This window comes from Dipteris shenzhenensis, chromosome 23, assembly GCF_047967505.1.
Source record: "Dipteris shenzhenensis isolate YYH24624 ecotype China chromosome 23, Dip_SZ_1.0, whole genome shotgun sequence".
Classification (NCBI taxonomy): domain Eukaryota; kingdom Viridiplantae; phylum Streptophyta; class Polypodiopsida; order Gleicheniales; family Dipteridaceae; genus Dipteris; species Dipteris shenzhenensis.
Genome location: NC_141618.1, coordinates 33,622,862 through 33,694,950, shown reverse-complemented (window position 1 = coordinate 33,694,950; position 72,089 = coordinate 33,622,862). Strand labels below are relative to the sequence as shown.

Below are 72,089 nucleotides of genomic sequence, written 5' to 3'. Positions count from 1 at the left end.
GTTCCAAGGATCATACACAGTGGTTCCTTTAACACCATGAAATATTTCTTCAATATGGATATATTGCCCAATAAATTCATCTATATTTTCATTCAAATGACCTCTTATCCTCCACGTTGCTGGATTTGGCAGTAAAACTCATTTAATCCTTTGATCTTTCAAAGTTGATGATATCGCATGGAAAATCGAACTATATCCCTTCCTGCTAACTCCACTAACATCAAGAGCCTCTTGGATTATAGTGCCATCAACTTGATTATTGGATACAAAGTCCTCTACAACATTGCGTTTGATTGTTTTGTATTTTTTTTCCTCAATCAAACCTTTTGCTACACCGCAAGAAAGCAATCCTTTCATTTGTTTAACAGGAAGAAGGTTCGGGTCCATCTTTTCTTTTGCAGGCTCCAATAATTTCCTGTAGTAACAACACAATATGACTATATTATTCAGCACCTCCATTCTTATTTTGCGACAATCAACGAAATAGATATAGTCTGGAAGAGAGCCTTTTTGAGTATACAAAATGATAAATTTAAATCTAACCTTGCTTCCTGAATTCGTCGCTTGCATCCACCAGTCCCAGCCTTCAAATTTGCAATGTTTTTAATCTTCCTGCTACGTTGTCTGTCTCCAAGCACGGTTCTCTTCTTTCTTGCTCTTGTCAACTCTTTTTTACTCTTTGAATGCTCCTCAATTTCATTCTGCAACTGCTGCTCCAATTTTGCACGAATGGCTATCTCCTCCATCTTGGCCCCCTTTTCTTGTAGGTACATCATTTTATACGTTTCCGCAAATGCAGACTGCGCTGAAATATAACCAAGAAGTCCATTTTGTCCATCGCCGGCAAACCTCAGTAATGTGGTGGGATTGACAAATGGAGGTGTAGAGTTTTTTACTTGACATTTTGGATATATGCTTCCATCGCACCATAAGTCAATATGTTGAAGCCCTTCTCTTCTCATATTTTCCCACTGTTGAGCATTCAGCACCGTATCCTTTCGTCTTTTTTGTGCTGGAGCATATTGTTCTTCTAAGTCGATGTGAAGATGGTGTAATCGCTTCTTCTCAGATAGTGACTCACTAGTATCGGCCATTTTTTGTGCTTCTCAGGTTGCGAAGTTTGTTTTTCAATCTCATAGTCGTTTTGTAACATGAATCGTGGAAGTGTGGCGGTATCCATGTGAATATTTTGAAAACTTGCAATCACTAAGTTCAGTGATGGACTCTTTATGAAAGACCTGCACACGTCGGCCAAAGAGATGCGGAATCTTTGGTAAACAAAAAAAAATCTAAGAGGATATTTAATACAAAATCATGTTAGTCAGACAAAAGATTATCTTATTCCTTTTTGAATTGACAGTTCTGTAGTCCTTACTGACAAATCTGAGCCACGTTTCCGTATTTTACTATTTTTGAGGTCTTTTAGGAGAGAAATAAATCAAAAAATAGTGAATTTCTTACAGGGCCCCAAAATGAGTTCCCTTTTTCCCTAATGCAGCACAACTTGAGAAAAGTCTCAAGGAAGGTGCAAAAGCCAAGGTAGAGGAGGCACAAGAGCAAGCTGAGGCCACTACAAAAATGGTCAACATGGAAAGGCATAGAAGAGAAGAAGCAGAGAAGCACATAAAGGAGCTCCGAGATAGTTAGGCTCGAAGAAGTGAGAAATGATGGGGACATCATGGACAAGGAGCTAGAAAAGATGCGAAAGGATCTTGAAGATCAGAGAGCTAAAAAGGAGGGTCTTTACAAACGGCTCTGCAACATGCAGAATGCATTGAACATTGAAAAAGACCAGATGATGGAGGAGATGAAAAGGGAGAATGCAGAAACCAGAAAGGTGATGCACGAACTGCGAGAGAGCTTCAAGGCCAGGAAGGATGGGGTAGAGAGAGTAGCGGGGGTGGAAAAGACAACGAGGCAGCTCTCCAGGCCAGGAAGGATGCAGAGAGCAGCCACGGTGGAGCAAGTTGCAGCAGCAATGGTCGAGCAATTTGCAGCAGCCATGGTGAGGGTTGTTTTTTTGAAACACTGTTGGAAGTCCAAACAATAAGATACAAGACCCTGCAAGAAGATTACGATAGGGTTGTGCACGAGCTTTCCGTGGCTTTCGACAGTTATGAAAAGCAGTCCGTCATCCTGAGAGATTTCCAAACTAGAGTGGAAATCTTGGAAATGATCCATGAATAAGTTTTTGAGCAATTTAAGCAGCTTCAATAGATGTTGAGGGATTCAAATGAAGCTATTGCACAGAGTGAGAAAAAAGTGGAGGAGATGAAGGAGAACATCCGTAGCCTTAGGATGAGGGAGGAAGGAATCAAGAAGCAACTTCGTCATGTACAGAGCACGATTGTGGTATTGACGGCTGCAATACTTAAATCAGATGCTTATCTTGCTATGCAGCAATGTCCGAAACGCATGGTCTGCCATAGCCCCATCATAGATGATTGCTGTATCCGATGGCCTGCGTGCTACCACCCTGTGCACGTTTTTTGCTTTGGGGTTTTTGTGCATACAAAATCTAGCTGTAGAGAATGCGATTTGCCATTGCCCAAGTCATAGAAAAATCATATGTGCCTACCTGCTATAGCTATCTATGATGAGAAAGTAGATGCTGCAATTAATTTGCCATTTGGGCAAAAGATACAAAAGACAAGGAGCTCAAATTGAAGAAGGCCAAGACCAAGCCTGACCGCGAGAAAAAGGAGCCTGAAGGGAGGAACCAAACCCCTTCAAGAAAGGAGCGACCAGGGCCGAGCCTGCAACCAGGAAGCTCAAATCAAGGAAAGTGGAAGCGGCATGAAGGGAGAAGCCGGGTGCCTACAGGAAGGAACTAGCACCATTCTGGAAAGGAGCAAGGAGGGTCGAGCATGCAATCAGGGAGCTCAACAAGCAGTCCTTGAGATGTAATCTAAAGTAGTCTTTGAGATGTAATGTATGTAATCTATGTGTAACCTATTGAATTGTTAATCTTCTCTAGAGTTTACTTAGGTAATGTTTTCTTAGCTATGTGACCAGATAGTGTCCTTTGATCAATGCCAGTGCAGTGATAATAATGAGACGAAAGATTTTGATTTGACAAGTAACATGAGACGAAAGATTTCGATTAGATTACTAATGTGAGACTAAAAGATTTCAATTAATCAACTAATGTGAGATGAAATATTTTGATTAGACAACTAATGTGAGATGAAAGATTTTGATTAGACAACTAACATGAGACTAAAGAATGAGAAGGTCCCGGGCTCAATGAACTCAAAGATTTCGATTACCAAACTAACATGAGACTGAAGATTGAGAAGGTTGGGCTCAATGAACTCTCTCCCTTTTAAGTGCAGTGCAGACACAACTAAGAGCCCATTATGAAATCTAGCCCCAAAACTCTGTACACTAATCCACCTACAACGAATATATGGCATACCCAAATAACTTTGGAATGCTTTTGTTCCATCTAAAAACGATGTTGGATGGCATCCTCGCAGAAACAGACCTGGAGAAGGAGAAAAATAGCTGCAAGATGGACATGCTTCGGTGGTGGGTGTATTACTTGGAGTCGGCAGAGACCGTGAATAATAATTTCCCTGGCTATTGTTTTTCTTGCTCCTTTAAGGTACTTGTCAAGCTCATGATGTAGGTTTCTTTTGGCAGGACATAATAGAGGCATGAAGATGTATAGAGCGCAAAGACTAGGATGAAGAGGACTCCCAGCGAAAGGAGGAGTTACCATGGGCAGATAAGTCGGCAGAGTCAAGCAAGTAGTGTGTAATCCGAGTGTGTGAAGAGGTTTGCCATTGTGCGTCAGACTGGCTTAAAGAGCTAGGAGATGCTTGCTATAGAGAGGCTGATAAGATAGTTGGGAGTCTAGAATTTCCTTGAGCCGCAAAATGTCGTCGTATTTTTAAAAAATAAAAATCTTGCAAACATTTATTGGACTTGTGGCCTTTCTCATGGTGCTCGAAATACTTGATTTTGTATCAACCTACTTCCATGTTAATACTTAAATGTTTTAAGTAGTCTGGTGGTTGAAATCTGACGGTTAACGATAACCAATCTAAAGGGCACTGTTTTAGTATAGCACTGTGCAACAAATTTTAGGATAGCATGGCAGTAGTGTAGGGATAGCACGGTAGTAATGCAAGATAAGTTATAGCCAGTGCGGTGTTGGTTGCACTAGGATATTAACAGCCACCAACGCGGTGGTTTGCTTCTATTATTACAAGATGAATGGATTTGTGGGATGTGTGGATTTGTTATGGGAAACCAACACGGTGGTTATTGGAATATACTAAAAACAAGCATGGGATGAAATCTGATGGTTAACAAAACGATAAACAGTCTAAAGGGCACTGTTTTAGTATAGCATTGTGCAAGAAATTTTAGGATAGCACGGCAGTAGTGTAGGGATAGCACAGTAGTAGTGCAGGATAAGCTATTGCCAGCGCGGTGATTGGTTGCACTAGGATATTAACAACCACCAGCGCGGTGGTTTTCTTCTATTATTACAATATGAATGGATTTGTAGGATGTGTGGATTCGTTATGGAAAACTAGCGCCGTGGTTGTTGGGATATACTAAAAACAAGCATGGGATGAAATCTGACGGGGTTAACAAAATGATAAACAATCTAAAGGGCATTGTTTTAGTATAGCACTGTGCAACAAATTTTACGATAGCACAATAGTAGTGCAAGATAAGTTATCGCCAGTGCGGTGGTTGGTTGCACTAGGATATTAACAGCCACCAGTGCGATAATTGGTTGCACTAGGATATTAACAGCCATCAGCTACTATTATTATTACAAGATGAATGGATTTGTAGGATGCGTGGATTCGTAATGGGAAACCAGCACGGTGGTTGTTGGGATATACTAAAAACAAGCATGGGATTTACCGTTTGGGATTTACAAAAATAATTTATTAAAACCAGCACGATGGTTGTTTGGAATATACTAAAAAGAAGCATAGTCTCAAATACAAATTCCATTTCTTAGGACAAGTGGACATATTGTTTCCTTGTAATGAGACTACATACATTTTCTTAGTACTATCTCAATCGTCCTCGTCCACTGCTCCAAGACACCCCAAGATGTGCTCATGTGTGTCTAAATCCAATTTGAAGACACTCTTGTCCTTCTTTCATTGTGGCACAAGTTGCATCTAGAACTTAATAGCTCTTACTAGATGGGAGTACATACATGTTTGTGGACTCTTATGTAGCAGATTGTAATTGTGGCCTCTCTTGGATGTTTTTTTGTACCAAAAAGCTCCGACTACTACATCCCACTTCTCATAGGTTGTTTCCCAATTATCCTTAGATGCTGCGACAACTGCAAAGTTATCCCCCTCTTCCAGACAGTCAATGAGTTCATCAAAACTCTCCCCAAACTGTGACGAGTCGTTTGTCTCTCCATTGTTTGTCACTCCATCTGAACGTAGAGGGAAAACTTGAACTCGTTCCCATGTCTTCACAGTTGCAATGTTCTCACAATCGTCATGATCCCCTATGATGCACGCACTTCAGAAACAAGAAAGTTTTCTTATTTTAATCAGTTGGTTGTTTGAAAAGCCCTATATGCTGCGTAGACCACAAATTCCTTTAATTTTCTCACAATCGTGCCGCATTCTCCTTCGCACTTTATCCACTTTCACTTCATGGAACACTCTGCGTACTATAGTATTCTTAAGTCTTTGTTCACTGTATGTTGAATGCGCGCCTGTGGAGAGGTTGGTTGTAAGCCATGTTACAGCATCATGGGCATCATTGAGTTTTTCTTGAGGTCATGCTAATTAGTGTTTAAACAGAGCTTGCTTAATAACAACACTGCATCCATCATGTTCACCCTTGCCATGGCTAGACCCAAAGAAATTCCACATCATGTCTAGACCGGTCAGGGATTTGAACCTTGAGACGAAGTAGAATCCACGGGCTGATTTAAATTGAGAGGCAGCACCATCTAACCACACACCTAATGTTGTTTTATATTTTCTACATGGGTATTTTTCTTTTTTAGCCATTCCCAATGCAGTAGAAAAGCATGTTGCACAAATAAGATGTCATGTTCCCTATCATATGAAATGTAGAAATGGTACGTGCGTTGCACTAAAAAGACTCCTGTGAGTCAGCAAGCAGATTGGCATCAGGCGTAGAAGAATCAAGCAAATGACTGTACATGATATGCATAAGAATTGTTATCTGCTTGTTGTACCAGTGAGCACTTTGTATCTCATCTTGTTCTTGAAATGAATAATTTTTTGCAAAATTTATGATAGATATAATATTGTCACGGGGAAAATTGGCAAGGCACATCCTGAACTGCTTATTCTGCCAGTAGCTAGCCGTGAAATTATGAAGCACATATTTTGGGATGGATTGAACCACGTGACCTAAAAGCTCCCTTGGCTGGGTGCTCTTATATGACAGTAGCCATCTCTTCTTATCGGATCCTTCAACATTGACATTTTCAAATCTTTTCCATTTTAGAGCAGCATAGTTGTCTTCCCTCATTTCATTTGGATAGACATTGGATGTCTTCTTCTTCAGCTTCAAATTGCAATGCTTGCATGTGCCGCAAATGCATTCAATCCTATGCCACTCACGGTCTCCCCTTGGACAAACCATTGGCTCCCACAGAGAACTTAGGCTACAAAACCTACCCTCCCTTGTAACACACAACGAGGATCCAGGTGGCCTACAGACTGCACATTCATCGGGGAGGCATAGGCATCGATCCCCATGGAGTAATGCTCCAACATGACTAGATCTCAAGTTATTCATAGCTTATCAGGCTAGGTCAAAGTCTATGTGTGTTTTGCAACAACAAGCATTCATGTCTTTGAGTTTCCTGACATATCAGGGCTTACAATGCTCAAAGCTCCTCTGCCCAATTGAAATGTCTGGATTTTGAACCATAAACTTGAGATACAACTCCGTCTACTGACCCAACATGCGGGGACAACAGAACAATGCCCCCTTTTTGCTACTATTAAAAGAAGACAAAACACAGTCTAATTAAAGTATATAACACAGTCTACTACTAAAAGAAGACAAAACACAATCCAATTAAAGTATATAATGAAGCAAAATAAATTTCAACCACTGCGCTGGTTTAGGACAGTCACAATTTCAATCAGTGGGCTAGTTTAGGACATGTTTAGGATAGTCAACCACTGGGCTGGTTTAGAACACATTTAGGACAGTCACAAATTCAACCACTTGGATGGTTTATCCTGACGGTCTCAACTTCACATATTAGATAATAACAAGTATATTGGCGCTAGTGGTAATCTCCCCTTATAATGGGGAGAATAGCACTAGTGCCATTATGCAGAACCTCTTAGGAGGTTGTGGAGAATGGAAACCTTAGAGGAGGTTCTTAGGAATGGTACTAGTGCCATTCTCTACTTGTAATGGGGAGAATGGCACTAGTCTACAAATCCATGATTTTGGTATTGCAAAAGAGCAACGCCACTAGTGCCATTCTCCCCTTACAAAGACAATATTTTGGTTTTGCAATAGGAGAATTGCACTAGTGCCATTCTCTTAATCGCATGAGGATGTGGAGAATGGCACTAGTGCCATTCTCCCCATTGCATAAGGTTGTGGAGAATGGAATTATTGCCATTCTCCCCTTTGCATGAGGTTTTTAATTTGAATTTCAAATGGCAAACTTGAAACTTGAACTTCAAATGTCAACTTTAAATTTTGAAACTTGAAATTTCAAAATTCAAATTGGAATTTAAAACTATTTCACAATTTGAAATTTAATATATACATTTGAATTTGAATTTCATTTTGTTATTGGAGAGAGAGAGAGAGAGAGAGAGAGAGCGAGTAAGAGAAATAGAGAGGAGACATACAGAGCATAGAGAGTAATAGAGAACGCGAGCATAGAAAGAAATAGAGAAATAGACTGAGAAAGAGAGTGTAGGAAGAAGAAACCTACCTTGAAGGGGAAGTCTTACTCTTGGATGACACACCTTCATGATTCTATGCACACTTCATGATTCATACCCATGCTTCACGAGTCAAACACATAGCTTCATGATTAGAGCACACACTTCCTCCACGGATCACCTATTAGAGATGGCTTCGCAAATTGTAGCTTATGATTTGCAAATGGGTGAATCAAAGATTATTTTGCATCTTTCATTGAATGATTTCTTTTTAATGCATTTTTTATGCCTTTTACTTCTTTTTAACATCGGTGATGCCTGCTCGTTGCTACATGCACACCTACCCCTATGTTGATAGCACCACCCACCACGCCCACCTACCCCCTAATATGCCCATCACGTTGATTGCCACACCAATTGCCTACTAGGGCACCGTGCCCACATACCCATGCATCGAGCAGCACGCATGCGCGCATCAAGCCATGTGCCCACATATCTGCGCCCGCCCCTCAAAATTCTATAATTGCACCTCGAGCAAAGTAGAGGCAACTATTGGGGCCCAAAATGATGGAAAAAGGATTTCAAAAGTTCTTTTAATGTAGATCTCTATGTGCTCAAATCTAGGTTCCATCGGGGTGCAATTCAGCCTCCAAATTACCAAGATATGGGCCCTCTAAGAAGGGGCCAAAATGGGCAATTTTTGACAATCTGAAAGGCCCTTCACTTCTTCTTTTTTTGGTTGGGGAGAAACTAACATAGCCTAATGTACCTAAGTGTAGCTAGTTTTGACCGAACTATGTGTTAGTTTCTACCATCACTCTCTCTCTCTCTCTCTCTCTCTCTCTCTCTCTCTCTCTCTCTCTCTCTCTCTCTCTCTCTCTCTCTATGTGTGTATGTGTGTGTGCATGCATGCGTGCATGTGTGTGTGTGTGTGCATGCATGCGTGCATGTGTGTGTGTGTGTGTGTGTGTGTGTGTGTGTGTGTGTGTGTGTGTGTGTTATTTAGTATTCAGTTGCATGTAGTTCATGCAAGGTAGAGGCAAGGGTGTGTCGGTGGTGCATGTAGTTCGTGCAAGGCAACAGCAGGGGTGTGTCGACAGTGCGACGGGATTCGTCGATGGGGGTAGGCACTAATTTTGACCCATTGATTGCATTTTTTTTGCCATTGTCGGGCTACAAAGTTTGAAATAAATTGTGGACTTTTCAGTCATATGCACCCACTTGAAAGCCACAATTAAGCATTGTGTATGCACCTGAGATCAAGAAGAAGGCTAGCACTTACCTACTTCCAAGACCTTTCTTCTATCCTTGGCGCTCTCTAAGAATTCGACCTCTCCCTCTCAACAACCAACATGGAGGAGCGAAGGCACGATGAAGAAGTACTAAATGATGATGCAAGGGGATCTTGTAAGATGTGTTCAACTCTTTAACATAGCAAGCTGTGCTAGCGGTGACTAATCCAATGAAACTAAAGCAGCCTGGTTTCCCATGGCCTTATCCAATGAGGCCTCTGAGTGGTATCTAGATCTTCTAGTAGAGAAAAGAGCCACATGGGCACTACTATCCAAACAATTTATCAGAAGGTTCCAAGCTCAGAGGCTACACCATGATCCCACCCTCCAACTAGTAAATATGGAATTGCACAAAAAAGAGAAAGGCAAAATGAAGGCAAAATGTACTTGGGAAGAATGGAGAGATTGATAGCCAAGTGTGTTACCCATCCTGACAACAAGTACTTAATTTTATGGTTCATTTCTAGATTGAAAAAAACAATTCACCAAAGAAAAAAGTCAGCAACAAGCAGCTATGCGCATTTCAGCATCGCTCATGAAGCTGCAATTAACATCAAGGATGGCATGACCGAATCTGACAGTGATTGTCATTGCGACAAGAGATCTTCCAATAAGGAGGAAATGATGCAAGCCATTGAGCAAAAGTTGCAAGTCTCTCGAGTCTCAGCCACCACAATACCCTAGAAGAGAGATGTATGGTTCCCACACTGTATGGCCAACCACACGGCCAATGAGTGCCCAATAAAATGTGTTCTATCTCTCAGTGCATGAAAACCTCATACAAATAAAACTTGATGCAATGCTTCTATATGAATGCTTGATGGAAATTCCTCTTGCCCCTACTATAGCAAGCACTATCAACTTCTCTGGGATATAAATCCAAGTCAAATCCAACTTTGAAGCTCACAATGCTTTCAAAAGTCGACAAAGATCTACCTGAAGAATATGTGGTCTACCTTCAATCTAATGTCCCCTTTCTCACCACTCTCTTTTCTTATCTTCTCACATTCCTCCCCTAAATCTAGTAGCATCCTCCGTACCTTCTTGAAAATCCATGCTAACCCATATTCCTTGCCATGCCTCTTTGCCCATGCCTCTCAACACTTACAAACCCAAGAGTCTAAATCCTACCATCCAGCAGCACCCAACTTTTTCCCACCACTTGAAAACTATTCCTCTAGGATTATCAAGTCACTAAATCCTTCCCCCTTCTCTAATTCACTCATTGCTTCCACCTCATGTTTGTCCCTTATAACCTCTTCCTCTCCCCCAAGACCGCATATTCCTCTATTTCCACTTGAATTTCCAATGGACGGTGCCATCAATGATTCAACAATGAGCTTCACAATTAGGATAATCCAAATCGAACACCCACGTGGGAGTTGAATAAGGATACAAACAAGATTCCAAGTCATGATAATCCCATAGGTGCATTTTGGAGGCAATACCCAAACATGTAGTCAAGAAGAGGATGGGCTCTCTCCGTTGGATTTGTGAACATCCACATGGAGTTGAATAAGGATATAGACAAGATTCCAATTCCTGATAATCCCTAGAGGAAATACCCAGACATGCAGTCAAGAGGAGGATGGGATCTCTCCAAGGTTTCCATGCACATTCGCCAAGTGCAAATCACTCTAGAGATAAGCAATAAATTGGAGCCACAACCTGCATGGCGTAGACCAAAGCTACTTAGAGAAAAGTATCTCCTTAAGTATTTACAAGATCCATCTTCCTTTTGAATGCATCCCATGTTTGATGTGGTACCCTGTCACTACAGATGGGATGCCAATCGACATGATCCAAACAAGGAAGATGCTCCTTGCAATTGGCCCCTAATAAATAAATCCTCCAAAGTCAAATGGACAATCCAAGAACACTTATCATATCCTTGGACAAACATACGTCACAAATGCAAAGAAGCTATGAAAAAACTCTAAAGGAAAGCGCCAAATACAATGCATCTCTAGCAGTAATCCGAGAGGTGTCCCTCACCAGTTCGTGGATTACAAGGAAAAGATCAACCATAACCCGAGGACGAGTAATCAAATTGGTCCAGGGTAGTTGCTAACCCTGTGGCAACAAGGGTCAGAAGCACCATCTAGAGCAACGAAGATGGCATCATTATGTGTGTATAGTAGCAACAAAGCTCCGCTTGTAATATCTTGAGCTTGAAAGATGGTATGACAAATCTTAAAGGATGAGAATAGCCAAAATCTCTCTACAAAAGATCCAATCATACTTGCAAGATCAGGATCTAGAAAGAGAAAGACTAAAACTAGAGAGAGAAAGACAAAGCCTTTACTTTTTGAGGTCCTCGCAAAAAGTGTAGAGACCCAATATGTATCCCCAAAAAGTGTATAGACCCAAGAGGTTCCCCCGAAAATGGTAGAGACTCTTACCTGATGTCTCCCATAGAAGAGGTCCCACCCTTGAGATTCCTACAAAAGGTCTCCTTGAGGTTCCTATGAATTGTGTAGAGACCAACATACATAAATCTCTCTCAACGTAATAAAGATCCCACTCTTTGGGGTTCAGTGTTCAAGTTCACTTATGTGTACATGTGATTGTGATCTCCATTACGTCCATGCTTTCATACACTATCATGTTCTAGCATGCCCTTACCATTGCTCTCCTTACCCTTGAACTCCCATCTCCTCCTCCTCCCCCCTCCTCCTCCTCCTCCTCCTCCTCCTCCCTTCACCTCCTCCTCCCCCCCCTCCTCCTCCTCCTCCTCCCTTCACCTCCTCCTCCCCCCCCTCCTCCTCCTCCTCCCTTCACCTCCTTCCTCCCTCTCCTTCTCCTTCCTCCCTTGAACATCCTCCTCAACCCTTTACCCCTTGAAGTCATAAAGAAGACTAGATCTCCACTCCTAAATCTTGAACTCCTCCTAAACCTTGCAACCCTTTTTAAACCCTGGAACTCCTAGTTATCCTTCTCAATCCTATCCCCCTTCTAAACCCTGCAACCTCCTTTAACCCCTTGAACTCCTATGAAGGTAAGAGCCTCCATCCATCATTGTGATCAAGCCTTCTTCCTCACCTAACCACGCACAAGAGCTACTTTCCATATGTCAGCCTACACCTCTCTCCAAAGTACGACCCAAGGACCTATTCTACACTTGTGATCACCTATGCTAAAATGAGCAATGGCATGACTGTAGGTGACTAACACCCTCAAAACTTGGACATGGAAGAGACATTGACAACAATGAATATGATTTATTGCATCTTTATAAAACATCATCTCCACATGATAGACACAACAACACATAATTCTATCTTTCAGTTTCTTGACAATGAATGCTTTCAAGTTTTTGAATTAAGGCTAGCCAATTTGTGCATCTAGAAACATTGAATTAAACCTTAAATATAGATCCACTTGAGCATTAAAATCCACAAGGTGAGCATTGTATCCCTTCAACATTGGCAAGCACTAACTTTAGTAATGTGTTAGTACAATAGATCAAATTGATAGATTGGAAATGTTATTTAAGGGCCACGCTAAGTGCTACCTATGTTAACTACTATATAGCCATCCTTGTGCTGGTTTCATAGCTCTATTTCATATATAGCATTACTGTAACTGCTATGTACTATATGGGAACAGCTATATGGTAGCATGATGGTTGAGAAACTCTTCAATCTTGTTCTGAGCTTCTGATAAGCTAAGTGCTAAGTGCTCTATGTTAGCAGCTAGCAATGTTAGCACGTAGCACGGCTAAGTGTTAGCATTGCTAAGTGCTAAGTGCTCAGTGCTAAGTACTAAGCACTACATTTCTAAGTGCTAAGCACTAGCATTGCTAAGTGCTAAGTGCTAGCGTTGTTAAGTGCTAAGTGCTACACGCTAAGTGCTAAGTTGCTAGTAGTGCTAAGTGCTAAGTTGCTAGGCTAAGTGCTAGGTTACTAAGTGCTAGCATTGCTAAGTGCTAAGTGCTAAGCACTAAGTTGCTAGTAGTGCGATAAGTGCTAGCATTGCTAAGTGCTATGTGCTGAGTGCTAATTGCTAAGCACTAGCATTGCCTAGTACTAAGTGCATGCATTGCTAAGTGCTAAGCTCTAGACTAAGTGCTAAGTTCTAAGTTCTAATTCTAAGCTCTAAGTGCTAAGTGCTAAGTGCTAGGATTTCCTAGTGCTAATTGCTAAGTGGTAGTATTGCTAAGTGCTAAGTGTTGAGTGGCTATCAACACCAATTGCTAAGTTCTAAGTTGATATAAGTGCTATGTGAAATGTATAGTAGTGCTAAGTGATAGTATAGCAATGCTATACTTAGTGCTACATGCTATCCATAACAATGATAAGTGATAGTGTAGCTCTTCTTGCAACTATGTGATCTACATAGTATTATCCAGTGATAGTATAGCACTGCTATGTGCTATACATAGTAGTGCTAATTCATAGTATAGCACTACTGTATGGTAATTTCTATGTGGTATATTTCCATTTCATGTTTGTTGGAACTAGATGGGAGGCAAGGTGGTTTACGCTAAGACATGAAAGACTAGACTAGATAGCAAACATTATGGAAATGGAAATGAAATGCTAGAAAGAAATGAACAACCAAATGAAAGAACTTACATAACCAAAAGAGGCTTGAGGCTTGATTGATTTGACAAGTGAAAGTGCAATGCCTTTATAGGATAGGCACACACACCTTAAGTACCAAATGTATATGGGATAACTCCCAATATGACACGTGGCACTCCTAGACACCTAGTACTATAAAACTCACACTAGGACTCACTAGAACAAACCAAAACTGACTCAACTTGAGTCCATTTCCTAACACCCCCCATGGTGGATAGGTGAGTGACTACTAGAATGGCACCAAGAACAGAACATGACAATGACGGTCATCGAATTGTGCAATGATAGTCTAGAACTAGACATGGCTCCCATGCTAACTCAGAGGCAAGTGAGCATGGCTCAGAGGCTAGTGAGCATGCTATAGACTCAAAGTCTCACCTAGCATGGCTCATAGGCTCATCATGCATGGATGCATGACCAAATCAGAGGTCTAGGAGACCAATGCACCAGCATCCGGGAACTCACATGCCATGCCTAATAAATAGACCTATCAAAGCCAATACATGGCTCCCATAGTACATCCCCCTCTTAGCTCTAGGAACTAATGAGAGACATAGAATCATACACCATAGAAAACCCATACATCATTTTAGGAGGACTATCCAAGGCAGAGAACCTTTATTGATTCAACACACGTGATTTATTGCATTCATTTTTTGGAAACACCCCTAGGGCAGAGTACCCAAATACAACATGCTTAGAAAACAAATGGATCTTCATCTCCATCATCCTCTTGAGGGAGAGAGAGATGTCGGATTTGAGCAATGAGAGCATGAACTTGTGTTAAAGGGTCATCATCTTCATCGTCACTAGTGGCAGCTGCAACCCAGCTGGCATGGTCCTTAGTTTGCTGTTTGGCAAGCTTCTGGTAGCATCTATCCTCCGTATGACCAAGCTTGTTACAAAAGGTGCACTTGAGAGACTTGAATGTCTGTCTTTCCATGTGTTGGTGGAGGCTTGGGTTTTCATTTGTTGAGGGAGGCAAGAGCCTCTGTACAATCTGATGAATAGATTGAGTTTCTTTATTCTTGCGATCTTTTTTAAGAAGAAGAGTCACCATATCATCAAAGGTAGTCGTGGCAAGCCTGAGTTGTGTTGCTTCCATATTGTTGTGGCATAGTCCTGATCATCTCAATGACATACCATACATTTTCTTTCATTAGCAGGAGCAGCTGCACCTCCGTTTGCCAAGTAGCAAATCCTTCCCACTTGAATTTCTCCACGAGCAATGAGGTTGAAGAGAGAGAACTCATTGTGTACCTCAGGAAACGGTGAGCTGAAAAAAATGGCAAAAAGTGGGTAGTTTGACACAGAAAGGTGGACAGATGTGAGTAGCTTGCTGTTGTAAATGGCGGGCAGGTGGAGCAAAAATGCCCGGTAGAAATGGCGCAAAAAATGGTGGGAAAAGATGGAGCAAAAATGGCGAGAAGATTGGAGCAAAAAAACGGGCAGAATGGTGAGGCACAGAATGGCAGGTAGAAAATGGTGGCAGTTGGAGTGGACAGAAAGTCAAGGCTGCAGCTGAAATCTTCAATGTTTGTTGAGGTCGACCTTGAAGAATCAATTGTTGGAGAAGCTGCAATGTCGTTGGAGAAGCTCATTGTTGGAGAAGCCAATTGTTGGGGAAGACGGGTTGAGGGGAAGGGAGCTCTATCTTGGAGGGGAGGATAGCTTCTGTTTGCAAGCCTCCCTCATCCTCTAGATTGAGCATGGAGAGTAGGGAAAGGGCTAAACACATGGCTCTAATACCACATGTTGGAACTAGATGGGAGGCAAGGTAGTCTAGACTAAAACATGAAAGACTAGATTATACAAACATAATGGAAATGGAAATGAAATGCTACAAAAAATGAACCACCCAAGGAAAGTACTTACAGATTCAAAAGAGACTTCAGGCTTGATTGATTTTACAAGTGAAAGTACAATGCCTTTTTAGGATAGGCACACACACACATAGAGTACCAAATGTCTAACTCCCAATATGACATGTGGCAGTCCTAGACACCTAGTACTATAAAACTCATACTAGGACTCACTAGAACAAACCAAAACTGACTCACCTTGCCTCCATTTCCTAAATGTTCCCTTGACATTATCCAATACTCTACTAGTCTATTTCCCTTGACATCATCCAATACTCTACCATTCTATTTCCATTTTAGCCAAATTATCTATCTCCTCATCTTCCTCTTGATGGGAATACTCACCTTGTTGAACATCATTCCTAATGAGAGTAAAGATGAGAGTCATCAAAAGCTTGAAATACAATAGTTGAAGCAAAATCTAACCATGTATTCCACACCCCAGACACCACATTCCTCATGTGAATAACACTTAAAGAAAACTCAAAAATTTCTCCATTTTCACAAAATTTTATCATCAAGCTTGTTTTATGTGTTACCATGTAGAAAAATTGGTCTAGAGGCTAATAATACATGTGACTCATCCAAAAGATGTATGGAATGTTTGATGCGTTGCTTCCTGCCAATTCAAAACCTACGTACATCCTTTTTGTTAGATGAAGCGATTGAGTTTGCTCAATTTAAAATGCAACAATCATATCTTGCAACTCCTTGCATCATTTCGTTTGCTGCCTTCTACATGACTATAAAGTTAATTTGTTTTCCTCCTCATTTTGCAAGCGATCTCTAGCCACATATAAATTTCTCTTATGGACATCTAGTAATATTGAAGGTGTAGGAACAGTATTGTCACATGTACTTCCTACATTCATCAATATCATTAGGCTACTTCTGTTTAGAAACAAGTGCTATGAAGATTTTGGAACCTCAACCACTTGCAATGAATTATGGAGAATAGAAATGAGTGCTGATTGGGTTTTAGTATCCTTCTTAGGATTGTTTTAAGGGTCCTTCACTTTAGAAGTAGTTGAAAAATGTCCCTTCTGGTAGTGTGATCCAAATCATAGCCAAGGTGTTGAAATATCGATGATATCATTTGCAATCTTTCTTTCTTCATGTCATTGGAACCAACACTATTAAGCTCCCTCTCCTTCTCCTTCCTACATTGCTCTTTCCTCCTAGAAGACTCGTAATGTCTTATGATGGATGTTGCATTGAGAGAACCTACTGCACATTCTATAGAGTTTGAGACATCCTGTACTGCATCATAGGGCTCTAGTGGACTATGATGGCACACACCTTCCATAGACATGCAACATTGCACGGATGCCTCTACCCTTTGAAACTCCTCAAAGCATGGCCCATTCATCTGCAAATATTTATATGTGTGTGCACCTTCAATGGAGCAACAACTGAGGGAAATACAATGAGGGAGATCATGGAAAAGGAGCTCTGAAAAGAGATAACACGATAGGAGAGCTTGAGAGAGAGAGCACAATAGGAGAGGAGAGAGAGAGAGAGAGAGAGAGAGAGAGAGAGAGAGAGAGAGAGAGAGAGAGAGAGAGAGAGAGAGAGAGAAGCTCAAGAGCTTGAGAGCATGACATGGACTTGGCAACAGAGACATTGCTATTTGGTCCATGTAACATTGCATCGACTTCTATATGATTTTCAAACTCTAGCAACCCTTCATGCACTTTGTCACTACTGTATGTTAGCTCCTAGAACTAATGGAATTTCTCACAATCAGCAAAGTTTTCCATAATCAATGAAATTTTCCATAATACCTTCATTCCCATAATTAATGGAATTTTGCACAATCAATGAAACTTCGCATATTTAACGAAATAAGCACAATTTCCAAAATCCCAATATGCAAGGTTTTTTCAACTTTATCTAATATGGTGTTTATATATCTTTGCATTTTTCTTATACACAGGGTTTATAATTTGTTGTTGCTCTTGAATATGATTATATTGGTCTAGGAAGGTCTAGATATAAAAGGTAGTCAATTGTTTACATTTGTTGCTCATTTGGTGTATTGAATTATGTATATAAAGTATATTATGTTGTGGTAAGACACAAGTTTTTATGGCATGAGAGTGCATTGTAAGAGTTTACCCTTGAGAATATGCACTTAGTCAAAAGGGTGTTTTGGTTGCAAATCCTCAAGTATTTTCTCAAAAACATATTTGCAAAAGGGATTCTTGATTGATTTTTTGAAAGAACCTCCAAGGTTGTGAAAGATTAGTGCAAGCACTATATGTAAGATAAGGGTATCCAATTTTGGCCTTTGAATGTATGTGCTGAGTGCTTTCACAAGGCTATATGGAAAAGGTAGAAGTTCTTTAGAGACTAAAAAGGAAAGATAGTTTACAAGAATCTATGTTGTCAGAAAGGAACATAAAATGGAGTAAACAACACTCAATGAAGTAAAATCGCTAGAGCTATGGAGAGAGCTTTTCCAAGGGTATATGAAAAAGGAAGAAGTTCTTTAGAGACTAAAAAGGAAAGATAGTTCTCACAAGAATCTATGATGTCAAAAAGGAACATAAAGTTGAGTAAAAAGCAATCAATGAAGCCACCAAGATACCAGAGAAAATCAAAATGGACTGGTGGATGCACATGCAAGAGCAATTTTTCTATGCACTTCCATCTTCCATTTTAGTAGACAGGGATGCATTTATTTAACATATGGAGTTTCTTGTTAATAATAATCTAAGATGCTCAAAATTCGTGTAATAACCTCCTTGGCATGCTTAAGAATCCCCCCCACTAATGTTTTCATGAACACTTACTCCTTCCCATTAGTCTTGTAGTCATGACCTTGACGTGCTCGTGAATTACCCTTTCATGAGCACTTACTCCCTACCATTAGTCTTGAAATATGGGCCTCAACATCAACATAAACTCTGTAAGGTGTGTAACAAGGTGGTCCAAAGTATAAAGGAAGAGGTGAGGGACTTTGGTCCCAAGGATAACTAAGAAGTAGAAATGCTCGAGTGACGTGCAAAACAATCAATAATTGCACTCAAGGTAGTTGTTCGGAAAAGGGGAAAAGTTGAGACAAACTTCTTCTAGTAAATATAATAACATGAAGGGGATGCATGCACAACGTTAAACAGATTACAAACTATGCATATTTCATTAGAGAGAGAATCTACATGGTCACCAAACCAAAAACATTCAAGTAGCTGCTCTCAAACGGTCATGAGTGAAAGAAATCTTATAGGATGAAGGTTGTAATAGATGTTAATTTCAATCATAGATATAAAAGATGCATGCAAAGGGGTATTAAAAATCTAGTCACACATAGGCACATACATGCACACAATTTCAACAAGATAGGCTATAGGGGAGCCTATGGTGTGAGGAGTGGAAAAGCTTGTGGGAAGAGGACATAAATACAAAGAGGAGAGGAGAACAAAAAAAAGGGTGGATGATTTTTTCCCGGTGATGTGCTAAATGGTTGGGTATGCCAATGGTGATTCTATGCTTATACAAACTATTCCAAGATGGCCTTCCATTGAATTTATAAAAAATGAGTTGACGACATTGTAGAGGCCTTATGTTATTAGGCATAGCAATGGCACAATGCACGACAATAGTTCTAAATGAAAGTTATCATAGTAATTTGTGTTCTAATATTCCAGTTTGAAATACACCTTAAACGAAAACAAATGTCACTCGTAGTTATATGAACTTCAAAGATACAAACACAATCAATAACATTAAAAAATAGTAGATGCTTAGAGTAATAAGAACTCTACTTGGAGCTACATTTAAGTGGACCCACACTGAAGTTAGCTCCTTTTAATGAAAAACATTTTAACTTATGATAAGAACTAAATTACTTTTGTGGTGACTTAGAAGGCTTTAATGCCATTTAAAAACAAAATGTAAAAGAAAAAGAATTGCATGAAATATCATAAAATCTATGGGTGAAGCAATCTTTCTCTCTTTAAGTGATAAGATATCCTATTAACTTAAGTGGGTTTGAGGACAACGATTTAGAAAAGAAGACACATGAGTTTTCTGTGTAGGCATCCTTTAAAGTAGGTGGAAAATAAAGAAGTAAATTAATGGGAGATAGAAGACGATACCAACACAATAAATACATAAAATCATAAGAACCTCATTGGATATTTGAATGGACCACCTAAAAGTTAGCTCCTTGAAATTAAAAACCTCGTAACTCATAACTAAAGGAGTAATTTGGTTTTGGGGTGACTTAAGTGACGTCTTATTTACCTTCACTTATAACCATGTAATGCCATTGACAAAACAATATGTATAAGAAAAAGACATGTATGAAGTATCACATAAATAAGAGTGAAGCAACCTTCCTCTTTTTAAATTTCAAGATAACCTAGATTTAGGGTCTGATGGTGAAGATTTGTAAGACCAAACACGCTAGTTTTGTGTATAGGCATCTCTAGAAGTAGGTAAGCAATATGATGAGAAGGCTTATAAGGTAGAAAGCAGTGGAGATTCTTGTCTTTAATATGAAACAAATCCCAAACACAAACTGAGAGGTCAAAGTTTATAAAGCACACATGAGATTTGAAGATGGACACATGATTGTCAACTAGGGTCACAAGTTCGCAACAAGAGAATGATACATGGTTGCTTGCATAATTTTGCATGTATACTGAATGGATCTTAAGATGAGGCAACTAAGAGAATGTGGGGATGTTTAAGTACTAGTTGTGGGAAAAGGTGGGCCAATTTATAGCTTAAAATTCTTTAGACCCATGCTGGTTTTGTCATGCTAGCACCTTCCATCACCATTTACTTAAATTGACTTAGAAAAATGAATGTATTATTTTGAACCCTATCTAGTTTTCCCCCTTTTTGGTATAAGAGAGAAGGCATGTCACTTCCATCCATATCACTTTTTCGCAATCAATTTTATGCCACACTCTACACTCCCTCTACACTCTATTGCTTCATTGTCTGCCTAGACTTTCTCTTTTCACAAAATTGCTTTCATGTCTTTTTGTCCCAAGGGGATAACTTCATGAAACCTAGTTTGAATAACCTATAGAGGCCTATCTCAATATTTCATGGGTAAACCTATATGAACAGTGACTCTGATATAAGGACAAGGGAGGTCTACCAAGTGGTGCTTTTCCACCAAAACTGTAAGGCAGGAGGAGTGTCTTTTAGAGAAAAGATAAAAGGTACGTTGTCTTCAAGAGAAAGAGAAAAGCGATGATGTTGAGAGGGAACAAAGTGAAGGAGGCTCTCTTTAAAATAACAATCCAAACCGCCAATTACAAACCAATCCCAATGTAGCTTGAAGAAAGCGCTCTTCATGTAATTGACCGTTTTCCATGCATAGCTACCCTTTTTATAATAATGAGAATTGGGACAGGAAGGTAAAGACTAAAGAATGGAAACATAGTGACTCCATGAAGGGTAGTCGGTGAAATATTGTTTCATTTGATGATCAAGTTGACGCTCTCACAGGCTAACCTTTCCATCCTTATACATCATTTTCAATGTAATTTCCATTTTGGTTATTCTCCTTTTAAAAGAGCCGTTCCCCCCTTTAAGCTTTCACACATGGCATATTACTATTGGGCCACTCAATTGATAATCCACTTCCACTTGTCCTCGTGAGAGAGAGAGAGAGAGAGAGAGAGAGAGAGAGAGAGAGAGAAGGGGGGGGGAGATGTGACTGGGCATCAAACACACCAAGAACACACAAACATAGCAACACACATCAACAATTCAAAAATAACTTAAGAGGAATAAACACACTGAGAGAGACACAAACGTAGTAGCACACCGACAATTTACCAATAACTTATAAGAGAGAGCAAGCTTGCCTTTCCCTCCCCCCCTTTCTTCGACTCAAGTGTGTTTCTTTAGAGTGCATGCTCGTGTGGCTTGAATCCTTGTCCAGCATGGGAAAGTAATTAGTGGACTACTTGGCAAATTTTAAAGAGCTCCTATTCACAAGGCTAACATCAAGCTTTTGGGCAAGGCTAGCTTTGATAATAAGAGCTCTAGCATCCTCTCAAGGTTCTTGTTGTCTTTTATCAGAGATGTAAGAGAATACTATTTCTTTATTGCTAGAGATGAGTAGACCTTGTTGCCATGTCTGCTCCTATTTTATAGCCTGAAAACGCTATGTAAACCTTGTGGGTAACACAATATTCGCTCTTGGACATGCTTCGCTTGGCAACTTGATAGGAAAGATGGCTGCTACTTATGTCTAGTGGCCCGGTTATATTGGCATATCTTTGATCAAGAATGCTATTGGTGGAAAGTGTTGGCGGAGTTCCAAGAACCAAAAGGTTGACGAGCACGCTTGTGTCCGACCTCACGATGCCACCTAGGTATTTTTTCGTATGGTTGTGCATTTACAAAGTTCTTGCACTGATTGGTCCAACTAGGAAAGCAGTTAGTCTCTAAAGATGACGACTGAACCCAGCCTTTTAGAGAGCATTCCCGCACGCCTCTGATTTCTACAACCAGAATTTGTGAAAGGCCAGAATATAGACTCTTGGCCGGGAAATTGCCTTCCTCAGCGGCGGGCAACAAAAGGTCGCTGCTAACATTGGGAGTTTTCTTGATGTTAAGCGTAGGGCGAAACTGCAGGAGCTCAAGCAGCAGCAACACAGCTGAAGAGTTACTGCAATGTTCCCGTGTGGCCTGAGCTTTCTGTGCTTGCTGGGATGGACCCACTGAGACGCGAGGAGGTCTTCAACACGGGACAGACACTGGGCTAGGCTAAAAATAGGGCGAATCTTTGCTAAAAAGGACGGCTAAAAGAAAAGAGGCCAACTAGTGAAGGTAACTAAAAGTGCCTAGGGGTGGTTGATTAATGCTGATTGCTGTTCCCGCTTTTACGGATTTTATTCCGTCATCAGGCCTTTTGTGTGAATTTACGGCATTTTAACAATCCTTCCATCGATCGTTCCGTCAATCGATCATTCCGTCAATCGATCATCCATCCATCCATCTCCGTCCATCCCCTCCCCGGTATGTGCCTTCTTTCCGTCCTTCTTCCGCTCCGTATCCCCGCATTTTTACTCTTCCGTTCGTCTTTTGCCATCATCTCGCCCCAATTTCTGTCGATCTCGCTGCCGTTTCCCGCATTTCGCTCGTTGCCGGAACGCCACCCGTCGACTCTTGCATTTTCGCCCCGTAATTCGTCGCTTCATCCGCACGTTGAAGCCTCTTCGAGCGTGATTTTCATACGTTATCGAAGGCCGGCAACATTCCCGCTTCGGAATGGTGCTTGCTCCAGTTCTTCATTGCGTTCCATTTCCTGTTGTTTCCCGGTTGACGCCATCTTTCTGTGTGACAGCGGAGCTTGCAAATGCCGCCCGGGATTTTGCACTCGAAGTTTGAGCCTGAGGTTCGACCGCTTTTGCCGGAACTTCCTTAGATTAAAGATACTTACACTTTCGTTTCTCCTTCATGCTAGTGCAATTTTGGTGCGTCGATTGACTTGTAATCTTCAACTAGGTAGATTTCCGAGCATGCAAAACAACAATGAGGTGCTTTTATAAGGAATGTTAAACGCCAGACACGAGGCTAGCTCCAGCTGCATTCAACATGACTATCAAGGGCGCAGAAAACGTTAATGAATCAAGCTCTGCCCTTGCTGAAGATATAGTTCCGGAAGAATTCACTTTCAGCTCTTTAGAAGGAAGCAACACTGAGGCGAGTGCTGTCGACGATCGGATTAATATGGCCAAGCTCCATGAAATCCAGCGGCCTGTCATTCCAGAGAAAACGGCGACACACTTGGGGGACATTCCCAAAAACAAAGTCAATCTCCCTCGTCATCTCTCTGTAGACAGTGGATCAGATATGATGCGAAACTCTGTTCTCGATAAGACACCTCTCTTGGCCGAACATCGGCCGCGCAGATGTCTCACAGAAAGCGACATTCCGTCCATGGCGATTCGGAAGTATTCCTTCAGAGATGAGTTTGGCCACGCTGCTGCAGAGACATACTTAATCACAAAGCTGAGTTTTACTCTTTTAAGATACCTTGGGTAAGATACTCTGCACATATTTCTCGCAGCGAGTCTTTCATACGCAGTTTAAGAGTAAAGAATTACCAGTATTCTCCTCTTTTGTTTGATTTTGCTTGCTATTAGACCATTATCACCCTCTCATTCTTCAGGTTTCTTGTTTATTTGTCTTGCTTTGTTTTACAGTATCGGTTATCGATGGATGGGAAAGTTGGCAGCACTCGGTCTATATGCTCTGTTTCTCATGCCTGGGTTTGTTCAAGGTTGGATCTTCGTATGGCCTTTTTGGCACTCGTCAGCCCTCACCCTCAGCTCACCCTCAGCTTGAACTAGTCAGTAGGCAGTTGCTTAGGCTTCTGTGGATGAGCAACGAGACTTTAAAGTGCTGCATACACCCTAAGTTCATCTCAGAATAGGCTAGCTAGAAGTCCATCACAAAATGGCGAAGGAAGAACTTTCGGGATTTGTGACTCGTCAGTAATCGTGGCCGTGGATTCTTCGTTTCAAGCAATCGTTTCAGAAGGGACTTTTTTATTCCAAATCGATTGTAAGCTGAGGTCACCTAGTTCGATGAAGCAGTATCACGCTTGCATATGGACAGCCGTCTTGAATATCTCAAAGTTGTCCTGAAATGCTCGAAATAGGCTATCTATAATACTCTATTCTATGGGTATTCTACATCCTTTATTAATGCAGGGATTAGAACCATGGCCAGGATGTACGACTAATGTAAGTGCCAAATGCGATTAGACAACCACGTTGGTATTTCTCAGGTATCTGTATGTGGAGTAGTTTCCCATGACATGATTGCAAGGCATAACAGGGATCTCTATTATAAGCATTCATGGGGAATTATCGCCAAAAGTTGAGGTGTCCAACGGGATCTTGCATGCTCACACAAATGGCAAAGGATCAACTTGGCCGAGCACCATGTATCCCAATCTTCAGCCCAATGTAAATCACAGAATCCCCCAAGCTAGCTTGCAGAGCTTCCAGGCTTATCGAGGCTCTTTATCATCAATTTAAAGTATCAAGATGTATGCATCACTCGACCATGGAGAAACATTGATATGAATTCATAAGCCACACCCAATTGCATAGCATATTGAAAACAGCATCATTCAAGAGAAGGTTTCCACTCACTACGTCATCATATAGGCCTCACAAACATTTCTCTCTCTCTCTCTCTCTCTCTCTCTGTGGTTCTTAAGCATGGAGGGCCTTCGATCTCCCTTATTACATGCTCAAAGTGGGATAAAAATAACAAAAAGTATGAGGCAGCCTTTTAGGATTCAGTGGAGGCTTGCTAACCACTGAAGTGATGCCCGTCTAGATGGCCAACTAATAGATATGCCCTTTTGGTGCACACTCCCCAAAAGATGGGAGGATTGGACTAAAAACTAAATAGGGTTCTCTGCCCTACTGCCTTCATCCTAGGTGTCCATTGGTCACCTGGTGCAAGCAAGCCTGCAAGCCTCAAATATCTTGTCTCAAGACCCAATATGTACTACGCAAAAGTTGACCAGATTGTAAGAATTCATTTAGCCAACAGCTCCCTGTGATCACCTAAATGTCCAGTCAAAGGCCGCTGCCTCAAAGAGCAATGCCTTTTCAGCTGTGGAACACCTTAAAGCACCACCCCATGTGATTGTGATCCATCATGTTGAGGCAACTGGACCAAACGTGCCTAGGCAATGTGCAAGCCAAGGGATGATGCTTTGCACTCTCTGCATTTGAATGGCAGCCTTAACATCTCGAAGATCTTTGTATTTGTGTACCAAGCGATGTGCCACAATGCTAGGTAAACCAAAGAAAGAAGGCTGCTCCAAGTGATGAGTGTAGAGGCCCCCCAAATGGCCCCTTATGGAGGGATGAACTTGTGATAGAGCGATGACATCGGTCAACCTGCATGGTCCGCTTTGGTCTCCTCGCAGTAGCCCTCCGTCGGAAGCGCACCGAGAGAGAGAGAGAGAGAGAGAGAGAGAGAGAGATGTATTATCGTCTTCAAGAGGCCTATTTTTAAGACATTTGTGATGTAGGGCTTGCTCTAAGTGCATGTGTGCATCTAGTAGTAGTCACATGTTTGTGTGTGTCTCTAGTGAAGCACACTTAGTGCTATCTAGGACCATGACATAGGTGATGATGCAGTAGAAGGCGCCCTCATTTGGAGGTGCCAATGATTTAGGAAGTCCCTATGATGTAGGGCTGATTGCCTTTGATGTAGGAGAGGTGCCTATGATGTAGGCTACCCTCTCTCCCACTCTATAAATGAGAGGCTTCTCTCTCACAATCAATAGAACACACTTTTGGATTCTTTTAGCCCCCTAGTTGCCACATCATCTTCTTTCCATCTCTCTCCTCCTTCATATTTTCTTCCCTCTTCTGTCCCAATTTTTGGTTAAGCTTGTTATCCGTCGTTTCTGCACCATTTCCTAAGCCCTTTCAGCTATAGTTTCCCCTTGATGGGGTGCACCTCTGGCTTAGAGGAATTAGAGAAATATCCTCTTTGCTGCCCGTGTCGACACTTCCTCTGCTTGGTGACCTCATGTCTAATTCTCCCTGTTGGAGACAAATTTCGCCCAGCCCTCCTAGCTGCTGTTGGGCGACTCTTTAAGGAAGATGCTGATGAATTTTGAGCACCAATGCTCTAATGGATGAGGAGAAGTTAACAAAAAATCAGTTGGGCTCACTTATGCTCTCCTGGGTGATATTGCCCCATTTTGTGCTTGTCCTTGCTGGTGGCCTTGGACTGGTATACAAGCTTCACTTTGGCTTCAAAAGCCCTCTCAAATTTGCTTCAGGGTCTTTGAATTGAGGTCTCAACTTTTCTCTATTTTTACACCACAGTTTTGGATAGTTTTGGTGATTGGATGCTTGATGCAAACTTAAAAGAGTGTTGAGGATCATTTACTGTCAGTAAACTTTCAGTTAGTTATGTTTATTCAAAATGCCTAGCTCTTGTTGCTCTTCTAATGCTTCATATGTGAAAGAAAAAGAAAAGAAGAAGAAAGAAGCACCTAGATGAGTATTGCCATGGTAGAATCAAGAGCAAAGGCATGTGCATCGGCAAGTGCAGCATCATCATCTGAACATTTGTCATAAGCATCAAGTCTGTAAAGACTGCTAGACAATGTGCCAGTCAAAACCAGGGTAAAAGCATGTGTAACATCATACACTGCACACCTCACACCATAAAAAATAATCTGAAAGCCACATGTAGCAATGGCTGAAATAGAAATGAGGTTCTTACGAATGCCTGGAACATCAAGCACATGCTCTAGAGTGACAATACCACCAGAGACAGACTTAAGAGCAACTTGCCCAATATCTTTCACGGTATATGATGCATTATTGGCACATGTGACACTGCCCCCCTTAGATGTAAGCTCCAATGAGCTGAATAACTTCGTGCAGGAAGTGATGTGCTTGCTAGCACCACTATCAAAGAACCAGGCATCACGAACATTTGAAACTGCCATACAAGCATCATGAACATCAAGATTATACTGACCTGTAACCAAGAAAGCCCAATGGTGGTCTTGTGCGAAATTAGCGGACTCATGTGGATCTTCTGTACTAGAAGAACCAGATACTGCAAGACCAGACTCTTTGTTTTTCTTTTTAGATGCTATGTGCTTTCTGCATTCAGAAATATCATGCCCAGGTTTCTTTGCAATAATTACATCTCTTCTTCTTTTTGTTATCCCTTGAAGAAGAGGCACCATGTGAATGATCAGCATGGGAATGAGAGGGCTTTGTAGCTGAAACCTTGCCTTTACCTTTTTGTTTGTGATGGGCAGCAAATGCTTGATCACTGGCCATAGTAACATTGCGACTCACGCGACTTTGCTCCTCGTGAAGAAGAAGAGCAACAAGCTAGTCAAATGAGAAATGATTGGCATCACCCCCAGCAACCAACCTCAATGTAGTAGCAAAGCCTTGATATGATTCAGGCAACCCATCAAGGGTATTAGAAACCAGCTGAGAATCAGGCATAATCTCATCAATGTTGGCCAACCGCTCTTTCAAATCCTTCACATTAGTGAGATAGGCATCCGTGTTACCACCCTCATCAAGCTTTAAATCTTTCAACTGCCTGCGGAGATAGGCAACCCTCACCTCATTCTGTACCTGATACAAAGATGCAAGCTGATCTCATGCTTGCTTAGCTGTCTTGCAAGACCGAATATGAGGGATAATAACCCGTTTCACTGAAAGAGCAATCAAGGCATGTGCTTTCGCATCACGACCATCCCACTGAATTTGCTCTTGTGAAGGAGGCAAAGCACCTAGAGCAGGAGGTGCAGGAGTCTTGGTTGTAGCAGTAGAACCATCACCTGAAGAAGCAGAGGCTACAGGTGTAGCACCAGTAACAGTGCGTGTAGACTTAGCCTCAGAACCTGAAACAATATGCCATAGATTCTTGGCAACCAAAACATGTCCCATCATGTATGACCACATGGGGTAATTGGTGCCATCAAGCTTGTCATCGGCGCCAATCAGCCCAAACAAATCATCTTTGCCACCAGACATGGTGCTGAAATACAAGGCAAATGCACCAACTGGCAGAGCAAATGAGAGAAAGGCAACCTCTCAGAATCAAGTGCCAAAAATCTGCCCAAGCTTCAAAGCTTATGTCTGCAAAAGACTCTGCTGTCCCAAGGTGTACCCGTTGCAAGAAAAATCCCCAAAGGCAACACGAGGCCTTTCCAAAATGCAAATGAAACAGAAATTGGAAAAAGCCAATGCAACAATGGCTTCTCCAATGATGTACAGCAGTGACAGGCTTTGAAAGTGAGCAGATGAGGGCTAGAAATGAGAATTACAGCAAAAGAAGTGCTCCCACAAGGAGGAGAGCACGTAGAAATGGAGAGAAAGAGATCCAATGAAGAGAAGCTTGCAGCCCGAAGCAAAGGGATGCCAAATGAGGAGGGAAGGGCTCAAAGAGAAGTCTCCGGATCAATTTAGTAGCTCTAAATGGCTCCAAACACCGGCACATAGCTTGAGGCAGCTTCAAAATGCTGGCACGCAGACTGAGGCAGCTTCGAAATGCTGGCACGCACCCCGAGGCAGCTCCGTGCTGCAGCAAATGCTTGCTGATGCAGTCCGTACTGCAATAAATACATTGACAGGTCCGTACAATGCTGATAGATCTGTACAGCCATGTGGAAATCTCTGATAGGTCACAGTCCGTACAGGCATACGAAAATCTCTGACAGTCCATACGGTTGTACGGAAATCTTTGACAGTTAGTACAGTTTTTCGTACCATGCAGTAAATGCACCATTTTGTAAGAAATCTTAGATTTACTATATTTAGAAATGTGCTAAGGAACAGAAAGGAGACTGAAATAGCAGAGAACAAGGAATAATTGTATTGCTTGAGTGTCTGTAGTGTATCTGTAGTGTGTCATCCATACAATTGGGCCTCTCTTATATAGAGAGTGAAGAGTCACACATGAAAAGGTGTGTACTCCAAAGTGTATGTGCATGAAGAGGTGTGTACCCCTAGTGAAGGGTGTGACCCTTGATGAGAGGGTACATTACAATAGAAGTGTCTCTTCCATAGAATTTCTCTTGTGAAGGGTTGTGCCTCATAGGAAGTGTTCCGTCGAAAGGGCATACCCTTCCACAAGTGTCCATTCATCAAACCATCCATAAGTCAAGATATAGAGAAAGGAATACGTCACAAATCGTGACATCCCCTCCCACTCAAAATAAGACCCTGGTGGAGATAATGAACTGATGTAGAAAATATCACGGTAAATTCTGAAAATAGTGCTGTAAAATGTCAAGGTACTGCTGTAAGTCTTCATCAGATTGCCAAGTAGTGTCGGAGTCTTCCAGATCTCGCCAAAGAACAAGGAATTCCGTGATAAGTCGATGTCACGTCTCTCGCTGTCGATGGTCCAGAGTACGCTCAGGAATAAGGAGAACATAATCATCTTCGATTTCTGGGACATAATCACCTGCTGGAGGAATTGCTTCATCGCCTAGAATGTACGTCTTTAGCCAAGAAATATGAAATGTCGGATGGATTTTACCCCATGATGGTGGTAATTCCAATTTGTAACTTAAAGGTGAATTTTTCTTGACGATCCGGAAAGGTCCATAGTATCTTGGTCGCAACTTAGGAAACACAGACTTAACCGTCTTATAGCGATGTGGGGCTACGAATAATAGCACCATGTCACCAGTGTCAAATTCCAGGTGATGTCTATGTTTGTTGGCAGACCGTTGATACCGCTCTTGCGCTTTTCGCATATGATCCCTGACTTGGAGTAGAATGTCTTGCATTTCTTGAACCAGTTGATCAGCTAGGGCCACTCGATGTTGAAGTACACAATTCGTTGGTACAATCGGAGTGTGTCCATAAGCTGCTTGAAATGGAGTCATGATGATGGCACTATGGAAAGAGTTATTATAAGCAAACTCAAGGAGCGGTAGATATTACCTTGACCTTCTTGGGATCCACAGAGATGCCTTGAGCTGAAATAACATGTCCCAAATATTCGAGTTGGGTCTTGAAGAACTCACTCTTCTCAATGTTGATGTAGAGAGAATTTGCGCGGAGAACTTCAAAAACTTGGTGAAGATGTTGTTTGTGCTCATGTAGGAATCTGCTGAAAATGAGGATGTCATCGAGGTAAACGATGACGAACTTATCGAGGAAAGGCCTGAAGATGTCGTTCATTAGTGTCATGAATGTGGCCGGGGCATTGTTTAACCCAAAAGGCATGACCAAACATTCATAGTGTCCATACTTTGTTCGAAAAGCTGTCTTGTACTCATCACCTTCTCGTATGCGAATTTGATGATAACCTGAACGAAGATCAATCTTTGAGAATTGTGTTGCGTGTAGAAGTTGATCGAAGAGGTCATCGATGCGAGGCAATGGATACTTGTTTTTGATAGTGAGCTTGTTGAGGGCTCGGTAGTCGATGCAGAGGCACATTGACTTATCCTTTTTTTCTACAAGTAGTATAGGAGATTCGAAAGGGCTGCGACTGGCTCGAATGTGACCTTTGTTGAGTAGTTCGGTTACCCGTCTTTGGATTTCTTCATTTTGAGTGTAAGAAACCCGATAAGGAGGTTTTGACGGTGGATTACTGCCGGGAATAAGTTCGATTGGGTGATCCACTGGTCGTCGAGGTGGTATCTGCTTTGGCAATTCCTGTGGAAAAATATCCAAGTAGGGCTGGAAAAAAAGGTTGGTTTAGTTATTCAGGAGGATCCTTTGTTAGTGTCTCCTCTACTGCCGTAACCAATAGAAGTGAAGTCTTTACTTGACGTTTACGAACCCACTTCTTTACTTGTAGGACAGAGGCAACTGGGGTTGAAGGAGAGTCCCTAGAACCAGTTAGCTCAATAAGTTTTCCCTGGTGGACAAACTGGATAGTATGGCTGCAAAAACTGATTGATGGGTCATAGTCGTAGAGCCACTGTTGTGCAAGTATGACATCGTACCGAGAAAGATGCATGATGTCGAAGTTCAACTTGTCCATATAATGTTGGATGCGAAAAGACAAGTTTGTGATCCTGGTGCTGCACAAGAAGGTAGTTCCATTTGCGAGTTCAATCTGATAGTCCATGAGACTAGGACTGGTGGTCAACCGAAGTTTGTTGACCATAGAACTAGCTAGGAAGTTATGAGAGCAGCCATTGTCGATGAGGATAGTGACCGTTGTTCCACGAATTGATCGTTGAACACAAAGTACTTGAGTGGCCAGGGAAGGTTCAGGGTTGCTGGCAAGGCTCATGTGGATGGTATTTGCCATTAGAACAGCTTTGCCTTTCTTGTCGTGTGCTGGGGTAGCATCTTCTGTTTGGGAAGTGCTAGGTTCCATATTGGAATTTTGCTTTGGTCGCTTGGGATTATCGAACCATCTATGGTCGCCTGTACAGATGGTACAAAGTCCTTTTGTGCTGGAGTTGTTCTTCTTGTCAGTGGCCGCACCTTTATGTTGTGGATGACGGTGATGACTTTGTGAAGAAGAAGAGGCGGGATCCTTGGAGGAGTGCTTCTGTTGGAATCCAGCATATGATTTCTGAGACTTGTGGGGATCTTGAGACTGTCGCTGACCTTGATTACCCGAGTTTTTTCTAAACCTGGGATTATCTTGAGGGCGAGCACCTTTGGCCATAGTAGAGTTCTGTGTTCGATTAGCACTCTGCTTCCTTGTGTTTTGGAAATCTGTAATGCGCTCTACGTAAGCAATAGCGCCAGCTGTGGTGGTGATGTTTGCTTTGAGGACATCAATGCGTAACGAGGGATTTAGGCCTGAGATGAAAGCATGAAGGCGATCATCCTCAGTTAAACCATCAATCTCCAGCACCAATGTGGTGAACTGAGAGATGTAGGAAGATAGGGACCCTGTTTGCTCCAACTGTTGGAGTTTTGAACATGCTTGGAAGTCCGCATTGACACGTATGAACTGCTTACGGAGCACGTGTTCAAAACATTCCTAGGTCAACACACTTTTGCCGTCCTTTAAGTGTCGTTGCCACCATAGGAAAGTTGTATCCTTGAGGAGGGAGGCCGCCAAGGCAATCTTTTTGCCTTCAGTGAGGTCAACAGTATCAAAGTACATGCGCAGTTTTGCGAGCCATTGGTCAACTGCTCGGCGATTTCATTGACTAGTGTAGGCTTCCGGAAGTTTAATGTCAAGTCTTTTAGTTTTGGAAGCTTGGAGTAAACGATAGAGGGCACGGAGTTTAGTGTTTTCTACCTCTGGTGGGAATGAGTCCACATAGTCGTCTGGTTGCGTCACGTCATCCTCTGTATGTGTGGTACTGTGAGAATCTTGGAGTTGTTGGACTTTCTGGACCAAGTCGGAGATGCTGTCCTGAAGCTGGGAAATTTGGAGTTGAAGTAGTGCTTCGCCTTGTAAGTTGACTTCAGGGATCTTTTTTGGACTTGAGTCGCTTATCTCCGGAGAGGCTGCACGCGAGTGTTGCGACATATCGGTGATCCCTGTGAGAAAAACACGAACCTACGCTCTAGTTTGTACCATTCCTGGAAGAAGATTCGGGCTGCTCCCTGAGGTTACTCATGTTGGAGGGGGCAGGAGAAGCAAGATGGAACCAGCTGTGGAAATCTGATAAAGGAGGTCCTGTCTGAGGTAACACTGGTGATGCCGAAATGGGTGTTACTGCTCGTGAAAGTACAGGGGTAGGTTGCAGAGTCCACGGATCTGAGAAGGGATAAGGAGCTGCTGTTGGAAGGGGAGGATATCCAGGAGAAGGAGTGCCTTCAGAGTGTAAATACTATCTTGGGGAAGGTACAACCTGTATAGGAGGATATCTGGGAGCTGAAGGAGGTGGAGGGTACCCTGGAGATGCTGAAGCTGAGGGGTAAAAATCTCTCCAAAGATGGACAGCAAACTCGTGAGGAATATCGGGTTCTGGGTATCTACGTGTCTAGTGGAACACAACCTAGACTATGCTGAGGAAGTAATGTAACTGAGGTGCCTCATGCAGAAGGTATAGGATGTGGTCCAAGTCACTAGAAGGGCACGTGACATAGAAGGCCCACAATGCAAAAGCTCCGAAATGGGCTGGTTGTGCAATCTGAACACGATATTGTGTGGTAGATGATGCCTGAGGTGTCCTTGAAGGGACGGGTGAATTACGAGGGGTTTCCATGCTTTAAGGAAGCGGCTTTCATTTGCTGTAATTTGATAATAAGCGTCAAATGACAATATGAAAGAGAATCCTTAGCAATAGAATGGAAAGAATCCACCCGGCATAGATTTAATCTGCCAATTAGTTGCGTAGAAAAGGCCTGCAGATCTCTGTCCGGAGGTCCATGTTGTTGTCCTTGCAAATCCACATGGATGTGTGAACCAGAAATAGGTGCCGGGTAAACTTTCGAGGCAGACAGGGGCGTTGGCAGAGGCTGGGTGCAGAAAAGGCAGATTTCCTGCGTTGATTTCAGAGAAAAAGTGCCTGTGGGGTGCGAGGAGCAAATCTCGGCCTGGGTGGTCAGGATTGGAAGGCAGCAACAGGGCGCTTTTCACAGGCTGTCTGCATCGTGATAGAGGGGCTGAACCACTGCTGAGCAAAAAGGCAGGTATGGTGGCGAAAAAGGGGGCAGGCTGCTTGCTTGTGGCGAAACAGGCTGCGGGCTTCCAATGCTGAATTGCGGCAGCCAGGGTAGTGATCTGGCGCTGCAGGACTGGCAGGAACCCAGGGCAGCAAACCGGTGGGGAGGGGGACTGCGTATGGTGTGGAAAGAGGGCTGTGTAGGGGCGAGCCAAAATGAGGAATTTCCGTACGGCGTCAAACATGAATCATCATTTTGTGTGTGGCTGCCTAGGTTGGGTGGTTGCCGAAAATTAAAGTGTGGGTTTAATTAACCCTTGGGTAGTCTAGGGTAAGACCTAAGGTATGGGGCTGGGTTTTCCTTTTTAGCCCCTCTAGGTACCCTTTTATAAGGTGCTTGGTGCCAAAAGGTGTCCCTATTCTAAGGGGTGTGACCCTTGGAATAGGTGTACCTTTTCATGAAGGGGTGTGACCCTGTTTTCAAAAGGGGTGTCCCCACACGAAGAGGTGTGTCCTTTTTTCCACGATGGGGTGTGTCCCTTGGGTGAGGAGTCAAAACTCTTCTTCAAAAGGTGTGTCCGATGGTGGAAAAGGTGCGTCCCTTGGTTTTGGGACAGCCCAAGCACATGAAAAGACACGATTTTTGTCGTGTCCATTCACATCAACTCGTGATGTGTGGGAGATGGAGAGGCCATTGATGACTTTAGGCAGGGTTGGCGCTAAAAATTTTTACGCTCATTCTCTCTATCTCTTCCATGCACAATGTGCACGGATATCCTTCTAGTGGAAAGAGATGTATCAGATAGGCGCTAGAAGTGTGAGAAAATGGAGAGTGAGAGAGCAAGAGAGTGTGTACCAGATAACCTTAAGGCATAGTCATCTTCCCTGTCTCGGACAGCACATTTGTCATCCTCAAAGATGACCTGAAATCCAGCTCTGTTAAGAGTGGACACTGAAAGAAGATTTTTCGTTATACCAAGCACATATAAGACATCTGAAAGTCTGAAAATTGAGCCATCAATGGCAGTGAGCTCAACATCTCGTGTGCCACGTACTGAGTATGATGAGTTGTTGGCACAAGTGACTTTCTTACCAACGGGAGGTGGATGCAAGGAAGTAAAAAGACACTTTTTAGAAGTGATGTGCTTGGATGCACCGCTGTCAAAAAACCAAGTGTTCAGTGTTTCATTGACACTGAAAGTAGATGCATCCGTAGAAGAGTCATAACTGCAAGTCAAAAATGCATATGTATCATCACTGCAAGTGGCTGTACTATCCTGAGCATCTGGAGCAGCCAGCCTAGAATCTGAAATGCAAGATAAAAAGGCATAATCCTGTCCAACAAAGTTGGCTGCAGCATCCCCACTGTCAGATGCATGAGGAGCTGAATCTGAAACAGCCATACCGGAGCTGTTTTTCTTTTCTTTTGCAAGCCTTTTCCTGCATTTTGCAATGTGATGACCTAGCTTTTTGCAGTAGTGACAAAAACCCTTCTTCTTGGGCTTACTTGCATCATTTTTAGCCTTTTGTGAAGGCTGTCCTGACCCACTGGAAGGCTGATTTACTGATGTCTTTGCTTGTCCCTTTGTTTTTGATTTAAACTTTGAGAGCATGGCTTGTTCACCTGCACGTGAAGCCAAGTTTTTCCTGGTCTGCTCTTCTTGAAGCAGAAGTCCTATCAACTCATGAAAAGTGAGAGGATTTGCACCCCCCCTCAATGATAAGTTCAGCGAGGTATGAAAGCTGAGATAAGACTCAGGAAGAGAATTCAGAGTGGTTGTAATCATTTCTGAATCAGGAATAATTTCATCTATATTTAACAGTTGCTCTCTGAGATCCTGTAGCTTTGTGAGGTGGACTGACATGGAGTCACCCTCTTCCATATGTGTATTACTTAACTCTCTTTTCAAGAAAGATACCCTTGCATCATTCCGGGCTGCATACATGCTTTCTAAAATATCCCACGCTACCTTGGAGGTCTTACACGACCGGATATGCGGAATGATAAATCTTTTCACTGAAAGAGAGATGCATGACAAAGCTAAGGCATCCCGTGAATCCCATCTCTTCTGATCTGGAGTAGTGGCTATGGCTGCACCAACAACTTGTTCTGTAGCTGCCCCTTGTGCACGACCTCTTCCACCTCCTTGCTGAGGAGGGGTATTAGGTGCCATACCTGCTGGTCGGATCTCACCCCCATTCACATAATCCCATAAATTGCGAGAAATTAGAATATTGGGTACCATAAAACTCCAGAGGGAGTAGTTGGTACCATCGAACTTGTCTTCTTGTGAAAGACCACCGAACTGGAAGTCATTCTAATTTTGCTGGGCCATATCTGAGAAGGAGATTTAAGCAGATACAAAACTGAATTCCCTTACTGGGAATGAAATGCACAACTCCCAAAAAAACACAACCAAGCACTGGCTGTAAATGCAACTCAGATTTCTGTACTTGCACTGTCAGAAATCTGTCCAAGCATCAAAAACTCTCCAGAATTTGCCAAAAGTGCTGCAAAACACTCCAAGAAAGGCAGTATGAACCGAAAACTCCAGAAATTGCTCTCCCAACACAAAAGCCCCAAAATAGGCCGGAAATTGCAACCGGAAAGGGGCAAATTGATCAAAAGCCCCAACTGTTGCAAGAATTGCGCTTTGTCTGCAAAAGCCCCAAATTTCACTGCAAGATTGCAGTGTAATTACAAAACCCCCAAATTTCTTCAAAAAATTGTATTGCAGAATTGAAAGCCCCAAATTTCGAGCTTGAAATTGCAACCAGAAAGGGGCAGAAGTTCAGAAAGCCCCAAATTTTGCAATTTCAGCAGAAAGCCCCAAATTTCAGACCAAATCTGCAATATTTGCTCCAAGTGTAGCTCTGAATGTCTGCAAAATGCGCCTGCCAAAGATCACCTGCGAGGTTCTCCTGTACGAAATCAAAGGACTACCTGTTGTACGAAAGCAGGTCCAGTACAGAAGTACTGTATGACTGACAGTACGGAAGTACTGTACGGCTGACAGTACGGATGACGCACGTGCTGGTATGGACGAAGACAGCGTGCCGTACGGCTTGTACGGCATTGTACGGCAAAGTACGGACGCGATGTACGGATAACCTCTGCGAGCTGTACGGATGGTACGGTACGACAGGTATGGTACGGTACAGACAGGATGTACAAACATTACGGTACGGACACAGGTAAGGTACGACAGGTACGGTACGTGATGTACGACGAGCAAGTACGGTACGGATTTCGAGTCTACAGGTATGATACGGTACGGATGCAGCTGGAGTAGTATGGCAGGCTATAGGCTGGAACTGAACGGGGAAGAAGCAGGGAGCGGGATCAAATGCTCTGATACCAAATGTGAGAAAATGGAGAGTGAGAGAGAGCAAGAGAGTGAGAGCTGAAAGCTTGGAAGCTGAAAGCTGAGTTGCAATAGAAGAGTGTGTAGAGTACAACACAATGAGTGAGAGATAAGGTTTTGTCCTAGTGACAAAACCTTAGTAGTCACTAACCATAGTCAGTGAACTAACTGCGGTTAGGGGAAAAAACCTCTTAAAGAGGGAAAAGTGCCCCTAACTAGCTTATTAAATTACATTGGTCACTGCTGAATTATATCTATAATTCTAACAAGAAGGTGGGGGGCATTTCCTACAGGCAGGAGCGAAATTTGCTCTGATACCACTTTAAGAAATCCTAGATTTACTATATTTAGAAATGTGCTAAGGAACAAAAAGGAGACTGAAATAGCAGAGAACAAGGAATAATTGTATTGCTTGAGTGTCTGTAGTGTGTCATCCATACAATTGGGCCTCTCTTATATAGAGAGTGAAGAGTCACACATGAAAAGGTGTGTACTCCAAAGTGTATGTGCATGAAGAGGTGTGTACCCCTTGTGAAGGGTGTGACCCTTGATGAGAGGGTACATTACAATAGAATTGTCTCTTCCATAGAATGTCTCTTGTGAAGGGTTGTGCCTCATAGGAAGTGTCCCGTTGAAAGGTCATACCCTTCCACAAGTGTCCATTCATCAAACCATCCATAAGTCTAGATATAGAGAAAGGAATATGTCACAGATCGTTACACATTTTCAGCAGAAAAAGCTCCAGAACACTGATTTCCCATGCCAAAAGTGAAGCTCCCGCTACAGAATTGCTTCAGGAGGTCACAGGTTCTCACAGATGTGTAGGAAACCTCGAAAAACTGAGCAAATCAGTAAGAATGAGGGCTCAAAAGGCTGCCAAACAGCTTGAGAAAGTTGTCAATGGCTGAGGGAATGGATTCCCGACCTGCTCTGATACCACTGTCGGGTGTTGGAAGCAATGGAACCTCAAAAATGGAAGCACAATGGAGAAAAACGAGATGTTGTAATAGATTGCTGCAAAACTAAAGTGTGGAGGCTCAAGGGAGAGCCATAACAAAACCCTAGGGCTAACTGCCCTAACTGGACTAAGTGTCCTAACTGACCTAGATGGTACATAAACTAACTGTACCAATAGTCCTAACTGACTATAACTAGGCTTACAAGGCTCATACCAAGGTATAAGTGGCATCTATGGATAGCCCATGAGATAGCCTACAACAAAATCCCCTTCTTCGAGATCCAAATACTTTCTTTACTCGTTTGTGTTTGTAGGAGCTGCATGGGCTCTCACATAGAGTAGAGATGAAGTGAGGCGTGCGGATTCTCTCAAGAGAGGCAAAAAACCCTCCCTTTGATCTCATACTAGGTTGAGTACTACAAGACACATCAATCTATCTTGACTTCATGCATTTTCACATATCAGGCGTCCTTCGATCTTGAATGATTGTCCTATCTCAACCCGTGTTGATGTGATGATATCCCAAAGTGCATAATAACAATCTTCCAGGCATGAAACATGTGGATTTGTAGGTAGCTTGGCCTACGAATAAACTTGTCCTTTGTGATTCCTAGGAAGTGTTTATATGGGAAGCTTTGTGGGGTCAGTCTAGGTCCTTGCGCTATATAGATGTAAGAGTGCACACAAAAATCAAATCAGGGGCATAGCAACTGTGAGATTAACGAGTCCTTGCTTGTGTCTATAGCATTGTGGGATTGTAATGGAAACCATAGTTATCTAGAAGTAATATTACAAAATGATAATGTTTTCTCGATGATCTCACACTGAATTGCAATTCCATGCGTGTCCAAAATCACTTGAAATCATAGATAGCCAACTTGATGTTGGCTTTTATTTTTCGGGGTGAAAGTGCTGATGGAGTGGGTGGGGATATTGTGGTAGGATAATCGTGTTATGAAGTTGATGGTTAGTAACCTTGGGAGACTATTATGTGGTTTGAAATTGTACGCCTTTGGCTAATTCTCTCTTGTTGGATGCTTTCAGTTGGTTACAATTACTTTTTTGACAAGCGGATCCATCGAAGTATTGTTTATGGACAAAAACCAAGAAACCGGTACACATACCACTTAACATAGGAACACATTTACTTTAAAAATGGCTATTCTTTCATTTCTTCTAATTTTCCTGTTTGCTATTGGAATGATATGGATATAAGAGGGTGTATTTTTTGTTTAAAGAGTTCTCTGGATTGCTTACAAAAATGCTAAAACCACAGCTATGACTTTAACTTTGAAGGTTGGATCTTTATTTGCCGGAGACTCTTGAATCTCCAAAGCCAGTGGTGGCATTTGTGACCGGTGGTGCCTGGATAATTGGGTGAGTTCATCATGTGGTCTTAATATTGGCTCCACACTCTCTGCTCTTGAATTTTTTTGTTTTACTAAATGATAGTCATCAGAGGCTTGCTATAATACATTTTATTTGATGCCATGCTCTCATGGGCTGTCAACCAACATATGACACAGCTGCAACAATAGCATGTGTAATTAATGAGGCTTTGCGATTGATGTCATTGTAATATATCATTTTCAACTTGTCTAGGAGGCTGCTTGCTTATTTAGGATCGTATTGTCAGATGTGAATTGTTTGGTCAATTTCTGCTCATAATGGAGTTGGCTAGACTGAAATTTGATGAGTAGGCAATGAGATATGACCAAAACTGCAAAACTATATGTGGTGAGCATCCTAGAGCAAGCAAAATCAGCCTGGCTAGAAATAACGTTCTACAACATTAACACAAACTCAAATATCTTCAAGCGACGAATGTTGCAAGGTCTAACTAAAAAAACTACCGCGGGAGACTCTGCCTACCCAAGAGCAAACTTGCAAACCACTGCAGGAGACTCTGCCTGCCCAAGAGCTGTGCCTGAGAAAGGATAGATTTGCAGAGATATAGACTTGACTTCCTGATGCTTTAACATCTAGGCATCGTTTTCATGGGTTCAAAAACTCGATCTTTTGTGGTTGGGCTATGCTCAGGCTCTTATGGAGAGCTCTAGAAGTAGCAAGATCAAACACATGCATGCCATGAATTGTTAGGATGCCATTTATTCTTTGGAGACTAGTTTCCTATGTAAAACCATTCTTGTTCTTACCTATGGCCCCTTTGATCTTAGAAAATTGACAGTATAGAGTTTAGGGTTAGGAATGGTTATTCCCTACTCCATTTGGGGTTAGGTTGGTTAATGAACTAATCTCAACTGTAATTATAGATTTTAATTACACCTTTGAACAACTGCCCCATGACCTGTCTACCTGACGAGGAGAGGGGCCACATTGTCCTTTGAGCACACTTCATTCTGTTATGACAGCAGTTGAGGATGGTGATGCTGTAGATGGTTATTATTGTTTTGATGTGACTATGTAGGATACAACTTTTCTGCTTTTGTATGGGTGTGGATATTAGCTCCACCCCTCCAGCTGGATTTGTATCAGGTTTTTTTCGCAGTCTCATAGACCCATCGGTCTTCCGAAGACTTTAATAAAGTTTCTTTCTTTCTTTCTTTCTAATCAACTAATGGAATTTCAAAATTAGGGGTTGACCAGACTTGTAAGGCTTGAAAACCTAAGTTAGAAATCTTATAATTTGTTGCACATGTGCCCTACACAATTGCATGGAGGGTCGGTCACAAACTGTCATAACCTACATAAGTCTTAAGTTTGTTTAGTTTTGGAGGCCATGTATATTATGCTTCACACAATACATAAATGATGTTAAGTCTTGTCTTGTTTATCTTGTGTATCTCTTGCAACACACCAAGGCTAATCCAAAAACATAGTGAAGGCGTTGGATGAGTAAGCTAGACATGGAAAGTCCCATGAGCATGACTATCTCCAGATAGATGGACTAGCTGATATGCACTTCAGGTTATATGGCCTAGCGTATGACTAGGTGGAGGTTGATACAGTAATTCACTAGGCACATCTCCATTATTCCAAACAACGGAATAACATCACACCCATAGGCTTGAACTTTTCTAACATCATAATGTATTATTGTTAGAAAACACAACAGAGGGTATGCACAGCGTAAGATAACCTAGAGATAGAGTTATGGAGCCCAGGATCTCACACAGTGGTATATTCAAATTCACATTCTTATGCTTAATGTGTACTTCAATAGATGTGCAGACAGTCAATAGACAATGCTCAAAAGAGAGATGTAGCAAAATATACTTTCGTCCAATGTGGAGGCAATACAAAAACTATGTCCAATTTACCACCCTCTATCAGCAGAGTGCTGACTAGATGTGGACCCCTGTACATACACAAAGCTGTTCTCCTACCTCGCTCTTCCAAATACTAGGCCTGCGTTGCTCTCCTAGAGCTTGAGTGAGCCTCATATATGTGCCCCGCAATCACACTTCTGACTGATCCTCCTGGACAGCCCCTCGTAAGGCAGTGCTTGCTCTGGAACCTTGATCTCACTGCTGCTCTGCGTGTAGCCCAATCTGAGCCAGAAGCTTCCTCCGTGATGCTGTCTTCCTTGCTGCTCTGAAGGGACAGCCAATGGTGGAGACCCTTGAGCTCTGTCTGCTGCACTCAGTCACTTCCCTTGCTGCATTTGTATCTTCCTGGATGGCACCTTGAAGCAGGCTGGTCTGCTTCCCAAATTGCTCACTTTTGGATAGATATGAGCCCGAAAGGACTCCCTTTTATAGGCCCCAGAAGGGTCCCAAAATAGCAGCGGGCTTTTGCAGTTTGCAAACCTTGACTGGTCAGCCTGTTGCTGTTCTGCTTGGTCACGTGGTAGCCTGCCACGACCCAGGCAGTTACTACTTTGTCCCGGGACCTTTTCGAGATCATTTCTTGGCCACCCTCCACTCCAGATTGCAGTGGGCTTGCTCCTGGTATCCCGCCTGCTTCCTGGATCTGCTCCTGTCTGAAACCACCTGGTGCAGCTGCGTACAGCCACCTGCAACATTCTGTACAATAGTCGCCATGCTTCTGTACAATCCTTGCTTGATCCAGGCTCATGCTGTCCTGTTCCATATCTCTTCAGGCCCTGCATATCTGCACAGAACTGCTTCATGGTCCTCCTTGTCACGTGGCTATTCCATACAAATCAAGCCCTCTAAGAGAGCTCCAAACTGCCAGGTACCCTTCTGGTTGTGCTTCCTACATGGCAATTCATGTGCTGCCCATGTGGCAGCCCTGTTTCTTGTATTTTCTTTGTATGCTTGCTGGCCACATGACAGCCCATGTGGCAGCCTTGCTTTCCTCGTCAGAGCAGCCCATGTGGCATGCTCGAACACAACTCACATGCCATCTAGAACGTACAAGTCCACCTCCCCGTCCCCCATGTACTCACATATGGGGAGGTGACCATCTATACTACAACACCTCCTTTCATCGACACATCGTGGGCCAATCTGAACACTTCTATGCAGATATCCTATTGACTCCCATGAAGAAGCCCTATGGGAAAACTCGGAGTTGTTGTCATCCTTTGGTCTTTCAACCCATGGCTTGTGCTCCTCCAGGTCCAATCTTCCACAATAGAACCATCTTGGTACGCAGGTCCAACCAAAGTAGAACTCCAAAATACTAGGACCTTAAGCTCCCAATGAGCTCTCAAGAAAATACTTCTTTGGCTTCAGCACACTCTGTTGTCCTGTAGGTGTCCATGTCTTCACCACTGAGGCTACCTTCTAGCACCCTGCTTCTGAGCTTCGGAGAAGCACCAAGACTTCCCTCTTTGACTTATGGTGGGAAGGCATACACCTTCCAATCTCTCAACACTTGAGAAAAGCAAAGCATAGAATCTGCCCAAAGCAAGTTATTAAGGTTCAAATGACTAAACAAGGAATGCACACACCAGATGATCCACTTGCTTGTTTGGTTGCTCTAAATGCAAAACATGCACCTCATGGAGGCACACCTAACTTCAGATGTAATGCCGCAATGCCCCCTCCAATGCCAGAACTCCACTCCCATTTCACCTATCCATAGGTCCCTCATGTCAGTGATACCAGCCAAGCAGAATAATCCAAGCACTCATTGCTGTCCTTCACCTTCATAAAGGTTTTTGAATCCTCTCCATACTATCTCTCAATGTCATACATTCTTATTGTAACACCAAGGTTTGCATGCCTTACCTCAGTTCCACATGGTGTGCTAATGTCTCCTTTGAATCTTGATCATAGTCCTTTTGAGCCACCATCTTTTTTTTTTTCCTCCAATAAAAAGACTTCTATTAAGTATGAAAGAAACCCACAAGCAAAAGCTCAAAAGCGGAAATACATCATGCGAAGCATGAGAGAAAAAGGCTCCTAAAAAAGAGCTACAAAAAGACACGGAGGAGGCTGAAAATGCCACCTCAGCCCTACAGAAAACTCTGAGAAGAGGGAGAACCCCTCCATTCTCTAAGGAAGATAGTCCTCTTGGTAGTGGTTGCCCGAGAAGAACCCTGCATGGTACCCCCGATTGCCATCAAAGTGTGAATTGTATCCATCCAAAATATTGCTCAGGGTGTGAGCAGGGTGAACCTGAGATCCATCCATAGCCATAGTGCATCTAGCTCTCCAAATGTGCCATGCTGAAATGCTAGCCCAGGGGAACCCATAGAAGAATGCACAGCTTTGAAAGGTGAGGTGAGAACGATACCTAGAGAGCATGACTTGACTATGTATCGTTGGATAGAGAAAGCCCATGAAGAGTTATGCCTCTCGTAGAACACTTGAGGCCCCGTAAGAGTAAGCCAAGCAACCGAGCCCCAAGTCATGAATAATGGAGAGGGTACAAAAGTATTGGAAATCCTAGCAATCCCCTTCCAAACTATCCTTGCCTGTTTGCAATCCCATAAGCAATGTTGGATGGATTCCACTGAAAACATGCAATGAGGACATGTAGCATCTTGCCCCAAATCAAGATCTCCACAGGTTCACGGCAGTCCCTCCATGAATAGAAAGCCAAAATAACATTCTATTCCGGAGGGATTTCCAAAGTCTCTTCTAGAAAACCCACTGCAAGTCTGGAGATATCTGAAAATTCTCCCAAGGATTGGATCTGGAAGGCCTCCAACCTCTGCAGCTGAGCTGGAATCTCTTGGCATTACTCATCATCAGAATTATTCCCATTCTTCTTAGATATGACATCCTTTTTTTGTTGGGCTTGCCATCGCTAGGCTTGCACTTGCCTTTGCCCTTGTCCTTGGCATAAAAAGCCTTTTCATTGGTTCTGTTGTAGTTCCTTGCCCAAGCTGCTTCATCAGAAGAAAAGGACACTAGGTTATTGAAAGTTACCAATGCTGACGGCTGCCTTGCAATCATTGTTGTGACAAAGTTCTTGTAGCTCCTAGGAAGCATGCCAAGTAGAAGCCTAGCCATCCTAGCCGAATCTGTTCCTTGATCTACTGTTGAGAGTTTGTTCCTCACCTCCATCTTGGTGACGTGGTCCTATACTACATCCCCCTCTTCCATAGTCATGCCATACAACTCCTTCTCTAGGTCTAGAATCCTCGCGTCGTTATTCACCTCGTACATATTCTTCAAGATGTTTCACACGGCAAGGAAGTATCCGCCAACAGAATGTGCCGGAGCACCAAATTCGCAGTGTTGCCAATAATAATGTCTAGGGCCTTCACATCATGCGTCACCCACTCTTTCATTGCTATAGGATCTGCCACTATTGTAACTGTTGCTGCCATAGACGCAGTGGCCGGAGTCGTGGTCACTTGTGGCATAAGCTTTACTCCCGTTGTAATCTCCCAAGTTGATCTCACCACCAGGTGCCCCTGGACCTTCATCTTCCACAGGGGGGTAATTTGACCAATCTAACTTGCTCGTTCCTCAAAGTTTGCGACCATGATAATGAACTAAAAGAGATACAAGTCTCGTACACCTGCCTGAATTTGAGTCCTTCTCCTTCTCGCAAGGGCATTCTAGACGTAGAACTGCAAGCTTAATCAAGGTCATCCTTTCCCAAGGTCCTTGCCTGCAAGCTCCCATCACTTGTGTGATGTTATGCTCTAGCCGAGATAGCATGACCTCGGATAGATCGGTGGGCATTTTCTCTTAGATGGCCAACTTTTGTAATAATTAATGTGCGTAATTAAATGGTCAAGAGAAGTAACTGCCAAGGTCCAAGGTGAGGGCGTAATGGCATTGACTAGATAGTTCTAATAGGGCTAGGGCCTAGGTGCATCTAATATGTAAATTGCCAAGGGGCAATTGTTTTAAAGGGGAACTCCAAGAGAGGGGTGAAAAAGGATGCATCTAAGTAAGGGCCAAAAATGTGACATGTGGCCAGGAACTATCTAGGGAAATTGGGGTCTCAAGGATAAGGAAGAGTGATAATCTAGATGAATTACGGAAATGAGTCGAATCCTTCCTTGAGAGTTTGGCTGGGTGGACTTATAAATTGCCATCGCCCGTGATTGCGCCAGGGAAGGAATAGTTAAACTTAGGGATCTAACACTTGGTATCAGAGCGCAGGGAACAGGAAGCGCTACGGACGAACAGCAGAAGTCTAGTGTAGGAATAGACGATTGGTCGCCGTGACGACGAAGAGACCGATGGAAGCGGCAGGGACGTCGAGAAGAGCCGTCGCTGACGAGTCGCCTATCGACGTGGTCTACGAAAGACTTTATACTTGAGACGGCTTATACAACGGACGGCTGAGCTTGGGACAGCGCAGTTGGTTCGACGGTCGAACGAAGAGTGGGCTGATCGAGACGCGTCAATTGAAATATCAACAGTGAAGAAGGAAGTTACAGCCTGTTCAACGAATGAACCGGTTATTTGGCTGAAAGGATCGCCCTCGTCGGAGTTGCCATCTGTAGTGTTGGTCCTGACGCTTAGTTCTTGCAAGGGCGAGGGCCGAGTTTCTGGAGCTCCAATTGGATATCGAGAAGTCTGAGATGTGATTGAGCGACGAACGTAACCAGGCGCAGCGTCAGTTTACGCCTGACGAAAAAAAAAAGTCCAGGGAGCAGTCCTTCTTTTTTGTTAAAAAAAATTAAAATTTGAGTTTTCAGTCGAAGTTGTCTGTACAGCAGAGGCTGTCGTCTATTCATTTCTGTGTATAAGAAAAGGGGGAAATCCATTCCAAAAAAAAAAAAAAAACCCTCCCTTTCAACAAATGGAAGCAGAAGGACAGACTTCAAGAATAAATCCTAGCGAGTCTAGAGTACAGTCAACACAACCAATGTCACATCAGACAGCACCTACATTGGCTGGTAGGATTTCAATATTAGAGGATGCTTTACAGCAGATTATGAACCAGCAGCTTCAGGTGAATGCTGGTCAAAATGAGATTAGGGAGATGGTGCAAGCCTTGTCGGCTAGACCGTCTAGGATTGACAAGGGCAAAGCTCCAGCAGAGCCAGAGCCCAGTGTACATTCCTTAGAGCGCGCAAGGGTCAAAGTGCCCAATATTGCTAATTATAGACCGGAGAAGTACGCTGGTCGGATGACCGAGCGCAGCTCTGATGTGATCGAGGTTTGGTTGCACAAATGGGAAGAAGCCTTCGCCATTTGTGAGATTAAATCCGATCTAAAGAAGATCCGCGAGGCCACACACCTGTTTATTGAGGCAGCGGACAGATGGTGGATAAAGCAACAGAAGGATCAAGTTGCTCCAACCACCTGGGAAGGGTTCAAAACTGAATTCAAGAAACACTTTCTCCCACCTGATGAAGAATCCCGAGCTTGGGATGCCTATAGAAATCTTCGTCAGAGGAGCTTGTCAGTGGCAGAGTACACTGACAAATTTAGGGAATGTGTTATGAAAATAACAGACCCTCTCCCTATGTCGGTTCAGTTAAAAGACTATATCTATGGACTGAACGACAAGATCAAGATGGAAGTTCGGGCTAAATATGTGACTACACTAGATGAATCTATTGCAGTAGCCCTGAACTATGAGGATGCCAGAGGCAGGTCTGGTGGATTTGTGCAGGCAGGGACTCAGTATGAGCACCCGAGGAAAGGGGGATTTCAGAGGAAATGGGTTTCAAAGACAAGTGTCTCGCAGCCAAGTGGCCAAACCAAGCAGGTGAAGCCGGTTGAGGGACCAACAAAAACAAGTACCACCGTTGGGGTGAAAAGGAAAATAACTCCAATGGCAGCCCGGGCTTGGTCAAAGTCCTCGTTGACCCCTGAACAAAAAGAGAAAGCTAGGAAAGAAGGATTGTGCTTCGGCTGCCTTCAGCGACATCAGTGGAAGGATTGTCCACTGAATAAAGATCGTCGCACGGCTAGTATGATAATATCTGAATGCGACGTAGAAATGCAGGAGAGTCCCAGTGCGGAACATTTGCAGATGCAACTGGCGGGACCTTCTCAGAGGTTAGTACCTTGTTTGTTATGTGTATCTGTTGCTAAGTTAGTGACGAGTGCACCTGATAACATCCTATCTAAGCCCGCAGCAACGGGGTATACAGCCTTCAATGATACGGAGTTAATCAAGATGAAAGGGCAAGTGGCCAGTCATGATGTCATTGTGTTGTTTGACTCAGCGTCAACTCACAATGTGATTAACTCCAAGCTCGTGAAGAGGCTGAAATTAAAGACAAGTCCATCTGACTATGCGTATACAGTTAGGATGGCAGACGGAAGTTCAACTGAAGTATGGGACCAAAGGGTTACCCAGTTGGAGCTTCGGATTCAGGACTATGCTGAGAAGCTTGATTTTGAAATGACCAAGCTTGCTCATGCAGATATAGCCTTGGGAATGGCGTGGCATTCTAGTAAGAATCCAGCCATTGATTGGAAAAAGCACGTATATCAATTCAAGATGAATGATGTGCTTTATGTCTTGCGAGGTGAAAAAGATATACCTCAGGGACCGTTGGTTTCCGTGATGGAAATCAGAAAGGCTCAAGTAGAGTTTTTGTACCTTTGCACCGCATCGGTAGAGTCGGTGGATGAGTCTTCGGCTAGTACTGATGTTACGCAAAGTGATGAGATGGCCAAGCTGGCTAATCTTATAACAGAGGAGTTCTCTGAATGTTTTAGGGATGAACTACCTTATGGGTTACCTCCAGAGCGGAAAGTTCAGCATAAGATTGAACTGATCCCGGGGGCAGAACCTGTAAATAGACCTCCCTATAGAATGAGTTTTACTGAAGAAGCGGAGGTGCGTAGGCAACTGGAAGAATACCTCAAGTTGGGGCAGATTCAACCAAGTTTCTCACCTTTTGCTTCACCAGTGATATTAAAGAGGAAAAAGGATGATACGTTTCGCCTCTGTATAGATTACAGAGCATTGAATAATATCACTGTTAAGCACAGGTATCCGATGGCTCGGATTGATGATTTGCTAGATGCATTACATGGAGCCGTGATTTTCAGCAAGATAGATCTTAAGTGCGGCTATCATCAGATCCGGATTAGAGCCGAGGATGTGCATAAAACCGCTTTTAGAAGTAGGTTTGGTCATTATGAGTTTTTGGTAATGCCCTTCGGACTTACCAATGCTCCAGCGACCTTCGTCATGCTTATGAACGACTTACTACGACCGTATATCGGAAAGTTCGTAGTACATTTTATTGACGATATCTTGATATTCAGTAAAAGTGTTACTGAGCATTGTGAACACTTAAGGATAGTGTTCAGTACTTTGAGGAAAGCCAGTCTTTATGTGAATAAAAAGAAAACTATACTGTGTATGGTTAGGCTTGAGTACTTAGGGTTCATAATTACTCCACAGGGGGTAGAAATGGATCCGAAGAAAGTGGCTGCGATACTAACTTGGCCAATCCCTCAGAGTCTGACCGCGTTGCGATCATTCTTGGGATTTGTCCAGTTTTATAGAAGGCATATCAAAGGATATTCCGAAATAGTATCGCCATTGACTGATCTGACCTCAGATAAAGTACCTTTTATTTGGGGACAGAATCAACAAGAAAGTTTTAACACCATAAAACAAGCTGTGGTCTCAGGACCGGTGTTAAAAATAGTTGATCCCCAGAAACCGTTGTTCCTAGAAACCGATGCAAGTGGCATTGCGGTAGGAGCAGTCCTCCTTCAAGAGGGAAGGCCAGTAGCCTTTGAAAGCAAGAAGCTTTCTCCCTCTCAAAGGAATTGGCCAACTCATGAATTGGAGTTGTATGCTGTTATCCATGCTTTGAAAACATGGAGGCATTATCTGTATGGTTCAGAGTTTTATGTGGATGTAGATCATGATACTCTGAAACATTTCTGTAAACAGCCTGACTTGAGGGGCCGCCAAGCTAGGTGGGCAGAGCTCATGCAGGAGTTTAATTTAACGATTCGGTACCGAAGAGGAAAAGACAATAAGGTAGCTGATGCGTTGTCTCGCATTATGCATAACCTGAGTTTCACGGTGTTAGAGAGTGCTCTAATGACCGAGATCAGAGAAACTCAAAAGGTGGACGAGTTTGTCCAGAGCTTATGGCCTAAGGCTCATGTATTAAAACCCGGGGAAAATGAAAAGGATGACCTGGCATCCAGAAAAGGCCAAACTTATGCAAGATATACCATAAGGGATGGTATGCTAGTTAGAAATGGCAAGGTTGTAGTACCTGGTCAGAATGATCTCAGGCAGAGAGTCATTCGACAATGCCATGATAGCCCGTGTGCGGGACATCCAGGTGTCGAGAAGACATATGATCTCGTGAAGCGAGATTTCTTTTGGCCAAAGATGAAAAAGCATATTCATGAATATGTGACACGGTGTTTCTCGTGTCAGGTAAGTAAGGCCGAGCGGGTGAAGCCACCCGGACTTTTGCAGCCCTTGGAAATACCACTAAGTAAGTGGGAGAGCATTTCCATGGACTTTATTGTAGGGTTACCTGCAACACAAGGAGGGTATAATTCTATCCTTGTGGTGGTTGATCGTCTAACCAAGATGGCTCACTTCATTCCGACTAGAGAGTCTATTAGTGCCCCGCAAGTAGCGGAGTTGTTTATTAGACATATATTTCGTCTGCATGGATTGCCCAGATCCATAGTGTCAGACAGAGATGTCAGGTTTACCGGTCACTTTTGGACCGCGGTATTTGAGACACTAAGGACTGAGTTGGGAATGAGTAGTGGGGATCATCCTGAGACGGATGGTCAGACGGAGAGAGTCAACCAGACTTTAGAGGATATGCTGAGAGCATATGTGTCATTGAGGCAACATACATGGGACAAGTGGTTGCCATTGTTGGAGTTTGCCTACAATGATAGGAAACATTCATCTACTGGGTTCAGTCCGTTTGAGCTGAACTATGGTTATAGACCAGCCAATCCGACTATAGTTGGAGTACCTCAGAAAGTGCCTAGTGCCGCGAACTTTGTAGTTCAGATGCGGGAGATGCTAGCACTTGCGAGAGCTAACATCCGCCAGGCTATGGATAGAGCCAAGGTGTATGCGGATGAAAATCGGTCTATAAGAGTATTTGAAGAAGGAGAAAAAGTTTTTCTCAGAATTCCTTCGCACTCGAAGTCGTTGACTTCAGGAGAGTGTGCTAAGTTATCACCTCGATACTGTGGGCCGTGGTTAATTCTAAAGAGAATAGGCAGTGTAGCCTATAAATTAGAATTGCCACAGGGGTGTAAGGTGCACCCGGTTTTTCATGTTTCACGCTTAAAAAAATTTTTGCATACAGGTGACTCACTAATCGAAGGTGTGGTTTTGTTTCAGGAGATAGAGGATATTGCAAGGCGCAAACCAACAAGAATCCTGGATCGAGGAACAATGCAAATACGAAATCGAAAGATACCCACGGTGTTGGTTGCATGGCATGGTCAGCCTCTATCGGAAGCTACTTGGGAATCCGTGTACCAGTTGCGGAGAGCATTCCCAGATTTCATCATCGAGGACGCTGATGCTTGAAGAGGGAAGGAATGTTATGCTCTAGCCGAGATAGCATGACCTCGGATAGATCGGTGGGCATTTTCTCTTAGATGGCCAACTTTTGTAATAATTAATGTGCGTAATTAAATGGTCAAGAGAAGTAACTGCCAAGGTCCAAGGTGAGGGCGTAATGGCATTGACTAGATAGTTCTAATAGGGCTAGGGCCTAGGTGCATCTAATATGTAAATTGCCAAGGGGCAATTGTTTTAAAGGGGAACTCCAAGAGAGGGGTGAAAAAGGATGCATCTAAGTAAGGGCCAAAAATGTGACATGTGGCCAGGAACTATCTAGGGAAATTGGGGTCTCAAGGATAAGGAAGAGTGATAATCTAGATGAATTACGGAAATGAGTCGAATCCTTCCTTGAGAGTTTGGCTGGGTGGACTTATAAATTGCCATCGCCCGTGATTGCGCCAGGGAAGGAATAGTTAAACTTAGGGATCTAACATGTGAACTTTCGTCAAGGCTCTGATAGAGATCACAACTGAGGGCATGTACAACGGAAGCTAACCCAGAGATCGAGTTATGGAGCCCAAGAACTCATGTAGGGGTATATTCAAATCCAAACTCCTTATCCTTAGTTTGTACCTCAACATATGTGTAGACAGTAGATAGACAATGCTCAAAAGCGAGATGTAGAACCAGCAAAGTCTATTTCCGTCCAATGTGGACACAATGCAAAAAACAGCGGAGTGCAGACTAGATGTGGACCCTCGTACATACACATTTGTTCTCCTACTTTCATGGCACTTCAAAACACTAGGCCTATGGCGATCTCCTAGAGCTTGAGTGGGCCTCGTATGTGTGCCCTGCAAGTACATCTTCTGACTGATCTTCTTGGACATCCCCTCATAAGGTAGTGCCTTGACCTTTGTGCTGCTCTACATGCAGGGCTCTATATGCAGCCCAATTTAAGGCACAAGCTTCCTCCATGATCCCGTCTTCCTTGCTGCTCTGAGGAAACCCAATGGTGAAGACCCTTGAGTTCTTTGTATGCTGTGTTTAGCCATTCCCTTGCTACCTTTATATCCTCCTAGATGCACCTTGAAGCACAATGTCATGCTCCCCAAATCGCTCACTTGATGGATAGATAATGAGCCTTGAAGAACTCCCTTTTATAGGCTTGAGAATGGCCCAAAATAGCCGATGGAGTCAGCGGGCCTTTGCGATCTGTAAACCCCGACCTGGTCAGCCTGTTGCTGATCCGCTTGGCCATGTGGCAGCCTCTGCCACTGGCCCGGGTAGTTACTGCTATGTCTCAGGACCTTTCCAATTCATTCCCTGGCCAAGCCTCCATTCTAGACTGTTGCGGTCCTGCTCCTACTTTCCTGCCTACTTTTTGGACCTGCTCATGTCTGCAACCACCTTTGGTATAGCTATGTGCGACCACCTGTAGCATTCCGTACAGCAGGTGCTGTGCTTCCATACAGTCCCAACTTGATCCAAGGTTCATGTCCACCCGTTCCAGATCTCCAGGCCCTGCATACCTGCTCAGAATTGCTTCATGCTGCTCCTGCTTTGCACGTGGCTATTCCATACGGATCCAGCCCCCCAAGAGAGCTCCAAACTGCCAGGTATTGTTCTGGTTGTGCTGACCATGTGGCAGCCTTGTTTCCTGTCTTTTCTTTGTACGGTTGCTACCCGCAAGGTTGTAAGGTGCACCCAGTGTTTCATGTTTCTCGTTTAAAGAAATTTTTGCATATAGGTGACTCACTTTCCTGCAGTCAAAGACTTGAGTGCGAAAGAACTTTGAGAAAAACTTTTTCTCCTTCCTTAAATTCTCTAGCGGATCAGTTTTCATCCGCATACGCCTTAGCTCTATCCATAGCTTGGCGGATGTTAGCTCTCGCAAGTGCTAGCATCTCTCGCATGTGAACCACAAAGTTCATGGCACTAGGCACTTTATGAGGTATTCCAACTATAGTTGGATTCGCTGGTCTATAACCATAGTTCAGCTCAAACGGACTGAACCCTGTGCATGAATGTTTTCTATCATTGTAGGGAAACTCTAACAATGGCAACCACTTGTCCCATGTATGTTGTCTCAATGACACATATGCTCTAAGCATATCCTCTAAAATTTGGTTGATTCTTTCCGTCTGACCATCCGTTTCTGGATGATCCCCACTAATTCCCAACTCAGTCCTTAGTGTCTTAAATACCGCAGTCCAAAAATGACCGGTAAATTTGACATCTTTGTCTGACACTATGGATTTGGGTAATCCATGCAAATGAAATATATGTCTAATAAATAAATTCGCCACTTGTGAGGCACTAACAGACTCTCTAGTTAGAATGAAGTGAGCCATCTTGGTAAGACGATCAACCACCACAAGGATAGAATCATACCTACCTTGTGTCGTAGGCAGACCTACAATAAAGTCCATGGAAATGCTCTCCCACTTACCTAGTGGCATCTCCAAGGGCTGTAAAAGTCTGAGTGGCTTCACCCGCTTTGCCTTACTTACCTGACACGAAAAACAACGTGTCACATATTTATGAATATGCTTTTTCATCTTTGGCTAAAAGAAGTCTCGCCTCACGAGATCATATGTCTTCTCGACTCCTGGATGTCCCGCACATGGGCTATCATGGCATTGTTGAATGACTACTACTACCTTGCCATTTCTTTTCAGCATACCATCCCTTAGCATATCTTGCATAAGTTTGGCCTTTTCTGGATGCCAGGTCATCCTTTTCACCGGGTTTTAATATATGAGCCTTAGGCCAAAGGCTTTGGACGAACTCGTCCACCTTTTGAGCTTCTCTACTCTCGGTCATTAGAGCACTCTCTAATACCGTGAAACTCATATTATGCATAATGTGTGACAACGCATCAGCAATTTTATTATCCTTCCCTCTTCGGTACCGAATCGTCAAGTTAAACTCCTGCATGAGTTTTGCCCACCTAGCTTGGCGGCCTCTCAAGTCAGGTTGTTTACAAAAATGTTTCAGAGTATCATGATTAATATCAAGATAAAACTCTGATCCATACAAATAATGTCTCCATGTTTTGAGAGCATGGACAACAGCATACAACTCTAATTCATGAGTTGGCCAATTTTGTTGAGAGGGAGAAAGCTTCTCGCTTTCAAAGGCTACTGGCCTTCGCTCTTGGAGGAGAACTGCTTCTACTGCAATGCCACTTGCATCGTTTCAAGGAAAAATGGTTTTTGGGGATCAACTATTTTTAACACCGGTCCTGAGACCACAGCTTGTTTTATGGTGTTAAAACTTTCCTGTTGATTCTATCCCCATATAAAAGGTACTTTATCTGAGGTCAGATCAGTCAATGGCGATACTATTTCGGAATATCCTTTAATATGCCTTCGATAAAATTGGACAAATCCCAAGAATGATCGCAAAGCGGTCAAACTTTGAGGGATTGGCCAAGTTAGTATCGCAGCCACTTTCTTTGGATCCATTTCTACCCCCTCAGGAGTAATTATGAATCCTAAATATTCAAGTCTTACCATACATAGTAAGTTTTCTTTTTATTTACATAAAGATTGGCTTTCCTCAAAGTACTGAACACTATTCTTAAGTGTTCATGATGTTCAGTAATACTTTTACTGAATACCAAAATATCGGCAATAAAGTGTACTACAAACTTTTCGATATACGGATGTAGTAAATCGTTCATAAGCATGACGAATGTAGTAGGAGCATTGGTAAGTCCAAAGGGCATCACTAAAAACTCATAATGTTCAAACTTGCTTCTAAAAGCGGTTTTATGTACATCCTTGGCTCTAATACGGATCTGATGGTAGCCACGTTTAAGATCTATCTTACTGAAAATTACGGCCCCATGTAATGCATCTAGCAAATCATCGATCCGAGCCATCGGATACCTGTGCTTAATAGTGATATTATTCAATGCTCTGTAATCTACACAGAGGCGAAAAGTATCATCTTTCTTTTTTTTTAATATCACTGGTGAAGCAAAAGGTGAAAAACTTGGTTGAATCTGCCCCAACTTGAGGTATTCTTCCAGTTGTCTTCGCACCTCCTCTTCTTCGGTAAAACTCAATCTATAGGGAGGTCTATTTATAGGTTCTGCCCCCGGGATTAGTTCTATCTTATGTTGAACATTCCGCTCTGAAGGTAACCCATAAGGTAGCTCATCCCTAAAACGATTAGAGAACTCCTCTGCTATTTGATCAGCCAGCTTGGCCATCTCTCCATTTTGGGCCACATCAGTGCTAGCCGAAGAATCATCAACCGGCTCTATCGATGCCGTACAAAGAAACACAAACTCTTCTTGAGCTTTTCGAATTTCCATCACGGAAACCAACGGTCCTTGAGGTATATCCTTTTCACCTCGTAAGACATATAGCACATCATTCATCTCGAATTGATAAATGTGCTTTTTTCAATCTATGGCTGGATTCTTCCTAGAATGCCAAGCCTTACCTAGGGCTATGTCTGCATGAGCAAGCTTAGTCATTTCAAAATCAAGCTTCTCAGCATAGTCATGAATTCGAAGCTCCAACTGGGTAACCCTTTGGTCCCATACTTCAGTTGAACTTCCGTCTGCCATCCTGATTGTATATGCATAGTCAGATGGGCTAGTCTTTAGTTTCAGCCTCTTTACGAGCTTGGAGTTAATTACATTGTGCGTTGACGCTGAGTCAAATAACACAATGACCTCATGATTAGCTACTTGCCCTTTCATCTTAATTAACTCCGTATCATTAAAGGCTGTATACCCCGTTGCTGCAGGCTTTGACAGGATATTATCAAGTGCACTAGTTACTAACTTAGCAATAGACACACATAACAAAAAAGGTACTGAGCTTTGAGAAGATCCCGCTAGCTGAATCTGCATCTGTTCTGCTCTGGGACTTCCCTCCATTTCCACGTCGCATTCTGAGACCACCATCTCAGCCATCCGACGATCTTGGTTTCGTGGACAATCTTTCCATTGATGAGGCTGAAGGCAACCAAAACACAAGCCTTCTCTCCTCGCTTTTCCCTTTGCTCTAGGTTCAAAGAAGACTTCGACCAAGCCCGGGCTGCCATTGGTGTTACTTTTCTTTTCATTCCAATGGTGGTACTTGATTTAGGAGTCTCAATTGATTTTGCCTGCTTGGCTTGACCACTAGGCTGTGAGGCACTCCCTTTGCTAATCCACTTCTTCTTAAACCCAGTTTTCTTTGGGTACCCATACTAAGTTCCAACTTGCACAAACCCACTTGGTCTGTTCCCTTTTGCATCCTCATAGTTCAGGGCTATGGCAATGGCTTCATCTAGTGTGTTCGCATACTAGCCTGAGCTTCCATCTTGATTCGATCATTCAATCCAAAGATAAAATCTTTTACTTGGATTGACTGAGGTAGGGGTTCATCAACCTTCATTACACTTTCTCTAAACTTATCAGTGTATTCTGCCACTGATAAATTTCTCTGACGAAGGTTTCGATACTGATCCCAAGCTCGGATGCTTCGTCAGGAGGTCAGAAGTGTTTTCTAAATTCCTTTTTAAACCCCTCCCAAGTAGTGGATGCTACTCCATCTTTCTGTTGTTTTATCCACCACCTATCCGCTGCCTCATTAAACATATGGGTGGCCTCGCGGATTTTCTTCATATCATTTCTGATTTCACAAATAGCGAAGGCCTCGTCCCATTTGTGTAACCAGGTGTCAATGATATCGGAACTATGGTTAGACATCCGACCAGAATACTTTTTTGGCCTATAATTGGCAATATTAGGCACCTTAGCCCTCCTAGGCTCGACCGTACGCACACTGGACTCCGGTTCCATTGGAGATTTACCTTTCTCCTCACGAGATGATTTAGCAGACATACTATGTACCATTTTCCTGAGCTCAGACTGCCCTACATTTGTTTGTAACTGCTGCGCTAAAATTTGTTGCAAGGCATCCTCTAACATTGCAATTCTGCCAAACAGTGTATGATCTGCTGGGCGCGACACCTGCAGGGTCGGCCGGACTCCTGACTCTATGGGATCCATCCTAGAAGCTTCTTCTTCTACTTCCATTTAGGTCAATGGGTGGTTTTAAAAAAAAAAAAAAAAAAAAAAAAACCGCTTGAAACTGTAATTACAAATCACAAGTCCAACTTCCAAATTTATAGCTAACCAGGCATATATCACACTGTAACCAAACCCGCTTTTTCCTATACTAGGGAAACTCCTGCAATCTAAGTTGACTCAAACACGGAGGCAAATAAACAAGCATATGCTCCAACAAAGCTTAGAAGGCATAGAGAGCTCCCTGGTTATAATTCTTACTGCATGTTCCCCTCGCATCGTGGTAAGCGATTCTTGGGCCCCATTTGTACCACAACGTGTGCTTTACGAAATCAGCAGACAGGCTTACCAGCATTTGGTCTTCTATCCATCTCTTAATGGTTTCGGTAAACCATTAAACCAATACTTGGTTCGATCACGTCAAGATATGGTAGCCTGATACTAAATGAATATCTCTGCCAGGTAATCACGACGCCCTTTTAATAGACCTTGTGTCTGTGGATCTTTCGCGTCGCATTTTAGTGTATCTTATAGGTACAGCGCAAAATCCTTCACTCGATTGTTGTCGCTGACTGATAAGACTGGCTTGCAGACGTATTCTGCCAGCTCGTAGTTGAGGCTTCGCTCTGAGAATCGTTAAGGGACCATGTCCAGTTACCACTTCCTTCAGTCTGGACGCACTGGTAATCGGATACTGAATCTGTGTGAACTATCACGTAAGTGGCTCTCATCGTGCGCTGTTCGTCTTCCACACCTTCAAATCATTGACGAAATATACGACACCACCAGATTACAACAGCTAGTCCCTTCTTGCGATACCAAGGAGTCCTGAAGGTAACCTGCGACTGTATGCGATCTTGCCATCCTTTCACACACAACTCCAAGGTTGACAAACCACTGCAGATAATGCGAACCAGATGATGCAAACAACCCGTGAGCTTAAGCAACCACCGAGGTTGGCTAGGAGGAAAATTGAGGTGCCTATGCCTGTGAATCGTGAATCAGTTAGGAGTAAACAGATTAAGTCGTTTCATTTGGTATCAGAGCCGCAGGTGATTGGAAAAGGGGGATCACGAGGGGTTTTTTTTTTTAAAAACAAAAAAGAAGGGCTAATTATACTACTTCGAGACAAGGAATACAAGAGACTCAACAGCAATGCTGGAGCACAGGGATAACTCCCACCTGCGAAACTACAAGCCACACAGGGCTAAGCAAAAACTGTTGCAAAATGCTGTCAAAACAAAAAGCCCTAGTCTGGGTCTTCTGAAACCAGTAAACCGCGAAACCAAAAAAGCTACGGATCCCTGATGAAGTGAATCCTGGAAGTACTAGAAAGTCTTCGAGACAGTGAATCATCAACTGATATGACTCCTCTGAGTCAACATCCAACAATCGAGGCCGACCAATAATCCCTGATGAAGTGAATCCTGGAGATACTCGTAATCCAAGCATGTATGGATCCCTCCTCCGCTGAGCTCCCGTCCACCGTGCCCGCCCGAGGGTGCCAATAGGAAGAGACCTGCCAGCATGAGCAACCACCACCTGACGGGGGGCGAGTCCGCACTCCAGTAGCCCGCTCCACGCACCTGCAGGCCTCAACCCACATGGGGAGCCTCCTGGTACGACAAGAAGAAGTAGAGCCAAGGGAGAAGGGATCCCTGAGGAAGGAGTCGAGGGCCGCCGCCCTGTGGGAAAAGAATCTTCGAGAAAAACTCTGAGTCTTGAGAAGCTTGATGACCCAAGCAAAGAGGCCACCAGCCGACGCGACCCCTCTGGGTTGTTGTCCAAGGGCCAGGTATTTCCAGCTCCAGTGCACCACTCGCGGCCAGGAGATGCTGATGGGACGAGGGCAGCACAACCACCACCACGGGGAGGGACGAACTGGACTGCTGGGGGATGGCCATGGCCGATGTCGCCAGGGCAAAGCTGCGAGGAGAACTCCAACTCCGGAAGAGCAGGAGAGTGCAGGGCAAACCTCCTCCCGCCAAAGAAATGCCACCGGGAAGGGAGAGACGCTTCCTGAAAGATGAACCTACTGCTGCTGTGAAGGTGCAAATGTGGAGGACCGCCAGGGCAAGGGAGACAGCTGAAGCCGAAGATACTCCCCTCCGAAGAAGTGCAAGGCCCCATGCCACAAGTGGCTCGACACCTCCAAAAGCCCGAACACCCCCAACCCAGACGCGTTCTACTCCACGGAGAGGGAGAAGGGTGCAAAAGACCAGCCTGGAAGACCACACTGCCACGGGAAGGAAGCCACCAACAAGCAGGCCAAGGCTGGGGATGCGCCATCCTGGAGAGGCTCACGGCTGGACCGGAGCAGGGGGGCAGCCAGTCAGCAGGGGGGAGCAGTCAGCCAGCGGAGGGGGCTCGCAGCAAGGCAAGCAGGGCGGCGACCAAGGTGCGAGGGGAGGGCGCGGGGAGAGAAGGGTGGGAGTGGCAGGGCGGAGCCTAGGCAGCGTGCGGGGCGAGGGCAGCAGTGGGCGGGGTGAAGGTCGCGTCCCGGGATCACGAGGGGTTTTGGGTTGGCCAGGCGCAAGTAGGCTCTCAGCAAAATCTTGTTGTTACGTGAAGCTCCTGCCTACTAAATTCCACCAAGCCCCAAAATTCCCTAGATGGATCTAGTATGGCACATGTCTTCTTTCTAGGGTCCCTCCTTAATGCATCATTTACCCCTCTCTTGGGATATCATTAAAACCATTTGCCCCTAGGCACATTTAATGCATTTAGGTCCCTTAGCCTTAGATCCACCTAGTCTAGTGCCATGTCACCCTCACCAAGGACCTTGACCTGTATTCCTTTTTGATCATTTACATAAAGCCCAAACAAATATAATACAAACATTGATCCTTTAAAGGAAAATGCCGACTGACCCTTCCGAGGTCATGTTACCTCGACTTGAGCGTAACACTATAATGGAATGAAAACATGAGAAAATTTCACGCATTGGCACTTGCTTATGTTTCATTTGCTTAAGGAAAATAAATATTGTATTTAGAATTATTAAACATAAAAAATGGTAGGCAACTCTTAGTGTGATAAATAAGTTGCTAGAATGCATATACTTGCTTGAAGGAAATGCCAAAAAAATGTTTCTTGGATGTTTGTGAACCTAGAACAAGTGTATGTATGTCTAAGAATACATTTCAACATTGATCGGCACACACCTTTGGTAATTGTGCATCTAAACATAGAGAAATATCAACCATGTTTTGAGCGTTAGTGAACACTTTGTGATTACAATAGTACAGTGGCTTGCTTGGTTGGAAGATGGCACAAACTTGACGAGAATTTTTCCAATTAATTGTGTGCATGCTTGTATGCAGGTATAAAGCATGGGGTTCTCTTTTAGGGTTGCAATTATTGGAGAAGGATGTAATCGTTGCATGTATAGACTACAGGTGAGTTAGCTCAAGTCATGAAATAAATTGGTTTTTTTTCTTTGAGTCTCTTTGACTCTCCACAATGTTTGTTTTCCATAGGAATTTCCCTCAAGGCTCTATAAGTGATATGGTGGAGGATGTCTGTCAAGGGATTTCCTTTGTTTGCGATAATATTGCTAGTTATGGTGGTGATCCCAATAGGTATGCTTGTTTGTTCTTTATTGAATTTCTAATCTCAACTCCTCCTTTTACCATATTAACATATGTTGGCATTTTATTCCAGGCTATATTTGGCTGGACAATCAGCTGGAGCACACTTAGCAGCTTGTGCCTTGGTAGAACAAGCAAAGAAAGAGAATGAGGAGACCGAGAGAAAGGATGATGAATTGACTTGGAAGCCTTCTCAATTTAAAGCCTATTTTGGCATTTCAGGAGGGTTGGTACCGACATGAAACTTATAGTTTTGATGTTTGATGTATTGCACTACCATGCATTCCATTTCTTGATATAGTGTGATATAAGGCTCGTTGGGGAGAGACGAAAATGAAAATGTTTAGACTTCACAAGCAGTTGTAGCTTGAATGACGAGATTTTGGACTACCTTTTGATTAGCCTTCTCCTTTAGTGCTAGCCTTCATCATGGCTGAGTTTGCCCTTCACCTCCGGAGTGCTGACAGAAACTCAGTACGAAGACTTTGTATAAATGGATGCTCAAGTATGTGTGGGGGTGTGGATTTGTATGTGTGAGAGCATATTTTTATACTATGGTCTACACCCACTGTTGGGCGCTGATGACATCAGTGGGGATGTCATAGTAGCTAGTCCCTGCTATGCATGATGGAGTTTATGGTTTTCAACCTTGTGAGTGACTATCATGAGATTGAAACTGCACTATGTTGTGTTTTTAGAGGATGAGTTTGGGAATGTTCCTGGATTCATCTAGGTATATGCTTTTGCTGTATTAGTGGACATGCAAATTTCACCTTGTGAAGTTTTCGTCCGAGTTGCGGCCTGCTAGTATTGTGATAATTCTTTCTATCTTAAATGGTGCGTTGCCCTATCAGCCAGATTTAGATTTAGATGCTCGTTGGGGAGAGACTAAAATGAAAATGTTTAGACTTCACAAGCAGTTGTAGCTTGAATGAAGAGATTTTGGACTACCTTTTGATTAGCCTTCTCCTTTAGTGCTAGCCTTCATCATGGCTGAGTCTGCCCTTCACCTCCGGAGTGCTGACAGAAACTCAGTACGAAGACTTTGTATAAATGGATGCTCAAGTATGTGTGGGTGTTTTGTATGTGTGAGAGCATATTTTTATACTATGGTCTACACCCACTGTTGGGCACTGATGACGTCAGTGGGGCTGTCATAGTAGCGAGTCCCTGCTATGCATGATGGAGTTTATGGTTTTCAACCTTGTGAGTGACTATCATGAGATTGAAACTGCACTATGTTGTGTTTTTAGAGGATGAGTTTGGGAATGTTCCTGGATTCATCTAGGTATATAGTGTGATATAAGGCACCCACCTTGATATATATACATGATAATCTAAGTGGGCACTTTGCATTCACCTTGTATTGACATTGAGGGTAACTTTATCGAGCTATGAGCTTGTGTTAAGGAGTTCACAAGAAGTTTGAATTGGAGACAACAAATCTTATAAGCTATGCATTGATGTTAAGTATCTTTATTACGATATTGAATTTGGAGACAACAAATCTTCTCTAGTGATCTCTTAGCAATAAATTTGGCGTTTTTTTGCGGATGTGCATATCACTACGGTAAAAACGGTGGATAATGTATGATCGACCATGCAAAGCATATCCGATGGTCACAATACATTGCACGCACCTCAACCTAGTTGAAACGGACTTGCGTGCAAAGTGGAGCCCCTATCTCATAAGTAGTTGTTTGAATAACACACCTAGGACCATGTTTTTTTATGGTTGTGCATGACACTAAGGCAGAAACGGTGTTCTATGCTTGATCGACAGTGCAAAGCATATCCGATGGGCACAATACTTTGCACACACCTTCAACTAGGTGGAATTGACTTACATGAAAAGTGGTGCACCCATCCCATAAGTACTCGATCGGATAGCATACCTAGCAGCGTGTTTTTTTCCGGATGTGCATGACACTAGAGTAAAAATAGTATTTAATGCTCGATCGACCATGCAAAGGATATCCGATGGGCACAATACTTTTACTGCACCTCAACCTAGGTGGTATTGAAATATTCTCAAAGAAGCACACCCATCCGATAAGTACTTGGTCAGATAACATACCTAAGGGCGTGTTTTTTTGCGGATGTGCATATCACTACGGAAAAAACGGTGGATAATGCGTGATCGACCATGCAAAGCATATCCGATGGTCACAATACTTTGCACAAACCTCAACCTAGTTGAAAGAGACTTGCATGCAAAGTGGAGCCCCCATCTGAGAAGTACTTGTTTGAATAACACACCTAGGACCGTGTCTTTTTATGGTTGTGCATGACACTAAGGCAAAAACGGTATTTTATGCTTGATTGACAATGCAAAGCATATCCGATGGGCATAAGACCTTGCACACACCTTAAACTAGGTGGAATTGACTTCCCTCTTTGAGTCATCGTCCCACATATTAGGGAAATCTAGACCATTCCAACGACCTTTCTAACGCAGGCCGACTACAGATCTCATGGCCAATCTCCTGCAGTGTCACAAACCTCCTCACACAGTCTCACCACTAACTTCTTACAATTTTTCGCCTCCCTTATAGGTGCACAGTAACTCCTTCTTGCGCTCCTCACTTTTCTCATCTTCACCTTATCTCTCAATACACCTTTGAGAGCCCACGCCTTGTCTTAAGTCCAAGCCAATAGCCCAATTTTGAAATTAAATAATTAAATTATTCTAAAACTCAATCACAGAAAACCATTGGGTTGCTTTAGGCAACCACTGACCTGCATTGTATCTAGCATGTGTATGATGTGCTCGTCCAACTTTTTGCATCTTGTCCACTTTCTGTAGATGTTTTGCAATATCACGTTTACCGTTTTGGACTCATATTCATGAGCAGCCATCTTATAGAAAGAAATTGTTAAACCGATTTTAAAAGAGGATCTTGTCCCACATCAAGGAGGGTTTTGGATTTTGGGATATTTATTAGGTATTTAGGACCAAGGGTATTGTCTCTCAGAGCATTGTCGTGTTTGACATATTGGGGAGAAAGAAAGAAAGGTTTATTAACATATGTGATAGACGAAAAAAGCCTATGAGACAAAGAGATTGGAGTCAATATGACAGTATACTCTCCATGGGAGGAATTGCCTCCCGGGGAAAAAAAAGGATACTGGTGATCCTAGGAACTATAGGAAAGGCTCCATGTGTCGGCAATCATTCCTATCATGTCCTAAGATGTGTCATCCTTGACTCCTCTTTATAGGGTGTACTTGGGGCAATGTGAGGCAGCCTATCACCAAGATGTGCAATGATGGCATCATTGATGGATAGGTGCTTGTGGGCCTATGTTCAATCTCCTACTAATTTTGCATACTTGAAAGTTAGGGTCTCAATTATGGTGTCCTCAAAGCATCTCCTTGCCTATGAAAGAGTCTTGCTATTAGTGGCTGTGTCCCATAGTGGTTCTCATAAGTCAAGACTTGGCTGGCACAGGGGTAGTCAATGACAGTGTCCATATCTATGTATCCATGGGTATAAAGGTAATGATAACATCCCTGAAATTCATAGTATCCAAAGCATCGCATCAGGACATGCTCCTCTGGAGGGTCTCCACCTCTCAATGTCAAGTAGCTGCAATCTCATGCCTTGCCTCAATCTGAAACCAATGGGATGAGGTTTCTAAGCTAGCCCATGGTAATCCATACTACATGAGAAAGATGAGTCTATAGGTACCCGGATGTTTAAGTGAAGCCATCCTTGCTTAGATGAAGGAAATGCTCTCAGCAGAAGTCTTAGTTGTGAGTGATTGCAAGGGAAAGATCCATGTGTGATGGATGTATACGTGCTATAGATCGCCTGGGATGATCTTATGAATCTCCTAATGTACGAACAAGAAGAAGGTCTACATGTCTAGTTGAGTTGTTGACTCATTCCAGATAGGTGATGATTTGGAATGTGGCATATGTATGAAGGGGTCTTGCTGCCAAGACAATGTCATGCGGTGTGCACCTCTTACCTAAGATCATGCAAGACAGCATCATGACATGTAGTATCTCAAAGCCGGTCCACTTGTCCTGTTGGATCCTGTTGGATTGTCAATGACCCACTTGTGAGCCCCCATATAGGAGGACAAGGGGTCAGGGTACTATAGGTAGGGAGCATACGCCTCTCCTAGTATGCAGCCAAATCATGCTTAAAAGCCGTTGAATGTGCCCCTGTATGTAGGACAATACCCTGCTTATTTGCAGCTGATTACAGCTACAATTATAAAAGGGTTTTGTGGGGCTATCTGCTCAAAATAAAAAAAACAGCCCACATGATGGAAACAAATATGGACAGCAAGAGAAAGAGGGCTGTAATAACAGTTTGCAGGAACAATACATTGCTCTGGATGATGTCTGGCAGTTCAGGATATTAATGGAAGATAAGATACATAAGAATTGTAACAGAGGATGGATTGTTGACCTCCAAAATATATGCCCTTTGCAGACTATATATTTTGGCATTCCATGACACCAAGATATACTATTACCAGATGCATTAGTATGAGGTGAGTGATGTTAAATATGCTGAATCTATGCTTGTTGTAGCTCAAAACCAGAAATCCACTGCTGTATATGCTGATGTTCAGGTCGCTCAAAACTGGTTAGTTGTGGATGATGCTCAAAACACCATGCTCTAAGGCTTGTATTCATTCATAGATGTGAGAAAACAGTAGCTCAAGGGTGAGTACAAAACCTCCAGCAGCTGCCGAGTAAAGCACATGGCTGACAGAAGACTCAGAGAAGAGGAAGCCTGCTGCTGCTACCAGATCAGGATCAGTGGACCAGATCTGGACCAGGTTCCAGCTGACTTGGTCAAAGTTTGAACCGACCAGCAGGTCGGATCCGCTGTCTGCTCTGTCAGTTCTGCACGCCTTTCCAGGCACCTCATCCTGCTGCAGATCTGGTCCAGATCTGCTACTGTCAGGGTTTGCAGACAGGAACACTAATTTGCTGCGAACCACCTCAGTCTGAGGTCTATTGCAGCTGCTACAATGTCTACCCTGACCAATCCCTACATCTACTGCCTTTTTGTCCTCGTATGAGGGCTCACATGTGGGGTTAGTGATCTCTAACAGGAGGGGCCTAAGAAGCTATGAGGACTAAGGAGCTAGAGGGAAAGAGGGGGGAGGGGGGGAGGGGCGGCGACGGGGGGGCAGCTGAACGATTGCTTTAGTATCATCACCTTTAGCTTCAGCAACATCTGCATTCTTTTTAAAAAACTCAAGCCCCTTCATAGAAGTCTTAGCTTTCCCCCCCACGCTTACTTCTAAAAAATTAAGTGGTTTTTTCCCTGTGGCAGGTACAATTTGTATAATTTAGTGGATCATTTTCACAGCAGGGGATTATATCGTACCTTGTTTTTAAGGTATAATTGTCTCCTCACAAGTCTTTCAATTCCATATGGTTCCGAATACGACAGTTGGAACTCACTCAAGTTTTCGGTTTTCAGCATCATGGAAGGTGAGGGATCTTTTGTCCGCTACTCTCCAGAGCTCCGTGTGCAGAGCTTGTCCCACAAAGATGCCAAATCTCTGCTACCTCCCATCTGTTTGTTTCATGGGACAGCTGATTATTCCATTCCATGTGATGCAAGGTAATTTCTATGATAGGACGCACACAACTGTAAATAATATCAATTTTTTGATATGATGCACACAACTGTAATTTCTATGATATGATACACACATCTGTAAATAATATCAATTTTCTGCAAGCAATTATTATCATGTGTATCGTGCTGTCAAAGAGAAGCTTATCTTGGGTTTAATTCCCCAGTACGTCTTTTGCGGAGGTCCTCACATCTATTGGCGTGCCAGTGACATTAAGACTTTATGAAGAAAAGACACACACTGATTTATTTCTACAGGTTTTATACTCCACTTGTCTTTGATGCACTTTTCATGTGATTTCTAGACGTAAGGTTACTGACTAATTACATTTGGACATCTGTTTAAGCTATGCAGAGTTCCTATATTGAAGTTGAGAGTTTTGCCACTATTCGGCCTTTCAATTACGAAATAGACCTTGCCGTATTTAGATTTTTCTTCTGTGTACATGCTGTGAATATTGGCATTCTTTTCTTGCCTGAACATCGGGACTCCTTGATTTTTCGCGATGGTGAGGTGTCTTAAACCAGTATCTAGAATGTATAAATGAGACTCAGATTTCTTGCAGGATCCCATGCGAGGTGGCTATGATGCACTTTTGGCAGATATTCTTGCAGTTGTACATGCAGGGGACACACAAGCCCAGTCGAAGGATGCTTTAGGACCCCCAAGAAGAAGATTGGTTCCAGAATTTTTACTACTATTAGCCCGCAGTATCAGCCCTTTCTAACTTACTGTACACCTCTTGGTTCAATTGTTTAATGTCTCACATTTTTAGGGACAAAAATTCAGCACCGCCTTCCCTTTTCTAAGAAAATCAGTATTGATCCTTGGTTTGTCATTGGCCCAAAATTCCTATGTGTATATATAAAAATGACAAATTTTCCCCATTTCCCTTTTTCATTTGACAAATTTTTTTCGAGTGCGTTTATAAATGAAAAAGAAAACACCCAATGACAATGATTTCTTCGTCAATTTTTGTCCCTGTAAATTAAAATTGTAAGATGAAGTCATTCTGTTATACATGGCCACTGGAATGTTCAAATCCTATATCATTAGGATAAAATTATTTATATGCTACAAAGTGCAATAAGCACCAAGGATAATGTTCTTTTTTATTCTATATCACTTCGCTGTACACTGTGAAGCTGTTATGGATCCCTGAATTGCAAATGTTCTACCATTTGTGTTTATATGCCAGTATTGAACTTTGAAAAGCTTTATTTTCCCAACTTGTGCATTCAGACTCTCAGCTTCCTTTGGCAGAGAGGGTATATACGATACCTCTTTGAGTTCCCGACGATTTTCCAAGTACCACCTTCTGAGCTTCCATTGAAGCAATGGCGGTGAGGTCTTTAAATATCATTAGGGTGATGGTCCATTCTCCTCATCGCAAGTTAGGTAGAACTTGTACATTTGGGGGTATCAATAGTGGTTGCAATGATGGAGAACTTTTAAGATTGCAGGATTTAGCTTTCATTTTTGATGTAATTCTTGTAAACTTATGTGGCAATGTGTTCGATACCTCCAAGTGCTGGTAACAGATCCCTCTGGAGGTATCTTGAAGAACTCACAATCTAAATCAATCCATAATTTCCTACTTTTGACACACTAATAATAAAAGCGTTCTTGTAGAGGAGAAATAAGCTAGAGCAACAGGCTTTTCCATGTGCCCTAGAGCAATGAAGAACGTCCTTGCTATGATCTTGTAATTGCTGACTTGTTGACTTTTCCTTCATGGTTCATGTGCCCTAGAGCAATGAAGAACGTCCTTGCTATGATCTTGTAATTGCTGACTTGTTGACTTTTACTTCATGGTTCTCGTTTCCTTAAAAATTCATAATATTGGAATTTCAAGCATGATTCAAACACCAATATTTATACACCAATATTTATAAAATTTTACATGCAATAAAACAATCGAATCTAAAACTTGAAAATTTGCAATTTATCAGGCAATCATTAGCATTAATATATTCTTTATGGTGATACTAATGAAAGCTAAAAGATTTGCTAGCCCAAAGTTACGTCTCCCTAAGTAACCCAAGATTACGTCTAATTAGCTCTCCCTACACATCCTCCACTCCCATTTTCGTCTGCGTCACTCTTGCTACAAGCCCTGTCGTAGAATCATGGCTGGTTCGCCTTGGACCTTCTCATGCCCTCCCTCTTGCTGAAGCTGAACGTGACGCTCCCTCTTCTGAAAGGCTTTCGATTACCTGCCCTAGTATAAGCCGTGCTACCACCTACCCCATTCGTTTGTCATCATCAATCCTCAAGCGTCTTGAAAAACTAGGAGTCTCGACGCCTTTCTCCCTCCGAGACCCACTTTTGTAGAACCTGTGCATAAAGCAGAACCAGTAGCATGACCCGTGTTAGAGATCCGCTCTGTTGGGTCTCAAGATGGAATTTTAAAATGTCCTTAACTTCACAAAATAAAATTTCAAGTTTGAAGACCCCCTCTTGACAACTCATAGGCTATTTATATATATATATATATATATAAAATAGAATATTTTCTCTCTCTATCCCTTCCCTCCCCTCTCTCTATCCCTTCCCCCCCCTCTTGACAACTCATAGGCTATTTATCCCGTAGCCTCTGTCCCATCCCCTCCCGTAACCTCTGTGCCACCCCCCCCTCCCGTAGCTTCTGCCCCACCCCCTCCCGTAGCCTCTGGGCCACCCCCCCGCTCTCCCTCCCCCTCTTGCAGCCTCTCCCCGCTCCCCCTCTCTCCACTGTGCCTCCCCCTACTGTAGCCTCTCCGCTCTGCCCCCTCCTCCCGTAGCCTCTGCGCCACCTCCCCTCTCGTAGCCTCTGCCCCGCTCCCCCTCTCGCAGCCTAGGTAGGGACTTGCTGCCTACCCTCGCTTGCGCTTGGCCTGTTGCCCCGTGGTCTGAGGGCCCTTGTCTGTTGCAAGCCTTGGCTTACCACTGGCCTTGCGCAGGCCTGCGCACCCCTACAGCAATGCTGAACAAGATCTGCCTCTGCAGGAAATCATGCACCTGAACAAGTCCTACAATGGCCCATAAACCCAAATAGTCTCCGAAGCCAATTGTGGGAGAGATCACAAAGCGCATCTCCAGGATTGGATTAGCAATTGATAGCCAACCAGTCCTGAAAACATCGAGTGCAATGGGCACCAATGCAGTTCTTTCTCCCACAGCCATCATCTCTACTCTGACCACTGCCTCCCCCACCACTATACCACTCAGCCTGTCCCCCACAGGAGAGGGTCACAATTCCTCACCCCCCACACACCTCCCTTCTGTCTCCACCACTCTTATGTCCCCCCTTCCCCTCACCCAGTAGCCTTTCTCCACTCCTCTGCCATATATAGCTAGCCTATCGCCCATGCCCCCTCAGCCATACGTCATGTCCCAGTTCACACCCTCCCGGGTCCCACCTGAGACGATAGATTACATCTTTACGGAGCTACATCGACTACGGGATCATACCGTAGCACAAGATCAGCTTATTCAGAGCATGTGCCAGGAGATCACTCACCTCAGTCAGGAGGTTGTCTCTCACTGCTACAGTCACAGCGGCCCCGTGCACTACACCAGAGGTGGAGCGGATCGCTACCATCCAGACTGCTATTGCGGAGACTACCAGATGGGTGGACGTTGCGAGACGGGCACCCAAAGCAGTAGTCTCAGCCACCATCGTCGAGCAGGAACAGAGGGCCAGTAAGGCTCTCAACATCCGAGTACGAGGTATCCCCTGCGTAGATTCACTCACCCCCTTAACGGACGCGATTGCTTTCGTGACCTCTACCCTCGGCCTTGCCGAGCATGGGATCAAGCATGCATGGTGCACAAGACGGGACCCCACGTGCCCACAGCCACTCATCATCCAATTCAGGGATACTCAGGATCGACTTGCAGCACTCAGGCAGCGTGCTACACTACGGGACCACCCTACTATCTTCATGGATGAGGATCTCACACCTATGCAGGTGGAAGAGCGGCGCACCCTGCTTCAGCAGCGAGATGTAGCCCGTTAGGAGGGGAAGTGGGCTGTCGTCCGAGATGGTCGCCTATTAGTTGGCCCCCGCCGTCGAGCCCCACCAGGTACTCCAGACGCGGTAGCAGACTCCCCCCCCAAATAGGGAGACATGGTTTATGAGATTCAGACTCAGCACACAGTACCCTTGACATGCACCATATGGAATTGTAATGGTACCCTATGGTCTAACCCTGGGAACTTCTCAGAGTCATACATTGGATGCGACATCGCTTTCTATACAGAGACACATCAGAGCCCCGAGTGCCCTCCCCCCCCAGTCAGTGGCTATACCTGGGAGTCAGTATTCCGTGAGGAGACCAGATATACTGGGGGGGTCTGAGGGTCAGGCGGAGTTGTAGTACTCCTTCGTTCAACGCTCACGAGCTTGATATCCGTGGTTAGACGGGATGTCCATGCCCGTCACCTATGGCTCCGATTTCGACGCCCCTCCACACACGACCTCTTTATTGCAGTCTGCTACTTTCCTCCTGAGACATCACATTTCGCACGGATGCTTCGTGAGGATACAGGGGTATCCCCCTATCTAGATCTCTACTAAGACGTTGTGGAGTTCTCCAAACGTGGAGAGGTCCTCCTAGTTGGGGATTTCAATGCAAGGACAGGTGCACATCAGACATCACTCCTGGACTTCCACTCAGATCCGGTCCTATTACTTGAGATGGACACAGAGGACTCGAGCTTCCCCCGCTCCTCGGCTGACAGCCGCGCTCCTGTTACTGGGTATGGGTAAGCTCTTCTAGACCTTGGATGTATACATGATCTAATCATCTACAATGGACTAGACCGGTGGCCTGCCTCCTCTGGTTTCACATGTTTCTCACATGGCGGAGGAGCCAATGTCATCGACTACATTCTGGGATCTCTTGCTTTAGCCCCACAGATCACTGACTTCCACACTGCACCCTTACCCCCAGGAGTCGATCACACTTACCTGTTCTTTCATATCCTTGCGCCCCGAGCCCCTCCCAGCCACACCCCGCACTACACTACCTATCATGATATACACTTTGATCATAACCTCTCACTTGATTACTCAGCCCACCTAGCCTCCCTCCTCAGACACATAGACACCATACCCTCTCTAGATCACCGAGTCACCCTTATCACCCACTCCCTTCACAATGCAGCCCGCCACATTTTTCCTTCCACTACTCGGTCCACTCGCCCTCCACCCACTGGCTCCACCCCTTGCAATAGTTGGTATGATGACGAGTACAAAGCATTATGCCGCACACTCTGACTCACGACCCAGCGAAACGCTAGGGCCAACCCACGTCTCACCAAGGATTATCGTCAACTAGTCCGTCGCAAGAAGCTAGCCTTCCTGCGCCAGAATGAGGATACGCTACTAAACATTCTGTTTTGTAGCAACTCGAAGGATTTCTGGAGGAAGTTCCTAGAACGCCGATCCCCGTCCCCCCTCACAGACACTTTCCTCTGGCACTCCTACGCACGTACACTCTATGATATCCCTGATTAGCCTCCTCTCGACCTCTCAGCCACCCCTTGCCCCACTTCTTGTATCCTCTTCACAACCCAGGGAGTCACCCACGTAGCGCATAAGCTTCACAACGGCTGAGCTAAGGATCATGAGGGCCTATGCACATAGTTTGTTGCCTATGGCATCAAAACTCTAGCCCCCATCCTAGCAACGCTGTTCAATGAAGCTGTCTGCCACGGGTTACCCAGAGCCTGACCCTGAAGACTATCACACCCATCCACAAAGCAGGAGATCCCATGGATCCAGGGAATTACACGACCATTATGATTGGACATGTTATATCCAAGATCTATGCATCAGTGTTAGATGGCGAGGTCAGTGCTCGCGCAGAGGTACAGGGGCTCAGGGCATCCGGATAGGCCGGCTTCAGGGCGGATCACTCGACTTACTGTGGGGGTTAAAGGTCACTGTGCCTTTACCCCGATTATGTACAATACTCAAACACATATATAAATGAATGAAAAAGAAGATTAGGGTGGTTCTCCACCCACCAAAACTTGTGTGGCTCTCTGTC

The 72,089-nt window shown here is 43.5% G+C and overlaps 1 protein-coding gene across 4 annotated transcripts; it reads left to right on the top strand.

Moving 5' to 3' along the window:
- The first annotated feature begins 22,486 nt into the window (after positions 1 to 22,486).
- LOC147887284 (isoprenylcysteine alpha-carbonyl methylesterase ICME-like) lies at positions 22,487 to 66,932 on the top strand. 4 transcript variants are annotated; one of them, XM_087394107.1, is made up of 13 exons: positions 22,487 to 22,619; positions 22,948 to 22,998; positions 23,113 to 23,644; positions 23,810 to 23,886; positions 39,034 to 39,103; positions 39,286 to 39,366; positions 60,172 to 60,246; positions 60,328 to 60,429; positions 60,512 to 60,664; positions 65,741 to 65,806; positions 65,891 to 66,034; positions 66,217 to 66,307; positions 66,616 to 66,932. In XM_087394107.1, exons 3-13 carry the CDS (start codon positions 23,199 to 23,201, stop codon positions 66,775 to 66,777), a joined length of 1,467 nt encoding a protein of 488 aa, XP_087250233.1. In that variant the 5' UTR covers positions 22,487 to 22,619; positions 22,948 to 22,998; positions 23,113 to 23,198; the 3' UTR covers positions 66,778 to 66,932. The 4 variants fall into 4 exon arrangements, with proteins under 4 accessions (XP_087250233.1, XP_087250235.1, XP_087250234.1 ...); XM_087394109.1 differs by having other exon boundaries at positions 23,109 to 23,644; XM_087394108.1 differs by lacking the exon at positions 22,487 to 22,619 and having other exon boundaries at positions 22,689 to 22,998.
- Positions 66,933 to 72,089: the final 5,157 nt, after the last annotated feature.

Bases quoted from the DNA above. Each gene is read 5' to 3' on its own strand.
- LOC147887284 (XM_087394107.1), top strand. From the start codon at position 23,199: ATGACTATCAAGGGCGCAGAAAACGTTAATGAATCAAGCTCTGCCCTT. The intron at 39,367-60,171 runs GTGAGTTCATCA...GCTTGTATGCAG, and splicing joins GGTGGTGCCTGGATAATTGG to GTATAAAGCATGGGGTTCTC. The intron at 66,308-66,615 runs GTTTTATACTCC...GATTTCTTGCAG, and splicing joins ACACTGATTTATTTCTACAG to GATCCCATGCGAGGTGGCTA.